A 72,089-nucleotide genomic window follows, 5' to 3' on the forward strand; every position below is an offset into this window, starting at 1 on the left:
TTTGACCCAGTTTCCTGGGCAGTCTCTTAATGGTTCTTTGGGATAGAGAGGGAAGGAAGGTTCTGGGAGAATTTTGAGAGTCTGATGACAGCTATTCACTCGCTCTAGAAAAATAACACATACACATATGGACAGCTCTGCTCCTCCACATCAGAGGACCTAGTAAAATACCTCCTGTCTCTCCCCATGCTTCCCCCAAAAAAGAGTTGAATTGTCTGTGTTTCTAAATGTTTTTAAATGTGTTCCATTTTCCCCAGCTTTGTCCTCTTTCTGAGAACAATGGTCACTCCACTGTCCAAATTACTCTTTGTACTATCTTGGGCTGTCTTCAGTTCAGCACTTTGGTAGTCAGTTCTGACAGCTGCTGGAGAACGGGGAGCTCACCCTCACTCCAGTCACTCCATTATCTGGGAACCACCTATTGATCGTCCGCTCTCCACGGAACAGGACATATTCCTTAGCTTTGGCTACATCCCTGAAGGCATAAAAAAAGAGGTGAGGTTGATGCTGGGATAGTTTGCTGAGAGGATTTAAAAAGTCAGTCGTGATATTTTTGGGGAGGATGGGGCCAGGAAAGAGGAGAAAGAGAGGTGAATTACAGGCATACTTTGTTTTATGGCACTTTGCTTTATTGCCCTTTGAAGCAATTGCGTTTTTTACAAATTGAAGGCCTGTGCAACCCTGATCGAACAAGTCTGTTGGTGCGATTTTCTCAGCAACATGTGCTCACTGCAATCTTTGTGTCGCAGTTTGGTAATCTTCACCATATTTCAAACTGTTTCATTATTATTATATCTGTTATGATGATCTGTGATCAGCGATCTTTGATGTTACCATTGGAATTGTCTTGAACTGTGCCCACATAAGATGATGAACTTAATTCATAAATGTATGTGTTCTGACTACTCCACCAACCAGCCATTCCTCCATCTCTCTCCCTCTCCTTGGACCTTCCTATTTCCTGAAAAACAACAATATTGAAATTAGACCAATTAATTTTTCTACAGCATCCTTTAGGTATTCGAGTGAAAGAAAGGCAGAGTCACTTGACACTCACTTTAAATCAAAAGTTATAAATAATTAATATTAGGGAGGAAGGCATGTAGAAAGCCGAAATAGGCTGAAAGTTAGGCTTTTGCACCAAACAATTAGCCAAGTTGTGAATGCAAAGGAGAAGTTCTTAAAGGAAATCAACAGTGCTACTCCAGTGAACACATGAATGATATGAAAGCGAAACGGTCCCATTGCTGATGTGAAGAAAGTTTGGGTGGTCTGCATAGAAGGTCAAACCGGCCACAACATTCCCTTAAGCCAAAGCTTAATCCAGAGGAAGGCCCTAACTCTCTCCAATTTTATTAAAGCTGAGAGAGGTGAGGAAGCTACAGAAAAAAAAGTTTGAAGATAGCAGAGGTTTGTCCATGAAGTGTATGGAAAGAAACCATTTCTATGACATGAAAGTGGAAGGTGAAACAGCAATGCTGATGGAGAAGCTGCAGCAAACCATCTAGAAGACCTAACTAAGACAAATGATGAAGGTGGCTACGCTAAACAACAGAATTTCAAAGTAGATGAAACAGCCTTGTTTGTATTGGGAGAAGATGACATATAGGACTTTCTTAGCTAGAAAGAAGTTGATGCCTGGCTTCAAAGCTTCAAAGGACAGGTTGACTCTCTTGTTAGGGGCTAATACAGCTGGTGACTTTAAATTTAAGCCAATGTTTATTTATAATTTCAAAATCCTGAGGTTTTTTAAGAATTATGCTAAATCTACTCTGCTTATACTCTATTCATGGAACAACAAAGCTTAGATGACAACACACCTGTTTACAGCAGGATTTACTAAATATTTTAAGCCCACTGTTGAGACTGACTCCTCAGAAAAAAATATTCCTTTCAAAATAGTCATTGACAATACACCTGGTCACCCGAGAGCTCTAATGGAGATGTACAAGGAGGTTAATGTTGTTTTCATTCCTGCTGACACAACATCTATTCGGCACCCCAGGGTTCAAGGAGTAATTCTGATGTTCAAGTCTTATTATTTAAGAAATACATTTTATAAGGCTAGAACTGCCATAGATAGTGATTTTTCTGATGGATCTGGGCTAAGTAAAATTCTTTCTGGAAAGGATTCGACATTCTAGATGCTACTAAACACACTTATGATTCATGGGAGGAGGTCAAAATATCAACATGAACAGGAGTTTGGAAGAAATTGATTGCAACTCTCATGGTTGCCTTTGAGGGGCTCAAGACTTTAGTGGAGGAAGTAGCCACATGTTAGGCGGAAATAGCAAAAGAATTAGAACGAGAAGTAGAGCCAGAAGATGTGACTGTGTTCCTGCAATCTCACGATAAAACTTGAATAGATGAGGAGTTGCTTTCTTATGGTTGAGTATGGAAAGTGGTTTCTTGAGATGGAATCTATTCCTGCTGAATATGCTGTGAATATTGTTGATCTGACAACAAAAGATTTAAAATATAAAAATTTATATTTATATAAAATATATAAAAAAATATAAAAATATAAAGATTTATATAAATTTGGTTGATAAGGCAGTGGAAGGGTTTGAGAGGATTGACTCCAGTTTTGAAAGAAGTTCTACGGTAGTAAAATGCTATCAAACAGGAATGCATGCTACAAGGAAATCTTTCATGAAAGAAAGAGTCCATTAATGTGGCAAACTTTACTGTTGTTTTATTTTAAGAAATCACCGCAGGCCTCCCAACCTTCAGCAACTGCCACCCTGATCAGTCAGCAGCCAGAAACACTGAGGAAAGACCTTCCACCAGCAAAAAGATTGTGACTTGCTGAAGGCTCAGATGATTGTCAGAATTTTTTAGCAATGAAGTATTTTTAAATTAAGATATGCACCATTTTTAGATGTAATGCTGTGGTACACCTAATAGACTACATTATAGTGCATATATTTTATATGCACAAGGAAACAAAAAATTCATATGGCTTGCTTTAGCATTATTTGCTTTATTGAAGTGGCCTGGAACCAAAAATAAATGATTGATGGTTAATGATGTCACTGTGTTTTCTCTCAGATTGTCCTTGCAGGAGATGAGTAATCAAAGGTTCTTGACTTCCATCAAACTCTTCCCTTTCCTGATCCTCGTCTTAATTCTTCTATAGTAATCTACCAGGTTATTTTGCTTATACGTATTCCCAAATGTGTGTATTTTTGGCCAGTAGGGACATGACATGAGGCGTACTCTGATTACTTCCCTTCTGCTGGGTCAGTTATATGAGTTTTCCCAGATGAGCTTTTTCCACTCTGAGCTATTGATTGGCTGCCTTTGCTATAGGCTCAGTGATCAAATTTCCTGTTGCTGAGAGAGAGACAGAGGAAGAAAGGAAGAAAGAAAGGAAGAAGAGTAGTTGGTAGAGGCCTTGAGACACGTGGAGTCATCCCCTTAGTTCATTTACCTTTATAAAAATAACATGAAGGCCTACAGGCCAAATCAATAGATGCACCCACATTTGCAATGCAAGTATAATTCTAGTGAAAGAAATCACACTAGAATATTCATTTAGGCAATGCTTACTAGGATCCACCTTTATTTAGCAAGGTGTTGTGCTTAGTAGAAGAAAGCAAGCTGTTGAAAATATTCACTGGCTGGGTGCGGTGGCTCGTGCCTGTAATCCCAGCACTTTGAGAGGCCAAGGCAGACAGATCACCTGAGGTCAGCAGTTCGAGACCAGCCTGGCTAACATGGTGAATCTCCATCTCTACTAAAAATACAAAAATTAGCTGGATATGGTGGCACACACCTGTAATCCTAGGTACTTGGGAGGCTGAGGCAAGATAATCACTTGAACCCAGGAGGCGAAGGTTGCAGTGAGCCAAGATAGCGCCACTGCACTCAAGCCTGGGTGACAGAGTGAGACTCTATCTCAAAAGGAAACGTTCACTGTTAGCTTCTGTGTTATTGCTCTGTGGAGAGACCCGCAAATGCTCTCAGGCTTCCTTCTTCCTTCCAGAGGACCGAGGCTCCAGATCCCTTTCGATTTATATCTAACCTCTACACTTGAACTGCCTGCTTGTGCCGGAGGATCAATTTTGAATCCATACCTTCAACTCTTTCTGTCACAGGAGTGTTTTATTTTCCCGGCATGTTTTTCAGTTCACTTGCTTGAGTCAATGATAGCCGTTCGTCAGCCATTTCCAATTTTACTTTGCCATTACACCGTAGTAGAAATGCCACACTTCTGGTTATTTTTACAAGTATCACCTTAATACTCAAAATGCCCTCTGAAGTTTATTGAGGCACTCAGGGTCAGAAATGTGAGCTCGAGTTTTTGTTGGGCTTGACCTATTGACCCAGGAGAGCAGCTGGTGTGGTTCCTACAGCTGCCCTCTGCGTGTGGAGCCTTTTACCCACAGGAGCTGCCTTTGATGGACTTTTCTGGGAGGAGGGCTATTCCCGAATGGATTTGTCTCTGAAGGCCCCACCAGGTCTGGCAGAGAAAACAATGATAAGGAGAAGGCAAACAGAGAGCTGAAGGATTGCTTCACAAGAACGGCAAGAACAACTACAGTGAGGAAAATCGCTTTGAAGTGAAGCGAACCCCTGAACTTTCTCAGTTATTCTAACAATCAGAGGGAAGGGTGGAGGAGCACAGCGGTGGAAGAGATGGCAGTGCCTTTGGGCAGCGCTGACTGTGGGCCTTTGCTAGGGGTTACGCAGTGAGTGCCAGGTGTCCTGCAGCTCAGAATCCTCTCCTCCATCCTCTGAGTTCTATTCAAATGTCCACCAAAGCACTTACTGGCTGATCCCATTAGGCTGAGTTAATTTACTTCCCCTGGTTAGAGAGATCCTCAAAGATAAGGACCTCCTCCTATTTGTCCCTGAATCCCCAGGGCCTGGCCTAATGTGGGACCCAATAAACATCGGTAAATGCTGCTGTGGCATCCTGCACCCACCACTATCTCAGTACTCTCATGCCGTATTGCGAATTCTCTTTACTTCTCTGCTCCCCTCCCCCGCCCCGCTCTGTGAGAACTCAGGTGGCTGGGGTCCATTTCTTTCTTTTTCTTTTTTTGAGACTCGTCTGTTGCCCAGGCTGGAGTGCAGTGGCTCAATCTCAGCTCACTGCAACCTCCACCTCCTGGGTTCAAGTGATTCTTCTGCCTTAGCCTCCTGAGTAGCTGGGACTACAGCTACTACAGTGTGTGCTACCATGCCTGGCTAATTTTTGTAGTTTTAGTAGAGATGGGGTTTCACCATATTGGCCAGGCTGGTCTTGAATTCATGATCTGCCCATCTTGGTCTCCCAAAATGCTGGGATTACAGGCATGAGCCACTGAGCCTGGCCTGGGGTCCATTTCTTAACACCTTTGCATTCCCAGAAACTTGAGGAGGGCATGGGAGGCTGTCATCTATGTGTGCAAAGTATACAGGAGGCCTCAACTGAATAAGACAGTTGTCCGGGCTCTTTCTCCCACCTTGCTGACACCTGATGGGAGTCACCATTCCTTTGGCCTGTAAAGTCACCTTTACTGCTATGAAACTGCCTATAAAAAGTTGGAACCCGCCGGGCGCGGTGGCTCACGCCTGTAATCCCAGCACTTTGGGAGGCCGAGGTGGGCGGATCATGAGGTCAGGAGTTTGAGATCAGCCTGACCAACATGATGAAACCCTGTCTCTACTAAAAATACAAAAATTAGCCGGACGTGGTGACACGCACCTGTAATCCCAGCTACTTAGGAGGCTGAGGCAGGAGAATCGCTTGAACCAGGGAGGTGGAAGTTGCAGCGAGCTGAGATCGAGCCACTGCACTCCAGCCTGGGTGACAGAGTGAGACTCCGTCTCAAACAAACAACAAACAAACAAACAAACAAAAAAGTTGGAACCCAGGCAGCTATTATAGATGCCTCTGGTGAGGTGAACGGAAGAAACAGTTAAGCGTTACAAGGCCTGAGTTCTAGTTCTCCACTAATTAACTGTGTGACCTTGGGTACAGGAGTTACTCATAGAACATGGTGACAATAACACCCATGATATCTACTTCATAGAATTTTTATTTTTTATATTTTTAGTGGTTTTTAAGGAAATAGAAAAGTAATGCATACTTATGGTAAGAAGTCATACATTATATATCATGGGTTTTCTTATTATAATGTTTTGCTGGGGCCAAGTCCTCTGCTCCTTAGATTTCCTATTAGATATAAAAGTGAGCCTGAAGACCTGACTGATTCTTTGTGGAGGAAACTTTCCATCTTGTGCCTGCTGCTCTCTATCCAACTCCCTGCTATTCAAACTGCTTCTTGAAGTCTTGACTTCTTCAGCTGTAGTTTAAAGACAGTTCTTCCCCTTCCAGACTAGCTGTAGGGGAGCACAGCTTTTGCATAGAATTCAAGGTGGGGGGCTTCAGAGAGATGGCAAGGGAGGGCAGCTCTGTGCCCTCTCAGCACTCCCTGGCAGGAGGCCCGTGATGTGACATCCCAGGGACCCTGGGTGTGTGTTTGTTTGTTCTTGGTTTCTAGGCTTCAGTGGGGGTTATTATCTTATTGTTTCCTGTTCCCTTGGCCTCACGTCAATTCTGCCCGATGCCCACACCTTCGAGGTCTCTGTTTTGACACGCGGTTTGTGGCTGGGAACCCCACAGTGTCCTGAAAACATTTGCTCGATCTGTCGGGGACATCCTTCTCCTTTTTAGTGAAACAGTGCCTTCCAGAGAACAAGGGCTTGAGGCCTTTGGACCTTTCCAGCAGTGTCAAATTTAGATTCCAAATGTCAAACTTGCCGTGGCTTCATCCTTGACTTCTCTTTCTTGAGAATCTATGCTCTTTGGCTAACAGCTAAGGGCCGTTAGCTGCCTGCTCTCACAGTTGTTGTCTGTGGAAATTTGAAATCAGCTGTGAAGTGTGTGCCTGGTAATGAACACGGTACAGCTTTGCAAGCACTGTAGCTCATGGTGAAGTATTGCAGGCAGATTGGACAGGGATTCAGGAGAATGCTGAGCTTAACTTGGAGAGGGGTCTGTTTAGGATGTTAATCTGCATTTCCTGTCCTGGTAGGCCCAGCACAGAAGGCTTGGAAAATAGCCTGTGTTTGGCTTTGAATGCCAAACAGGTGCTGACACCGAGCCTTTTCCACAGCTGCCCTGGGACAACGCCTAAAGAACTGGCCATTAAAAGGAATCCCTGAGAGGGTGCTTCCCATCTTCTGGGGGTCCTAGCTCCTCTTCGGGAAATAGGTGAAAGCAATGAACACGCATCAGTGTGCTTACTGTTTTGCACTAGGGTCTTATTTTCATCTCAGGGAGACCCACTGGACCAAAGTATCTAGCATCGTCATAGCTTGCACACAAAATGGATCACACTGGTCATTTCCCTACCTTCGACACAGTGTCCGCTCTGCTGTGGGCTGTGTTTGTGTACTCTGAGCAGTCTTGGTTAAATCTCAAAGCCAAATGCTCATCAGATGCAGGAAGCACCCAGTCACTCTGCAATGAGGAAAACTTAATATGGCTGTAAACATTTTATATGGGTCTTTACTACTGTTATTTAACTCTCACATTATTGTGCACCTGGGGAGCTGTACTGTGCAGCTGGGTGGCAGATGGATGGGTCAGGAACAGGAAGGGACCATCAGGAGTTCAGTGTGTTTGGAAGCACACTAGCTTCGAAATCAGACAGATGCGGGCTTGACTCTTGACTCTGTCCTGAAAATCATCTGTCCTCTTGGAAACCTTACTCACCTCATCTGCAGAATGGGATCAACACAATATGAACTTCAGTAAGATGAAGATTCATTAAACAACGTGTGCAAAAACCTTCCCGGAGTGTCCCATCAGAGTTTATGTAGGAGTGCCCCGCTTGTGCAGGGCCTGTGGCTGGTCGGACATGGGCTGCCCTGGCTGCAGTGTTAGCCCTGGCGCCAGTGCTTCATGCAGCTCTTGTGCAGGTTTATTCTTCCTTACTTGAGTTTCCTACTTTCGTGCTCAAGGTCTGGCCATCCTGAGAAACGCTGATCTCCTTATATAGAGAGGATTTTGTGGCTCTGCTTGGGGCATGCGGGTTGCTATAGAGCAGATGTGGGTGTGCAGACTTCCCCCCCACCTTTTTTTTTTTTTTTTTTTCTTGGAGGTTGCTGCGGCCAGGCATCTCCTGTTCAGGGGAGGCAGCTGGCTGCACAGAAAGGTTTGGTATGGGAAGAGCTGGTGAAACCACCAGATCCATGTAGGGATTAGGCCCTAGACTTGCTATTTTCATGTGTTCCTCAAATGAGCTTAGGGCATAAAGGCACAATTTGGGAAAGCTCGTTTCTAAATACTTCCATCTGTGCTTTATATTGAGATATAAAGGTTAAAGGAAACTCTAAAGAAAAACTAAATTCATAAAACAGATAAATCAAGTGTTTTATTTTCTAACTACCTACTTACCTACCTACCTACCTACCTACTATAGATAGTAATAGATGCTCTCCATATCCAGAAGGATGTTTGTTTATATACATCCCTTATTATGGAGAGAAAAACCATCCTTCATCTCCTCAATCTGTCAATTTGTCCATCTATTCATCCTTCCATTTATCCATCCATCCATCCATCCATCCATCCATCCATCCATCCATCCATTTTTCCATCCATCCATCCATCCATCCATCCATCCATCCATCCACCCACCCATCCATCCACCCACCCACCCACCCACCCATCCATCCACCCATCCATCATGCCTACTATATTCAAGGTACTGCGAGGACTAAAAGATTTTAAGTATCATGGTTAACTTTTGTGTGGACCCAGGTTAGGGTAGTGCTTGAGTCCTTAGGTTTTGGAGTCCAACAGACAACCTTGGGTTCATAGTCCTGCTCTTAATTCACTGAGAAAGCTTCAGTAGATTATTTACTGATTGAAACTCCAGTTTCCTCATGAAAAAAAAGGAGAATAAGAAAATCCTCTGTGAGGAGCAAATGAAATAATACATGTGAAGCAAATTGCCTTGGTTTGGGTGTGTATTAAATCCTCATAAAAGTAACTGGCACAATGTGTGACTATAATGAATGCTCACTAAATAGAATATAATTGCATAATTGGTCTACTGAAAGCACCTCTGAAATGTTTCCATATTATTTCATTTGTAAACATTTAAAGTACTTGCAAGTTTCAGGCATACACTGTGTGCATGCATATGTGCATTCATGCTTTGTGAGTGTTTATGTGTGTGTGTGTGTGTGTGTGCATGTGTACATCACGGAATACATACTCAATGGGGAAAACTTGCCCTACATGTTTTGGTGACACATTCTTGATTTAGATTTCCAAGTGGCAATTTTAGAAGGTATTGTCTTCCTTCCCAACACCAGTTTTAAAATATGTAAGTCATTTGGGGATGTGTATTTCAATTGTGTTCTTTATATATTCTTTGTTTTTAGTAGTTCCTTTTGTTTTCTTGGTTGATACCATTTCTTGGTAAAGAATCTTGTCTTTTCATTGGCGTAGGTAAGGACTTCGTGACCAAAAACTCGAAAGCAAACGCAAAAAAAAACCCAGAGATAAATAGATGGGACTTAATTAAACTAAAAAGCTTCTGCACAGCAAAAGAAATAATCAACAGAGTAAACAGGCAACCCATGGAGTGGGAGAAATCTTCACAACCTATACATGTGACAAAAGACTAATATCCAGAATCTACAAGGAACTCAAACAAATCAGTAAGAAGAAAACCAAACAATCCCATCAAAAAGTGGGCTAAGGACATGAATAGACATTTCTCAAAGGAAGATACACAAATATCCAACAAACATGGAAAATGTTCATCATCACTAATCATCAGGGAAATGCAAATCAAAACCAAAATGCCGTACTACCTTACTCCTGCAAGAATGGCCATACTCAAAAAAGCAAAAAATAACAGATGTCGGTGTGGATGTGGTGAAAAGACAAACACTTTTACACTGCTAGTGGGAATGTAAATTAGTACAACCACTATGCAAACAGTGTGGAGATTCCTTAAAGAACTAAAAGTAGAACTACCATTTGATCCAGTAATCCCACTACTGGGTGTCTATCCAGAGAAAAAGAAGTCATTACATGAAAAAGATACTTGCACACACATGTTTATAGCAGCGCAATTTGCAATTGCAAAAATATGAAACCAGCCAAATGCCCATCAATCAACGAATGGATAAAGAAATTGTGGTATATATATACCATGGAGTACTACTCAACCACAAAAAGGAATGAAATAATGGCATTCGCAACAACCTGCATGGGATTGGAGACCATTATTCTAAGTGAAGTAACTCAGCAATGGAAAACCAAACATCTTATGTTCTCACTCATAAATGGGAGCTATGAGGATGCAAAAGCATAAGAATGATACAATGGACTTTGGGGACTCAGGGGAAACGGTGGGAGAGGGTGAGAGATAAAAGACTACACATTGGGTACAGTGTACACTGCTCAGGTGACGGGTTCACCAAAATCTCAGAAATCACCACTAAGGAACTTATCCATGTAACCAAATACAACTTGTTCCCCCAAAACCTATTGAAATTTAAACAAAAATCATTCCATTAAAAAAAAAAACTTGTCTTTTGTGCCTGAATTGTCAATGATTATGGCTATTAATCGTTTATTGCACTTAGATATTAGCCAAATATTCCTTCTCCATATTCTTATTTCTCAAATATCCTTATTTCTATCATGGTTTTATTCAGACTCTCCACGTTTCCTTCTTGTAAAGTCATTAAGAAAACAGTATTCAGGAAAATGATAAAAAGGAGATTTGACTTCTAGGCAGTATGAGGAAGATTTTAATGTCTTGATAAAGGAGACTCTGGAAGAGACTCTGTCTTCAGTCAGAAACTGTTCTGTCTTCGAATAATCACTGCTGGAGGGAAGGTCCCAACTCTCATACCAAATATTTCCCATTTATTCTTACCAGGTTGGTTCTGACAGATACTTTATCTCAAGTGTCTTTGCAGCAAATCCTAAAGGCATATCTAGAAGATTATTTAATAACATCTGGAAGCACAGACAAGAGAGATGATAAAGGAAATAAAGCAATCCAAAGGAACTGAACAAGCCTGGGATGTGACATCCTAGACCTTGCCTAGGAGCAGATAATGGTGCTTTCACCCGACTGTGGGGAAAGGGATTAGGAAAAATAAGCTAGGAAACAGACCACCCAGGCTGAGAGGCTCATTCTTGTTTTACAATTTAAAGTGTAAAGGAAATCCAAATTAATTTCTTGGGATAGCATCACCTGCTTTGTGTCAGGGAACAAACAGTGAGTCAGAAGTGTCATATAAAACCCAATAGCAACGAGTTGATTCTGCACCGAGGTTTGCAGAATGGGAATGTGACTTCCCTGGCTCCAGGACTTGATTCTGCACCGCGGTGCACAGAATGAGAATGCAACTTCCCTGGCTCCACGCATGTTGATGAGAGGCAGAACCAAAGACCGGGTTGGTGGTATCTATTGGAATCTTTCAGCCTCACTGATCAAAGTAGCTTGGCCATGTCCTTTTAAGTCATGGATGAGATGGAAAAGGGCCAGAGTTCAGGCGGGGGAGAAATATAGCTGGGTCAGAAGGAGTTTTATTGACAACTTAAGGAATAGCAACTCCTCTGGTACTCAATATGTAGGTGAAGCTAAAGAGGATATTGGGAATGTGTGCAGGAAGCCTCGTGCAAGAATGTTCACAGTGGCACTGCTTGTAATAATATAAACATTGGAATTAACTTAAATGTCCATCAAGCAGAGACTGGATAAATGTACCGGGGTGAACTTACTTAATGGAATAATAGACAGTAGTGACAGTGGAATAAACAAGAGCTACAAGTATTAACATGGATGGCTTTTCAACTGCACAATGCTCAGCAAAAGAGCAAACAGAAGAAAGAAAATGTGTGTATAAAGAAAAACGATGCATATCAAGTTTAAGAAAATGTGAAACCATACTGTATATTGTGTATCCAATTGTGACTGTATATAGACATATATAGTGCAAATGTTCTAAAATGCATGGGAAGAATAAAAACCAAATTCAGTTTAGTGGTTATATTTGGGGAGATGGAGAGGAGATGTGGCCAGGGAGGGGTTACACAAGAGATGCCAATTGTATTAATGTTTTATCCTTTAATGTGGGCAGTAGGTACATAGGTGTTGCGCTATATTACTCTGTAGTTCTTTTGTAAGTCTGAAATATTTCACAAGAACTTATCATCCTCCTCCTATCCACACAGAATTTTTAAAGAATCTAGTAAGATAGCGTTTCTGAGGAAGGAAAATGGGTATGTTGGAGTGTTACAAAGAGAGATAAAGTGATATAGAGTCTTGCAAGAGTAGGTGCTTAATATATGTATTTGCTGAAATTAATGAAGGTTGGGAAGGAAAGTAAACAGACCCAGAGAGTAATAGAGAAGCGGAATGAGATGAAAGGGCTCTGGGGAGAAGAACGTTTGGAACCAGTGATGTGTGGAAAATAGTAGCACACACAATAAAGCAAGGCGGGAGGATCTGTGAGTTGGATGGATGCTGAAAACCAGCCAAACGCCCCACTCCCTCAGCCTCAGAGCTTGGAAAGAGCTTCTGCTGTCTTGGGAATTCCTGGTGCCAGAATGTCATCTTCTAGGTGCTGCTTATCAGGATGCCCTAAATGTTTCCTTACAAAAATTATTCTTGCAAACAGAAAGGGAGAAAGAAAATGTATTTGAGTTTATCCCTACAAGAAAGTCATCAAAAAATGATGATCAGCCTGACCTTTTTTGCTGAACTAGGAGAGTTCCTTTAGTTGTTTTTCATGAAGTTCGCAGTGTGATTTTTATTCTATTTTCTAGATCATATTTTCCTATGACCTACAAGGTGACATACAGTTTTGATAAGGATGTGATCGGCATTCTGGTTTAATAATTGGCATACAATGGGTTTTTTGGAATTGCATCATATGTCTTCAGTATTATTATCTCTTTGCTTGGATGATTTATTCTCCTGGACTCTGAGAACACAAGTTGGGCTTTTAGAGTTAGCAGGCAGAAAAATGTTCATTTTTAAACCTGTTACTCCACAGAGTCTGCTGTGCCTTGAGCTCCTTTGATGTTGCTCAGTAGACACTGCGAACGTTTCAGACAAATTCATTTTTAACTGCTCACTGAGGGCTTTGTGATTATCATCTAGTCGTTGTTCTAACCATTGGGACAGACCTTTGCTGAACAATGTTGAATTAATCAGGCAGAACAGAGCCCGAATCTCCTCATTCCTTTTGTCTGTATGAACTGAGCCCTGGACTCAGAGCACGTAGAATTCTGGGGCTTAGGAAGCTTCTGCCTGTGCTTTATTTTGTTGTTTTATTCAATTAAAAATTAATTTTAGTTTGTTCTCTTTCTCTTCCATGGCTCAAACTATTAAAGATAGTTCTGAGGAAGGAAATGCAAAATAGCAAGAAATTGTTCTGCTTGCCAATGGCTCCGGCCCTCTTGCTTTCTAGGTTAAAAGGACTGTTTGGGGGAAATGAAGTCCTCTGTCCCTCTAATGACATTGTTTAGTTTTGCATCCTATTTTAGTTGGAGGGTGAAATGAACCAGATCTGTTTCTAGCCCGTCTGACTCTTTGATTCCAGATTGGGGCATCTTCAACAGGGTTTTATATCCTGTTGGAATGCAAGGCTATTTTAAGAAATCCCTACTGGATTGAGAAAAAGCACATAGTATAATTATGGTGACCAAACCATATGTCCCAGATTTTCCAGGATGTTCCCCAATTTCAAGTAATTTCAGTCTTTTCAATAAAGTGAGGGCATGCATTCTGTATGCATCAACATGCAGCCTGATAAAAGGTATCTTTGTGTATGTGAGTGTGTAAAATACAAATAAATATATGTAAGTAGATACATATTTTATATAAGTAAAAACATACATACACACTTTTTTTGCTGTGTGTATTTATTTAAATGAAATCATTTTTAGGATCTTGTGGTTTCAGAATAGATGACCAGTAAGTATTGCAGAAATAACTGTCAAGGTCCTAACTAGCTGAGTGACCTTGAACAAGTCAGTTCCTGTCTCTGGATCTCATCAGTTCTTCACCATTCTAGCGCAGAGCAGGATCTCAGTAACGGTGCTGCTGAAAATCAAATGCCAAGCCCTTTCAGAATTCTCAGCTTTTGTCTTTACTTCTCCCTCTGTGTGTTCCATACTCCTTGGCCTCATCCATTGTACTTGCCTCAGTCTTCATATTGTATGATCTTTTACTCTTATCTTGTAAGCTTCACTCCTGGGCTGCAAGTGGCTTGAGGGCTGGCATGGGTCTTCACATTTAAAAAATCTCTATGGTTTAGCACAGCGCCAGGCAGATATAAAAAAACAAACTGAAGGAAATACACCAAAAAGATGAGATAATAGATGACAATAAAAATGTATTCTTTATCCTTTTTCATATTTTCCATTATTATTATTATTATTTTTGAGACAGAGTCTCACTCTTGTCACTGAGGCTAGAGTGCAGTGGCGCAGTCTTGGCTCACTGCAACCCCTGCCTCCCAGGTTCGAGCAATTCTCCTGCCTCAGCCTCCCAAGTAGCTGGGATTACAGGCACCCGCCATCATGCCCAGCTAATTTTTGTATGTTTGTAGAGATGGGGTTTCACCATGATGGCCAGGTTGGTCTTGAACTCCTGACCTCAGGTGATCCACCTGCCTCGGCCTCCCAAATTGTTGGGATTACAGGCGTGAGCCACTGCGCCTGGCCCATTATTTTATTTTATTTTATTATATATATTTTTAATCATAAATAGTATTACTTAAGAGAATGATAAAAATAAAAACAACAAGTGGTATTTTTTTTGGACACTCAGGATCGGAGAGGATCTGAGAAGCATGCTGTACATGTTTCCACCCCAAGGCCAATGCAGCATCCTTGCCTTAGCTTCCAATGTGCAAGAACAGTTGGCTATTCCTAGGGCTCTCCCACAAGCCCCAGACACACTGTTGTGAGGGGCGGCCACGTGGGTGTCACAGCTGGGAGCTGGTTCTACTGTGGGCTGTCCATTTTCAGGGATTGATTTGGGCTGTGTTATGGTAATCAAGCACAAACCAACAGTTAAGTGGGATGTCTTATATATACCAAATATCCCTGCAGCTGGAAGGCACTCAATTATCTTGACTGTCTTGAGGCTGAGCTGAGTGATGCAGCCAGGCCCTGTGCTAGGTGCGAAAGTGACGCAGAGGAGCCAGGCTGTGTGTTTCGTGCTGTTTAGGAGTTGGCAAGCTAGTTGGGCTAATCATATGCGTGCGTTCAAAGCTAACCAATATCAGAAGGCCGTATTTAAGTTTCAGAATGAATGGTAAAGAAAACCAAGTGGGCCACAGGAGTTTCTAGGAGGTAGAGAGGGTAGGAGGGCTGTGTAAGAAGGTGGTGTTTTGAGATGGGACTTGACCCAGGGTCTCCAACAGTGGCGAAGAGGAGGTGGGCCTTCCAGGGAGGGAGACAGCTTGCAGAAAAGCCTGGCAGTGGGAGTAAGTTTGGCTTGTGTATTTCCTTTAGGGGTGGTGGGGAACTGAGTGATGGATGGGGACAGAGAAGAAAATGTGCAGCCGCGAGTGGGAAAGTGATGGAGATGTGGGTATAGGCCAGGTCTGGGCAGGCCCTGAGAATAGGACAAAGGTGGAGCCATGAGCTGGAAGGTGGTGGGGGCCCTTGTGTGGCTCTCAGGGGAGGAGGGGCTGTAATGTAACCACTTTGGGCCATAGATTCTTCCCATATGTGGAAATGTGGTATGAACATGGGCCATGGGTGAGCTGCTTGCGTTTGACTCCTGGCTCCACGTCATGTTACCTGTTTGAGACTCAATTTCCTCATCTGCAAAATGGGGATAATGAAGCCCCTTCTCCTAAAATTGTTCTGAGGATAAAAGAGAGAATCCATATAAAGTGTTTAGCATAACGTCTGGCACATTGCTTGAGTCTAATAAATCGCTGTTATATGCAAATGAAGATCAGTACTTATTTCATCAGTCTGGTAGAAATGGTAGTCAATCTAGAAAAACCAAATATTAAAAGAACTGGAAATTATTCTATTAAGAGAATGAACTTGAGAATGCTTCAGGGAGATCTTCGTTGGAAAGTCCCACTCCAATTCTACAATTTGGCTCCATTTACTGTGGCTTAGCTTTTGTGAAATATTTATGTTGGCAGGTTACTCAACTCTAATTTTTGTTCGTTATCCCTCTAAGCTTGGTAAGGAAGATTAGTCTGTTTATCTTATATTGCAGAAGACACATGCAGATATAAATGCACTGCCATTTAGTTACAACATCTCTTCCATTAGCACTTATTGTGGTTGTCAGCCAAACTTCTCTGGGGTAGAGGGGAAGAGAAGGAGACACAGGGGTGCGTCAGTGATGGTGGCTGGGCACAATCTTATACTGTGAAGAAGGTGGTGGAAAATTTGGAGGTGCCAGGGTGGCTTCTACTCAGCCAGACTTAATTCTCAGCCTTGGAAGTCTTTGCAGAAGATTAGGAATGACCAAAATTGCTAAAAGAGGACTGGCAAAGCAAACCAAATATCTCATATTCTTTAAAGTATTAGTCATTCCTTTGGATGTTATAGTTTAAGTTCTCCCTAATTGAAATTAACAGTCTTTGGGGGACATTTGAATGCCATTGTCAGTGAACTTCTTAGTGGAGAATTATTTTCCAAGCCAAAGGACAACATCCCCAAACTTGGCTGCTGCTTGACATTCCTGTGTGCCGGACTTACGTGAATCTTTTTAACTAATGACAATGGTGAGCTGAGAAGGTCCCCCAGGGGATATGACTCACAGTGACTCAGGTGCACCAGAGCCTTGATCCAGCCCTATTGTTTTTCGTCAATAGGTGTTTGCCATGCTCCAGCTGGAATATCAGTGGAACTGAGCTGGCCATGATAGAAGGAGAGGCCATTCAATGCCAATGCTCTTGCAAGATGCCTGGCAGTGCCAGTTACCTCTGCAGTGGCTGGCCCTGGTCTATGTGTGCTGAGAGGGAAGGCATCAAACACATCTCAGGGCACAGCCTTGACAACATCAGATGCCTCCTAGGTTCTTCTCATACATAATAACGAATCTTTTCCACAGCCCTGCAAAACACTGGTTGCTGTTTCACATAAGACAAATGCCTGTGTTGACCCTCAATCTCCAGCCCACGGAGCTGACCTCCTGCATCTTCTTCACTACCCCTCTATAGGACTTTTTACTCTCATTTGAGAAGATTCCTCCATTTAGAAGGAAACATACTGCATCCCAGGCTGGGCCTTTTGCATTTGGCTCAAGAGCTGTGCAGTGTTTGTTTTTTCCCTGCCACACATCCATTTCCCCTTCCTTTAGAAGCAGCATTCTAATTTTCCTTGGGGTGAGCATCCCTTCCTCAGTCTTAGCCAATGTGGGCCAGATAGAGCTGACCCCACCCTCTGGAGGCCTGGTATGTGTGTGTGACCTAGGTCCAGCCAGTTGGCATCATAGTGCTTGTTTCAGAGATGGAACATAGAAGTCAAGCTGGACCGATGGGTATTAGCTCTAAGGTTTTTTATGTAACTATTGACAGAGAGGTTCTTGCTTTCCTCTGGGGCTGCTAACTTGGTAGCGTATAAAGTTGGAGCTGCTGGTAGATTATTTACATGAATAAATAAGAAGAGTTTTCCCAGAAAATAAAGTAAAACCAAGAGGCAGAGGGAGAGACACATGTTCCCGAAGACAGCGTTTGAGCACCTGGGCACCTGAATGTCGATCCTTAATTACAGAAGCCAAATAAATGAGCTTTTTTGTTTGAACCATTTTGAGTTGGTGTTTTGGTCACTTGCAGCCTAAATAATTTCGGATAATAAAAAGTTCATCAAAAAGGTGTACAATAAAATTTAGGAACTTTGAGGCTGCAGTGCTGTGATCCCACCACTGCACTCCAGCCTGGGTGACAAAGCAAGACACAGTCTCAAAAAAATTTTTTTTAAGGGGAACTTGTATTTTCCTGAGGACTGTGCCTTTGCATATTGTCTGTGGTACTAGCAGTCTATCACCTACCCAGGGACCACAGAAACCTTGGGTGGCAGAAACGGGCAGTACTTTTACATCTCCAATACCTGTGGCTTTTGGCCACCTTGATTTTAGAGAAGAGAGTCAGAGGTAATGTTTAGTTGGAGAACTTTCCTCAACCAATATTTTCCAGCTAACTGTCGTTTTCTGTGATATTGAAAAACTGTCCAGGCAAATACTGACCCTCTGGGCTATGTAGAAAGGGCATAGAAATCATTCACGGGAATGGAAAGTCGAGGGTATTCTGAGCTTTAAGGGGTCTGAAACATTTCAGGAGAAAATCACAGAGTTCTGGAATCATCATTTTAGCATAGGACCTTAGAGTCCCATTCTGGTTGAACCTCTTTATTCCAGAGGAGAAAAGATTCAGAGAGACAAAGAAGCTTTGCTGAAGGCTCATGGTGAATATAGTTGCAGATGATCAGTACAAATGAAGAGGAGAGAGGGTCCCGCTGAATACCTCACAAAGACCACAAACTAGACCCTTTGCTTACTGTGTTATAACTCTTTAAACAGATTCCCATCCAAAACCATCACTGCTGAAACATCCAGCAGTGTGGCCTAGCTTCAGGTAAAGATGGATCCAGGAGTTTGGAATCCAATCCTAAAGACAAAGTCTTTTTTTTTCTCTGTATTAATTGTGCTGCTTTCCTTTGTGTTGGTTTTAATTCCCCAGCAGGTTCTATCCACCTGGTGCCTTCTGGCAGCTGTAAGATGTTATGCTACCAGATTAGTAATTCCAGTTGATGAGGAGCTTATATTTCCCAATAGTTCCAGCAGAATCTCAGGAGTCATGTTTGTGGGCTTCAAAAGGGTAACCCCTGATTCAGTCGGTGTGGCCAGGGGTTTGCCTGCAGCATCATGGGCCAACTCAAATCAGCTGAATGGAAACTGAGAGTAGGCGAGGGATGGGCAAGGTGAACATGCAGTTACCTGAAGGAGGAATCGCTGCCGGAAACGCTAGAGGGCCACTGCTCTTACCTTGGGCAAGGAGGAGGTGGGGTGGGGGAGGGCCAGAGATTTTATTTCAGGAGCTAAATCCCAGGGCTTAGTAATGGTATTTGGCCTTAAGCCTGCAAATGGCACTTTCATCCAGCAATATAAGCCCTGAAGTTTTTCTCAGCAGCAGAGAAGAGGTTTCCAGGAGGGCGTCAGTTTGGCCCTTGGGGGTGGCCTGGCCTCTGCTAAACATCTCAGGCGTGCTCCTCCATTTTCTGGCCGTGATAGGGCACGCCGCCAAGCATATCTCAGACCAATATCTGTATTGTTTGTGGTGTGATTGTGACTTCCTGTCTTCCAATTTAGTTTTCTGCCTTACTTTTCACTGTCTGGGTCAGTTGATATTACATCTGGCACTTCCTGTTTTTTAAGCCTCTGACTCCAGTCATCTGACTGTAGAAAACAGAGGTCAACTTCTTCATAAGTGATGCCAGCTTTAGTCACTTGTTTTGGTATACTAGTTGAGATTTGCGTAAGGAGAATTGTCAGGTGTCTGCTGGTTTTTTCAGCCTCAGACACTTCCCTATTTATAAGTTTTTGTTTTTCAGACATTGGGACTTTCTCCCCGTTGTTTGGATGTGGTGGGAGTGGGTGATCTCTGCCTTGCCCGCACAAATAATTCAACAGTGATGCTCTCTCTCTTAAGGAGAACTACCAGTCCCACGGCTGCAGCTCTAGAATGAGGGTGCTTTGGGCATAACAGGCTCAGCCACCCTTCTGGCATCTCACCCTGTCTCCTTTCCCATCCTCGGGTTCACTTCTCTCCCTTTCTCTCTCCACTTCAGAAGTGGTTAGCTCCAATTAAACACCTGGAGTTGGGACAGCAGAAAAGCTGCTAAATGCAGATTTGCTTTATCTCACTAAAAAAAGAGGAACATTTTAGTCACTAATTTTCACTTCTTTTAGCCTTTCTTTCCACAGAATGGCCTGCCTTTTGCTGGAAGGGGACAAAGCCCTAAGATATTTATATCCATGAGTAGAACATTTATGATATCGCCTACACAGCTTCCTGGCCTGAGCTTTTCCTGACTTAGCTTATTTTTTAGTCAAAGTAGAGGGATGGATTTAAGGAACTGTCTAAGATAATAAAGAAGAGAGGACATTTGTCCTACCTAAAGGCAATGGCAGCTTGTAGGTGTGGCGGGGGGAATCTATAAAAAACATCGAAATAGGCTGGGCATGGTAGCTCACACCTGTTTCTCAGCACTTTGGGAGGCCGAGGCGGGCTGATCACCTGAGGTCAGGAGTTCAAGACTAGCTTGGCCAACCCGGTAAAACCCCGTCTCTACTACACAAAAATTAGCCAGGCATGGTGGTAGGTGCCTGTAATACCAGCTACTCGGGAGGCTGAAACAGGAGGATGGCGTGAACCCAGCAGGTGGAGGTTGCAGTGAGCTGAGATTGCGCCACTGCACTCTAGCCTGGGTGACAGAGCGAGACTCTGTCTCCAAAAAAAAAAAAAAAAAAAAAATTGAAACAAACCCTTGAGACTTGACATTCTGCGCCTTCTCCATGTGAGGTCTTTGCTGAGCAAGAGCGGTGGTTAGCCGTGGCAGCTGTGAAGAATCAGAGCACGGCTGTGGGTGTGTTCCACTGGCATCTCCAAGGCTGTAGCTGGACTTCACAAAGGCTCGGTTCCCAGAGGAACAGCCTCTGACTGCCCTACTTCCCAGGGACATGGGAGGTGAAGGCCAAATCTTCTCTCCTCTTCTCTCCTACTTTCACCTCGAGCAGCGGGACCACTGGAGCTGTGGAAATGTCTGGGCCTCCAGTGTTTCTGCCAACAGGGTCACAAGAGCAAGGAAAATCTGGTCTCTGAATTCTCCCTTCACTTGTCTTTTACCTGGGTGATGATGAAGGGGCATGTTGGAAGTCTATTTGGCTACTTGTGTAAGTGTGTGTGTGTGTGTGTGTGCGTGTGCGCGCCCGCGCACATGTGAGACGCACATGCTCAGCAACATCCCAGCTCAGGCCTTCATATTCCTCAGTTGGAACTACAGAATTAAGTGCTTACCTCACCCATTGAAAGAGAGGCAATACTGCTCAGTGTCATGACTTAAAACAAGAGAAAAACCAACAAAATCCCAAACCAAACAAAAACCTCCTTGTTTTGTTGTAATGCTTTAAATGACCTCGTTTCTTCTCTGAAGCCACCTCATGAGGTTGGAAGGACAGGCATCATTGATGGATGGGAGGTTTTAGATGGGGAGAGGGAAGGAACCCACCTGTCCATGGGCTTGCATGTCCGGCGTCAGTTTAGAAGGCTTGCATTTCATTTTTAGTTGACAAAAGAAACCAAACCAACCAACCAGCAAGCAACAACAAATGGCCTTTCACCCATACAGACAAACAAAATCTGACGTGCCTGGAGTTTATGGGGAAGTCATCCAAAGCAGATGGCGCCATCACAAACTTATCAATGCCATCAGAAAGGGATGGACACCTGCGGTGAAATGAGATTTCTAGAGTCCCTCTAATTCCTGCTTCCATGTAGGAAGGTGTCCTCCTACACCCTGTCCCTGAAGCTCTAACAGAGGTCAACCAGGGCAGTAGGAGTTTCTTGATGGCCTGTAGAAAGGACAGCGGCTCACCCTGGGATTGGACTCTGTCTCCGTTCCCTTTCTTTTTCTTCCTTCTCACCTCCACCCAGTCTGATTTCAGTCCCAGTGAGGATGTCACCTGGGAAATACCTCATGTGTCCAAGGAGTCTTACCTTTTGCATGTTCTGCTCTGTGATCTCTGGTGGGAATCTGCAGTGCAGCAGAACTGGATTGGAACAAGGCAACAAGGACCAGGAGACTTCCGTCCAAATCTTGGCTTAGCTATTTTCACTTACTGAATGCCCTAGGGAGGCACTTAATCTTTTCAAGTCCCTCTTGGTGTATCTGTAAAATAACAAACCAAGGTGTTTGGTGTGGTGTTCTAACAGTGCTTGCTATAGTGCCTGGCACCCAGTAAGTCCTCAATATAAGGAAGAGATTAGTAGCACCCTCTGGATACAGTACAATTTTTCTAACCCTCAGTGGAATTCCAATGAGCTGCTACTTTTGATTATCATGCTAATCACAGATACTATGATTTTTAAACATCTTCTCTTTCAAAAATATATTTGCTTATGGCCTAGTATTACAGTGAAGCCTCTGGCATGCGACAGACCTGGGTTCACGTTCTGGCTTCACCGTTTATCTCCTTCTCTTCTCTGTTTCCTTATCTGAGAGCTGGGGCTAAGGACAGACAGTTCCTTCAGGTTGTGTTATACATATGAGAAATGTGTGAAAAGGGCTCAATGAGTGGTTGTCGTCGTTCTGTTTTATCGAGTACTTATTGTGTGCTCAGTGTTCTCACACCTGATTTCTTGTGTTGTCAACACAATAACCTTGAGAGGTAGGAATTACTATCATTCTCATTTTATGGGATAGGAAACTGAGGCTCTGGGAGCGCAAGTCTGAGGTCACATAGCTAGGAAGTGGTTGAAACTGCATTTAAATCTCAGTGTGGGAGTCCTTCCACATCACTCTCCAACTGAACCCTACACATTTTTACCCCAGCCCTGGGGTTCCTACCCTCTCTTTAGCTTTCAGCATTTCCAGGATTCATTCTCCTCTGGGTGTGCCACCGTGTCCTCAGCCAGGATGCCCAGAGGTTTCCTGTCCTGGCCTCTGCCATCTCTGTCTCTCTCGATGCTTGTCTTCCTCACCAGATTTTGGCATCCTTGAGGACTGTGGTTAGGCCAGTCCCTACTTCCCCAGCACTGGTGGCCAGTCTGGCCCACAGCAGACCTCTCCCCAGTGTGTGTAAAATTAGAAACTGACAATGCAAGGTGGTGCCTGGGAGTTTCAGGGTGCAGGGCCACCCCACACTGTCTGTCCATCTCCATCTCTGGGTGACCTGGCACAGATGGGCTACCTGAGATGTCCTGAAATGTCTGTGGACTGTGAACTCCACTTTCCTCTGAGTCATCAGCACTCCACATACACTGAGCTCATCTGCCTCTACTGGCGAGATGACCCAGGTCTGCCGGCATCATGACCCACATCCTGCCCCCATCCTGTGTACCCATCGTGGGGTATTAGTAAGCCCAGCAGCTCTGACCCACGCTGCTTTACCAGTCCTCTAAGCCTCTACTGCTGACCACAGCCACACGCAAGCTTCCAAACATGCCTCAAACATGTATTTGTCTGTTCATTCATTCATTCATTCATTCATTCATTCATTCATTCATTCCCACACTAATCTAGGTCCTACAGATCCCTAGACAAATAAGGAACTTGGGCCCAGAGCGGTGGCTCACGCCTATGATCCCAGCTTTTAGAAAGGCAGAGGCGGGAGAATAGCTTGAGCCCAGGAGTTTGAGACCTGCCTGGGCAATGTAGCAAGACCCCGATCTCCACAAAAAGGAAAAGAAAAAGACAAAAAAAAAAATAAAGTGTAACAAATAAGGAACTCAGAGTTAAGCGTGAGGGTTTCCCACACCTGGGTACGTCTCGGAGTCACCTAGGAAAGTTTTTACAAATACAGTTTCCTGGACCCTGCTGGAGACCTACAGAAGCGGAATCTCTAGAAGCATGTTTGTAGAAATCTGTATATTTAAGATACTCATAGCCCGACTCTGAACACAACTGGTTTGGGGAACCTGTAGTCAGGGGACTCGCTGAGTAGCAATACTTTGACGTGTATTTGCTGAGTAGCAAATACCTTGAGAAGGCAAGAAGCAAGACAGAGGCTGCGAGTGGGGAGTGCTGCCCTGCCACGGCCTTATCCTTTTCCTTTTGGGATCATGGCCTCTAAAAATCCTGCAGCATTTTCTTCTTCCCAGGAGTCCCCACATATAAAACTGCTACCAGATAGTCAGCTCCCTGACGACAGGGACACATTTGTTTCCATCCCTGTTATGTCCCCTGTGACCACAGCAGGGCCTGGTATCTAGCTGGTACCAGGCAAAAATGTGTTGAATGAATGAATTCATTCCCTGATTCCCTGTAGGTGCGGCATGCATACCATCTTGTCGTTTCTTGACACCCTGTGTGTGTCTGTGTCTACAGAGGTGGACAGGGAATGGCACGCTAGGAGGAGAGGTTACCTCGGCTTTGCATCCAGCAGGTCCCCTTGAGGCCCTGGACTGTGAGGAGAAATGGGGGTTGGAAGTGGGATCTACACCCTGTTCCTGCAGGGAGAAAGGGGAGCATCGGGACAGGAGTGTGCCCAGTCCCCTGGGGCGTGTGGGGTTTGCCAAAGACAGACCTTGGCCTGGATTGAGGGAGAGAGAGGCAGCCGGCGCAGAGCAGTTATTCAGACAGCAGTTGACCTCCTGGCAGCTCCAGTGAGGCCCTGTGGACCTCGGTCCTCCCCAGCCGGCCCACTGAGGCCTCAGAGAGAGGCCCATCCATCACGGGGGCCCCCAGGGAGGGCCGGGGGGGCTTTCTGTGAGTCAGTTGAGGGGCTCCGTTTTCAGCACAGATCTTGTCAAATTCAAGCTGTCAACCGCACAGACCCTGAAAGCCAGTCACAGACCCCTGGGGACAGGCGTGTGGCACACGACCTTGAGGGGGCTCTGCTGAGTGTGGGACTGTGGTGATAAGAGGGACAAATGAGAGGAAGCCACCTGGGCCAATTGCTTTGTGCTCACCCACACCGCCCCTTTGTGCTTGTCCTTGAGGGACGTTGGGGCAGCTGCACTGAATATATTTCCTCCTTTCCCCCCTTGGTTGCCGCTCTCCCTTTCCGCCATCTCTTACAAGGCACGGGGAAGGAGGCAGTGCACGCAGATTAAGGACAGACTGGCTCTGCTGCTTAGAAGCTGTGTGACCTTGGGCAAGTAACTTAACCTCTCTGAATCTTTTCCCTCAGGTTGTGATGAAGATTGCAAGAGGTGATACACTGCTAAGCACAGGCCGGCATGTTGTAACTGCTCCAGGATTATTCACTATTATCATTTTCATGGAGGTGAGGCACAAAGAGTTTTGACTCCTTGCTGGTGTTCCCTCATCTCCTTAGCATTTCAAGCTGCACACTTCAACTCTACGTGACCTCACAACATCCCAGTGTCCACTTAAAGGTGAATAAATGAGCCAGGCATGGTGGCTCACGCCTGTAATCCCAGCACTTTGGGAGGCCAAGGTGGGTGAATCACTCGAGGTCAGGAGTTCGAGACCAGCCTGGCCAACATGGCGAAACCCCATCTCCACTAAAAATACAAAAATTAGCTGGGTGTGGCAGTACATGCCTGTAGTCCCAGCTACTCAGGAGGCTGAGGCAGGAGAATCACTTGAACCTGGAAGGCGGAGGTTGCAGTGAGTCGGATGGGGCCACTGCACTCCAGCCTGGGTGACAGAGTGAGACCATCGGCTCTGGGGCAGTGGTTAACTCAGCTGGGGCTGTGGGGAGCTTACATCTGGTCTTTGGGTGAAGGTTGAAATCATGTTAGCTAAAAGGAGCCACTGGGGCAGGCCTGAGACATGAAGGCCGAAAGCAGATGGGAGCTCTGAGGAATGAGAATGCCAGGGAGGCCAGGGAAGCAGCAGCAAGACTGACAAAATAGGGAGCTGCCCAGGACCACTGCTGGGCGTGCCCTGATGTCTGTGAGGAGACTGTTTTGGACCTCCTGTGGGGGCCGGTTTAAAGGGCCCAAAATGTTTTAGAAGGCTCCTCTGAGGAAAGCCAGTGTTCTCTCACCTTGCACCTGTGTTGAGTCCTGGCTGCTGGGACTGGCCCCAAGCCTCCTCCTCCTCCTCAAGAGGAAACATTGCTGGTTGGAGAAGAGACCCAGGCAGAAACAGTAGGAACCTACTGCCCCCCACCCCCAGCCGGGCCCCTGGCTGCCTCCTCACCTGCACTGATGGAGCACCTACTGGGTTAGGGGCTTACAAAAGTTGCGGGACGGGGCTATTGCCTTGGCTTCTCCTCTTCATGGGAGGATCCTTAGCCCGGGCCAAGGCAAGGGGCTCACACAGCCTCTCAGGAGGACTGTGTCCAAAGGACAAAACCAAACTCCTCCCCCGAGATCAGGCAGGGCCAGGCTGTGAGCCAGAGGAGCTTTGAACTGTGGCAATGGCCACTGCCACCCAGAAGCAGCGCTGGTGGAGGGAGGGGGGAAGGGGAGGCCGAGGGAGGCCGGTGGTGGTCGGGCAGGCAGTGGGCAGACAGGGGTTATTGAAGGGCATGGCCTCCACGATTACTCAAAGGCAAGCTGCAGTTCTTACTGGCCCTTTAAGAACGGCGCCTACCTTATGAAATGTCAGGGCAGAGTGGAAGCCCAGAGAGTGTTACCAGAAAAGAGTCACGCAATCTCTGGTCCATGCCTGTGAGTGACTGGGAGCTTGTTTGTGTGGGGGCTGTTCCCACAGCTGGAAGCCCTAAGTAACCCCAGCCCGCCGCAACTCACAGATGATGCTAAACAGCCCCGGCTGCCTCGGCCTCGGACGCCATGTTCTCTTTCCCTCTTCCTGGGTGTCAAAGGGCTTACACTAGACGCATGTTTCCCCAAATGCGCTTTTGGGTACCACCGGCAAAACACAAACCACATTTGGGTAGTGGATGGACAGGCTATGTTATATATTTATTTTAATGCTTATTAGAAAAAAATTTAATTGGCACATGAAACGTCTTATTTCATGGTTATTGGTACATGGGATAAGACTAAGTTTAGTTAGGTAAAAAAAAGAAGTCAAATTTAAAGAAAAAACAATCAGGTAAATATTAGTATGGTTAACACTGTTCACTGGAAGTACAATGGGAGACAAAATGAGAGCCACATACATGATTTAAAATTTTCTGTGGAATTTTGAATCATGGAATAAAAGTCACATGGAATAAAAAATAAGTAGGTAAAGTTATTTTCATAGCATATGTTTTATTTAACTTGGTATGTCAAAAATACCATTTCTACGTGTAATCACTAGAAAAATTATTGAGAGATTTTATTGACGGAATTTTTTTTTTTTTTTTTTTTTTTTTTGAGAGGCAGAGTCTCACTCTATTGCCCAGGTTGTGTGGTGGTGCGATCTCGGCCCAATGCAACCTCTGCCTCCTGGGTTCAAGCGATTCTCCTGCCTCAGCCTCCTGAATAGCTGGGATCACAGGCACGTGCCACCATGCTCGGCTAATTTTTGTATTTGTAGTAGAGATGGGGTCTCACCGTGTTGGCCGGGCTGGTCTTGAACTCCTGAACTGTCTGCTTTGGCCTCCCAAAGTGCTAAGATTACAGGGTGAGCCACTGCCTCCGGCCCTAATTGACTTTTTTTTAGTAATAACTCATCAAAAGCTGGTGTGTGTTGTATGTCACATCTTGATATGACCCAGGCATATTTTAAGGGCTCATGGCCACATGTGGCTTGTGGCCACTGTGCTGTAAGTGTGGAGACCTAGGCAGGCAGGGCAACACTGTGAAGGCAGAATATAAATGTATGCAGCCCAGAGTCTTCCAGCTCTAACATCTGTGCTTCTGCCATATGCTCACTCTCTGCCTCACCCAGAATTGCTCCCTTACTCTCCAAATTGAGACCCAGTTTACTGCCTATACTCTCTACTTTCTTCCCTTACCAAGCAACATGCTTCATCGGTTGTCCACCAGAAATTTTATTATGTGGAAAGTTCGTATTGAATGTGTCTGCCAAATCTTTTGCGAGAAATAAGTCAGAGAGAAGCTCCTTTTGAAAACCAGAGAGAAATGCCCCTTGGGTCATCCCTGCTGCTGCCTTACTCATCGGCCAGTGGCAACGTGCATGGGTGTGTTCACCAGTGACAGATCGCCTTTCTCTAATTCATCTGGCAGGTGCATTGAGGAGATGGGACAACTCTTCTTCAAGTCTCTTAGCATCATTTGTTATCAGTCTTTAATATTCATGAGGATCATCTGGGGAGCTTCTTAAAAATGCAAGGGTAATTATAAAATCATTGGATGGGGCGTATGATTATGATTCTGGGAGTGTGATTCTGATGTGAATGAACATTTGAGAACCACTGCCTGAAATGTTTTCCTAAAGTATGAAGGCTGGCGATGGCTTGTTGGAGAACTCCAAATTGGAATTTCATATTCAGATCTAATCATTTCAGATCTAATCACTAGAAGAGGAAGCACGGACTGGTTCCACCCCATGGTCATGACTGAACTAATCGGAAACTCTCTTGAATTTGCCACAATGAACTGAGCACCAATTAAAAATTGCCTTGGAAGAAATACCTACTAAATTCTAGCCAAGCTGGGCATCAGCTCCCTGGGCTCTTAGTGACTATTATTTCCAAAAAGTGTTCTCACTCTGATCCATTTGTTCTCCCTGCCGTTTTATCCCCTGTAATATTCTCTAGAGACCAATTACTATTATCTGAATGGAAGCATGAGTCATAAGTGGGAATGAGCTTGTCCTGGATCAGGTTTCCATGTGCGTGCTCAAGTGTGTGTCTGTGTGTGTGTGTGCATGTGTGTTACATCACAAGGCAAATCGCTGGCACCTAGAATCATTGAGAAACCCATCCTCCCATTACAGTCTAAGAATGAAGCCCTTGGGACTTAAGGATTCAAGATGGTTGGGTAAAGTGAACTCAACTCATGTTAAGGAGGAGAACAGGAGGAGGATTCTGAGACCCAAAGACAAGACCAGGACGCGAGAGAAAACAATGGGAACCTTAAAGTAAAGGGGGAGAGAATTTAGATTTATTAAAGACATACTCTGGACCAGGCATTTAAAATTTGTTACTTTTTAAAGCCCTGTAGACTAGATATGTTTTGTCCCATTTAACAGACTAAGATATTGAGGCCCAGAGTGGTAACTTGTCCGATATCAGCCAGAGGGAGGTAGGAGAGCTGGGGAAGGCTGATCCCAAAGCTGGTGTTTTTCTCTAAATGCCAAATACTCTCTCAAGATAGTGATTACTCAACCTATTTCTGGGTTCACCACTCCTTTTGTGAAAAAAGAATGCAAGATGAAGTACGCTGTGTCTTTGCTGAAGGCAGATCAGGTCACCATGTCCCTGGAGGAAACGGATGCATTGTTGCCAGCATCAGTTCCCACGGTGCACTTGAGAATGTGGTGCTCTAGTCGGGATCTTCAGCGTCATTAACCTGGTTTATGTACATTGTATCAGCCAGGGAACCACTGGAGGTAGATGACACACTGAAAGGGATAATAATGGAGGAGAGGTTTAATGAAAAGACAATCTACAGAGGTGTGGGGAGGGTTTGGGAACCAAAAAGGAAGGAGAAACCTGCAAGAGAAGCTATTATCACCCCAGATCTGAAGGGGCAAGTAGAAGGAGTGCTTTCTCAAAACTCAGGGAGAAGTGTAGCCCTGGGAGAGGGGCCACTCTCTAGGAGTGGAGCTGTGGCTGTGGGCACAGTGGAGCTGTAGCTGGGGAGCTGTGGGCACAGGGAGAGGCAGGCAGCCACTGCCAACACAGCCAGGGGAGCAGAGGAGTCAGTACCCCACCTCCTCCTTTCACCCTCTGATCTCGTGCCTCAGCAAGTGGGGAACAACCAGCACACACCCCAAACCTGTGGAACAGTGCCCGTACTTGGTAAGGACTAAGTGGTGTCCATTGTTCCCATCAATGGTAGCTAACTGCCTGGTGCCTATCCAAGGCCATTTCTCCAGAAAATGAACAGAGAGCCGTCTCCTCTCTGCTGAAAACCGGAAGCAAATTGGTCTGGAGAAATGGAATTTGCTGCTTAAGCCTAGTGTGGGTCCTCACCCACCTAATTGAATATGACATTATTCAGGTTATAAGGGAAACTCTTGTTTGATTTACTCCTTTTGTTTGTTTGTTTGTTTTGTTTTTGAGACAGAGTCTCGCTCTGTCACTTGGGCTGGAATGCAATGGCGCGATCTCGGCTCACTGCAACCTCTGCCTCCTGGGTTCAAACAATTCTCCCTGCCTCAGCATCCAGAGTAGCTGGGATTACAGGTGCCCACCACCATGCCCAGCTAATTTTTGTATTTTTTAGTAGAGATGGGGTTTCACCATGTTGGCCAGGCTGGTCTTGAACTCCTGACCTCAGGTTATCCACCCACCTTGGCCTCCCAAAGAGCTGGGATTACAGGCATGCCCGGCCTGATTGACTCTTGAATTAAATGACTCTGAATTAGGCTATGTTTCTCCTAAGAAATGTGGAGACCGTGGATCAGGAGATTTATGAGCTATTTGATCAAGAGATCAAGAGAAGATTTGTGCCGTTTGCTGTGTGTGCCTTGTGACCAAGGGATGCAGCTGATTCAAATGGGAAGCACAGTGGGATGGGAAATAAGCCACCATGCTAGACACTGGGCACCCCCAGCGCCTTCCAAATCCTGATCTATCCTTTCTCTTCCCCACCCTGCTCTGCAGCCAGTGGGGCCTGACACCTAAGCACTGCATCACTCAGCCATCCTTGCCAGCTGGCTTCCAGTTGGGTTTAACAAATGGGGAACCCAGCAGGAGATCTGAGGGTGGGAGGGAAGAGACATTGGCATATTTCTCTGCCCCGGGTCTCTGATATTAGCTGCGCCCCTCCGTTACCTCAATTCCCACTGGCAGCCATCCTTCAGGACTCCAGCTTCAACTGGGCTCCAGTAACACTATTTCCTTCCGGTGTCCCTTCAGCCTTGGTGTTCCTGTTGCTTCTCATTGGTGGTCCCCGGATGCCTCACCTTTCTTGTTCTGTTCCCTCAACCTGGCCCACAACTCTATGAGGGGTCCACTCATTAAAGGCTCTTCATTTGAACCATCTGTGATGCTTTGTGAGCTGCACCCTTCTGACCCTGACCTACTTGTAGCCTCTTCTAATCAACCATAGCAGATGCTCAACTGAGAATCTTGAATGAAATGGCTCTGTGGCATTTGGATATCCCAGAGGACATGACTGATGTTCTTATATAAACATGATGTTATTGTGTGTGTTGGGGGGTGGGGTGGGCAAATGTATGAATAAACTGGCTCTAAAACTTATTTTAAAGATAAAGTATTCAATGATAGATTCCAATGCCAAGAGGAATTAGAAATGACCAACACTGTCATGCATGACCTTGTTATTCAAGAGTCATCAGAAAGGTGGTATATCTTTGTCACATTTTATCTTAAAATGGTCAGAATAGTGAGAATTGACCCTCACACAGCTTGGGTTTGCAGAATAGTTCTAGACACTTGTTTATGTTTCTAGAGTTTTATTAAATACGGTCTATTGTGAACTGAGGGATGCATCCTATTTTATACTCGCATGGTATCAAATCAGGGAAAGGAGATCTCAGGGTCTTGGTTTCTTAGCCCCTTTATGCTTGTCTCTCTAGACACTTCCTTGACTATTGTCCTTAGAAAAGGGAGCCAAAGGGAAAGTTGACTTTGAAACTGTGGACCCATTGAGGTTAGAGTGGTTTCCTGTCCCCATTAAGAAGACCATATCTGTCACACGCGTTGATAGATGCCTCTGCTTCTCAGGGTTTTGCCTGGTAAAAGGACATAGAGATATATGGGATTCCCACATCCTCTGGGGTCCCCCAAGGAAATAAGTTATTTCCAGAAAGCTCCAATATCTTTAATATGGGAGGCATATTTTAGCACACATGCCTTGAAGTCAGTCGGTCAATTGAGCGTTGTTTAACTTCCCTGAGAAGCAGTGCTATGGGAAGGACTTAAATGTTTCCAAAACATGTTTTGAAAAGAAGCCACCGGAAGGAGAAACAGTTTGCCAAAAATAAATCATTTACCCACTGCAGTGCTTTGGTTGTTGTTAGATCTTAAGAAATGAAAACCCCAAACTCTCAGACCAAAGTGTGGCCCATATTTACTGGTCTGTTGACCTGAGGGGCTTTGTTTGGCAGAACCTATGAAGAGTTACTTAGGGCACTCGGGTTCCACAGTGGAGAGTGATGGCGCGCCAGGGAATGACAGTGGCAGGCTGGGCTTCTGGGACCTTGGCACTTGTTATTCTCCCTTCCTTTCTGCTCAGCTGCCCCAACCTCAATCTTGTTCTCTCCAGCTGCCAGCTGCAAACAACTGCCTTTGTTATTTAGGAAATAACTTGGACCATTTCCCGTTGACTCCAGTGTGTTTTGCTCTTGTCTACCTCTGCGATTTCAGGGTTCTGGCTCTATCCAAGCTGCTGTTATCCCTGGTCTTGGTCACTTCTCTTTGGCAATTCCTTGGTCTGTGCTTTTGGAAGTCAACCTTCTGTTCTGACTTTAATCTGTGCTTGACCCCGAGGCGCAAAATCTTTGCTCCAGCCCTGGGTCTCTGGAACCTCACTATCTGGGCTCATTCCCACCCCCATGCATCCTTCTGCCTCCACTGAGTGTATGTGTGTGGGCTGGGGAGGGATTAGACTCTTTTTTTGGCTCAAAACTAAAACTGCTTCCCCATGATAAGGGAAATGCAAATTGAAACAATGAAATGCCATTCACATCTACCGGATTAGTAAAAATTAATTAAGTGTGATGACAAAAGGGATGGTGAGATGTGGCCGTAAGGGAACTCCCTGGTGGGAGTGTAAATTGGTACAGTCACTTTGGAGAACAATTTGGCAATATCTATTGAAGTCAAAGATGCATTTCTGCTATGAAATAGCAATTCTGCTCCTGAATAAACAGCCTGGAGAAACCATCATACAGGTATACAGATTTGTGTTTGTATGTATACATATAGATACACATATGTACACACATGTATATGTGTGCACACAACATATGTACACACATGAAAGAGTGCTGACTACATAGCCCACAAGCTGTGGTTTATGGAATGTGGTAATGGAATTGAATACTACACTATGTAGCAGTTAATAGAAATGTACTAGATCCAATTTCTATCAACATGTATAAACTTTAAAACAATGCTGAATGAAAAAGTTGGTTGTAAAAGGACAGGTATGTGCTACACATAAGTATATACATAGATAGATGCAATTCATCTTAAAATGTAAACAATATAATTGTATTAATACATTTATATTTATTAAAAAGTAAAAACACACATGGGAATGATACCAGCCAACTTCAGGTTAATAGTTACCTTTGGAGAAGGAGGGAAAGGATGAAGAAATAGAGCTTCAGTTGAATCTGGACACTTTTCTTTGAAGGCGGGGGTGGAGAGAAAGAGAGAGACAGAGAGAGATCAATCTAAGACCAATATGGCAAAACATGTTTCAATTTTGGTGATGGGCTTGACAGATCTAGTATATTATTTTCTCTACATGTCAGTATGATTGAAATGTTTCATATTTACAAGTTTGAAACAGTAAGAAAATGATTTCTTACTCCTGTTGTTGTCTTGGTGAATTGACGCTAACTTGAAGATTCATAGACGTGTACTTTCTGGTAGGGACAGCGTCTTTGAGAACAACTGGCCAAACTTCATCTGGTTTCAGAATCTCTTCTATGGCCTTGTGCAAACACCTGCCCTGATGTGGATCTCTAACCACTGAGACTGTCCCCAAATGGTACTCTTGGGAAGTTATTGCTTACTTTGAGCTGAAATCAGCCTCTTGCTGGCTTCAGACCACTGGTCCCAGTTCTGTTCTGCCATCCTTCAGATTCCCACCATCTTGGAGCTGCTGGGAGCCAGGGGCCCCGGGGTCAACCTTGCAAGGGAACTAGGGAAGAAAGAGGAAGTTGAGGGGCTGGAGCCAACCCTAAGGCGTTCCTCTTTGGGAAGGCTGGCTGGTGATGGGACTTGCCAGGACCAGCATGCTGAGAGGAGGAAGCCAGCTCTCAGGTCAAAATTCCGTTGATGTGGGACAAACTGTAACCCTGCGCTGTTGCTTTCCCAGGCCTCACTTCCCCAAACAGGGGCACGTGAACAGCTGCAGTGGCCTGGTGGCAGCATGCTGGGATCCTTCAGGCCAGGCCAGCAAAAGGGCGAAATCTGGGCCCATGGGGACCTTCATGGGGACTCTCCAGGCTGCCTTCCTCTTCCAGGTCTTCTGTGAAATTAGCTGGAAAAGGAGATCACATGCCTGATTCCCCTTTGTCTCGGCAAGCCTGGAAAACAAAGTCCAGCCCTAATCAAAAGCTTCCTCTGATTCTCTTGTGTCTTGTTAAAATGCAGTCAAACTCGAGGCCTTGCTACCAGGTAGAAAAAAAAATTATAGGAAAAAATAAGAATCCATTACTCCACATTGTAAATAAAACAATGACTCCTTTAATTTCCAGAACCGTCATCTCTGTACTTTTGGTGAGCTGGGTTTTTTTTTTTTTTTTTTTTTTTTTTTTTCCCAAGCTGCTCTTCTTTTAGGAGAAAATGGGAAAAGATTTGACATCCCCTCCACCTCCCTCTCCCCACCCCAAAATCATCTACCAGGTAAGGTCTGGAGTTAGTTCAATTTTAGTCTAATCTTTCTGTCTCTCTTTTTTTTTCTTTCAGACAGGGTCTCGCTCTGTCACACAGGCTGGAGCATAGTAGCATGACCATAGCTCTATGTAACCTTGAACTCCTGGACTCAAGTAGTCCTCCCACCTCAGCTTGCTGAGTATCTGGGGCCACAGACATGCACCACCATGCTCAGCTAATTTTAAATTTTTTTTGTAGAGACAGGGTGTCATCACGTTGCTCAGGCTGGTCTCAAACTCCTGACCTCGAGAGATCCTCCTGCCTTGGCTTCCCAAAAGTGCTGAGATTACAGACATGAGCTGCTGTGCCTGGCCTCTTTTATCTTAAATATTTTGGAATGAGAAGCTTCGAGATCTCAGTGTGAACTTCATGAGGTAGGGAGATGGAGTGATGTTGCGGTGACTGTAAGCTTGACTGCTTGATGGTCCTTGTCTTGCCTGTTCTCTGGTTATGGGTTCAGTTTTGTAGATCAGTGATTCTCAAACTTTGCTGCGTACAAGGTCCCCTGGGGGCTTTATACAATGGGAGAAAAGTCCCAAGTGCACCTTAAACCAATTGAGCCAGAATCTTCAGGAGTGTATCCTTGGCACCTGCACTTTTTAAAACTCCCCAGGTGATTCTAAACAAGCCAAGTTTGAGAACCAGTGCTATGCTTTGAAACATCAGGGAGGTGTTCTTAGGGCCTTGTGAAAAAGCAAACACCAAAGGTTTCATTATGTTAATATAACTTAAGAACTTAAAAAACTCAAGGGCTTGCTATTGGCCAAACACTGTGCCAAATGTTTTCTGTGGATTGTCTAATTAAAACAACATGCTGAGGTAGGTTATTTATTTCATAGAAGAGGACACCGACCTTCAAATAAGGAACTTGCTCAAGGTGATGCAGCAGAAATGTGATTTGATGGGGCCCTCACTTCGGAGGCTGCATTTAACATTGATGATATTTACTAGGGTGGAAAATTACTTCTTCTTTTTGACACACACACACACACACGTATACATACACACACACGTATACGCACACACACAACTTAGGAATGTTTGTAATAACGTATTTCTAAAAAAGATCTTGCCCACCCATTTTTTTTTCAGTAGATTACCAGAAATGTGAATTATCAGGGCACTACAATTCTTGAGTTTCCTAATTATTAGCTTTTCACTGAGTATCATATTGAAGCAAGTACAGCATCAACATCTCCTGTTTGGATACAAAGGGCCAGTGATGAGAGCACTCACTAATTTTAAGAGACCTGGAAAGTTGATGAAATTTCTCATTTTTAAGGACAGTGTAATGATGTCATGGAAAGGATGGATGAGATCAGGTTTTCTTAGTTCTTCCACTTATGAGCTGGATAACTTTGAGCAAGTCACTTCCCCTTTCTGGGCTTCAGTTTCCTCATCTGAAAAATAAGGAAACCAAACCAGGGGTTTGTTAAAAGGCCTTTCACTCTAGATATGATCCAAAGGATAAATATTATCATGGCAGCCCTAGTATATCTGACTCTGAAGTCTCAGCAGCCTGACCCGTTGTCATTGACCCATTTATTCCTGCCCGAGTAGCATATTTGTAGGACTGACTTCCTCAAGCCTGTGGTTAGCGATGTAACAGGGAGCCAATCTCCATTACATGAGGGGCAAATCACTCAAGTAGCAACAGATGGTCCAGGAATGATTGGAAAAGGCAGACTTTATTTTGTAATGAAAACTTTGTAGATGGATTTTTAATTTCATATGGATGAAAGTGGAAATTCACAAAATACATCCAAGGAAATTCAACCTTGTGGCAGGTTTTTGGATCCAGACTGGCCATGTGGGGCCTGTCATTGCCGCAGCATGGAGGGGCGTGCAGCCGGGTGGAGCTCATGGGTGAGGTCAGCTGTCTGTCAGAGGCTGGCTCTCACCCTCACGCATCCCAAGACCTGACTCAGGAGATCTGCCTTGAGGTAAACATGATCCTAGCTGATTGACAATCCTGCTAACTTACAGTGAGGGATCTGCCTTCTTTTGGAAAGAAAGGTTTACATCTGCTGTCAGGGAAGAAGCCCCTGCCCCAGCGCAGGGACGGTGGATTGGAAGTGGAAAGGTGGCCAGGTGAGCACAGGGTCGGGACAAAGGCAAGAGAACAACCCTGGAGTTCCTCAGACTGTGTTGTGGATATTGACTGTCCAGTGACTTTTCCCATTGGGCACCCCAGTTTCCTTTTAGGGATCTTTCTCTCTACCATCATGTTCAGGCTCTGGGATTGGTTGGTCTAATATATAACCTCCTCTGTTAAAGGTAGAAGGCTCCTCCTAACAGAGCTTTACTCTGAGAGATAGGCACGTGACCTCAGCTCGATCCATCATACTCTCTCCCAGGACTTTGTGTCTGGAATGCCGGGAGTATGGTTGGAGTTTATTTATGCTGGGGAGAGCACCCAGGTGAGGCTGAGCAATAGCTTCTGTGGCCAAGACCTTCAGGTTTTCATCTGTTCTGAACCTGGTTTCCAGCCCCTGTATTGATCCTCTGTGCTTTTCCATACTACTCCATTCAACAGAACATCCCCCTACCCCTTATTCCCAACTGTTTTCTTGAAGTAGTCCAGAGTCAGTTGCTGAGTTTGCAGCCATAAGCCTTGGCAGATGCAGGTCTCGGTTAGGCCCTCACAGAAGGTACACTCCTCTACTGCTGTGGCTTCTGTCCACCTAGTTGTCTCTCTTTCCCCTGGAAGTCATGGGTAAACACAGCCAGCCTCTGATCCTGTGTTTTCCCTTTTTCTGTGTGCTCACTCTCTTTCTGTTTCTACAGAATTTCTCCAGGCAGTATACAAAACAGCTGATTCATTCTCCATTGGTTAAATCCAATTTCATTTCAATCCTGTCACCTTGAAAGGAATCTCAGGTGTTCCCAAAATCTTTGGGCACACACTCACAGAAACTCTTTTAGGCTATGGTTTTCTTTCATTTAGCATAATAGCTAACTTCAGCCATTGTGAATGAATTTTGCCAACCTAAATCTTCGAGAGCAACTGCATTTCCAAGTTCTTGGAAGTCACCTCACTTCTATTCCTCATGTACCACTTAGATGTTTAAATCAATCTTGAAATGATGAATAGTCCTTTGAAAATTCTGTCTTCTATGCTTCCCAATGGTGGGTAGCCTCCTTTGCTCAAGCTTGCGTTTTTAACTGTTTATTATACTCTATCTCCAGAATGACAAGGTGCTCTAGGGAATGCGAAAACATAAGAGGCAGTTTTCTTGCCTTTAAGGGTTGTAAATCTACTGGAGAGTTGAGATTTGTTCACATAAAATAATTATAGAAAAACCTATGTCTTTGCCTTCGAGACGCTCAATGGCTCATGGCAATGGTTTTCAAATGTCCTAGTTGTGTGACACCTTCAAGGGGATATCTAGGGGGTGGGGAGGTGAGGAGGGAACCCATCTGCTGTTCTTCTGCAGAATTTCCTTGAAACAGAGCTCCAGGACTAATAAGGGTTTGAGGACCACAGGATCCAATCTTTTGCTGGTGTACAAGCTCTTTCCTGACCTTCCCATTGACTACAGATCCAGACCCATGTCCTGCTGCCTGAAGCTCCGGAGGCCTCCTGGCTATACTGGGGCCTCCACACTGCCCTGCCCTTCTCCATGCAGCTCTCTCTGCTTTGTGTGCATCCCATACTAACCACACCAAACCATGACTATAAACTCCTTGAAGGCACGTGTTGATTGAATTAAGGGCTGAATTTTGCAGTGCCATCTGTAACAGTTATCAGAACTTAGAGATGAGAAAGATAATTGCTGACTGGGGTGGTCTGGAAAGACTTCCTAAAAAAAGTCAGACTGTATTAGGCCTTTGGGAAATGTGGCATTCAGATTCATAGAAAGGAAGAAGGAAAGTGTCTCAGGCATGGAAAGCATTGCTGAGCAAAGGCTCAGAGCAGGGTTTATGAGTGTCCCATAGAGCGGTAAAGAGAACCAGGAAATAATTGACAAGGGAGCTTTTAAAATATACCCTTGCCTTGACCCGCTGCAGACCAAATAAAAGAATCTCTGGAATGAGCCTGGGCCTCAGCATTTTTAGAGCTTCCCTGATGAGTCTAATGTACAGTGAGGGCTGAGGACAGTCTTCGGACTGTCAAGGTGTAAGGGGTCTAAGGAAAGGCTGGCTTTGAGGAATGGAGGCTCCTGATGAACTTCATGCATTTTTGGAGGTTTCTGACTTGAACCAATGCATATTGGGGTGCTTTCACCACACAGTGTTTTTCATGTTTGCAAACTAGATTTTTTGACAGGTTAATCTGGTTCAGATTCAAGTTGTGGGAAGGGGTGGGAAGCTTGGAAATCGAACCAGCAGGATGGCACAGAAGTCCAAGAGACAAACCTGCTCTCAGATAGTATGGCAGAAAAGGGAAGATAAATCCAAGAGATACTGAACAGGAAGAATTAATAGAATTTGGTAGGATGAAAAATGAGGAGATATTTTCTAATTAGGTACAGCAGCAATGACAGAAATTTCTCTTTATACAAACAGTCCCAAAGTCATGCAGGTGAAGAAGTTGGGAATGGTACTCAACCTCTACATTGCCTTCTCTCCTGGATATTAAGAGCTTATTCCTTCTTTAGATCTTCCTATCTCCTAAACTATCATTGCATTCGATTTCCTTTTATTCCTTCCTGGGGAAACTTTCTGAATGGGGATTCTACGCTGATGTCCTTACTGCCTCACTGCCCACATTCTCTCTAACCTACATCTCTGTCACCTACCCTCCATCTCTTTTGATGGTTTCCAGTGGCCTCCCAATTTCCAAAATCCAGTGACTCTTTTCTGGGCCTCCTTCTCTTCCACCCTTTGGCTGCATTTGACTCTTTTGTGCTTGACACTGTTGGCTTTGGGGCTACTAAATACTCCTGGCTCTCCTTCTGACTTGTTTTTCCTTCCACTTGTCCTGAGTTCACCCAACATCCATCCTTAGGCCCTTTTAAAATTTTGACTCTCTTGGCAACTAACGTTTCCCCAGGTTTTTTATTTTCAGCAGGCAGCTGGGTATTCTCCACTTGGTTGTCACATCTCTGCCTCACGCTCACTGACATTACAATCATAGCTGTTTGCAAAGTCTTGTATTGCTAGAAAGTGCTTTACCTACAGTGTTTCACTTGAGTCTCACCTTCTTTCCCAGCCCTGCTTCTTTCCTTCTGCTCTTCCCTGAATTTGAATCTTGGCTCCGTTGATTACTAACTGAAGCCTCAATTCCCCAGTCTTTAAAATGGAGTGGCTGGGCGCGGTGGCTCATGCCTATAATCCCAGCACTTTGGGAGGCCAAGGCGGGCGGATCACGAGGTCAGGAGATTGAGACCATCCTGGCTAACATGGTGAAACCCCGTCTCTACTAAAAATACAAAAATTAGCTGGGTGTGGTGGCGGGCGCCTGTACTCCCAGCTACTCGGGAGACTGAGGCAGGAGAATGGCGTGAACCTGGAAGGTGGAATTTGCAGTGAGCCGAGATTGGGCCACTGCACTCCAGCCTGGGTAACAGAGTGAGACTCCCTTTCAAAAAAATAAAATAAAATAAAATAAAATAAAATAAAATAAAATAAAATAAAATAGGGGTAATAATACCCGTATCACAGGAGTGTTGTGTTAAACAAGAAAATCTGTGTGAGAATGTCACCGTCTGCTTGCTGTGTGACTCACTGTCACAATTTCTACTCACTGTCTGTCACACCCTTCTTCTCCTTCCTTAAAGGCAGGAGCTGTTTTTTTTAAATTTATTTTTTAATTATACTTTAAGTTCTGGGATATATGTGCAGAATGTGCAAGTTTGTTACATAGGTATACACTTGCCATGGTAGTTTGCTGCACCCATCAATCCATCATCTACATTAGGTATTTCTCTTTGTTTTTTTTTTTTTTTGAGACAGAGTCTCACTCTGTCGCCAGGCTGAAAGTGCAGTGGCTTTCAACCTTTTCAGCCCCTGAAAAGGTTGGCTCACTGCAACCTCTGCCTCCTGGGTTCAAGCGATTCTCCTGCCTCAGCCTCCCAAGTAGCTGGGACTACAGGTATGTGCCACCACGCCTGGCTAATTTTTGTATTTTTAGAAGAGACAGGGTTTCACCATGTTGGCCAGGATGGTCTTGATCTCTTGACCTTGTGATCTGCTTGCCTCATATTCCCAAAGTGCTGGGATTACAGGCATGAGCCACTGTGCTTGGGCAGGTATTTCTCTTAATGCTATCCCTCCCCTAGCTCCCCATCCCCCAACAGGCCCCAGTGTGTGATGTTTCCTCCCTGTGTCCATGTGTTCTCATTGTTCAACTCCCACTTATGAGTGAGAACATGCAGTGTTTGGTTTTCTGTTCCTGTGTTAGTTTGCCGAGAATGACGGTTTCCAGTTTCATCCAGGTCCCTGCAAAGGACATGAACTCATCCTTTTTTATGGTTGCATAGTATTCCATGGTGTATATGTGCCACATTTTCTTTATCCAGTCAATCATTGATGGGCATTTGGGTTGGTTCCAAGTCTTTGCTATTGTAAATAGTGCTGCAATAAACATACATGTGCCTGTGTCTTTATAGTATAATGATTTATAATCCTTTGGGTATATACCCAGTAATGGGATTGCTAGGTCAAATGGTATTTCTAGTTCAAGATCCTTGAGGATTCGCCACACTGTCTTCCACAATGGTTGAACTAATTTACACTCCCACCAACAGTGTAAAAGTGTTCCTATTTCTCCACATCCTCTCCAGCATGTGTTTCCTGACTTTTTAATGATCGCCATTCTAACTGGTATGAGATGGTATCTCATTGTGGTTTTGGTTTGCATTTCTCTAATGACCAGTGATGATGAGCTTTTTTACATGTTTGTTGGCCACATAAATGTCTTCTTTTGAGAAGTGTCTGTTCATATCCTTTGCCCCATTTTTGATGGGGTTGCTTGTTTTTTCTTGTAAATTTGTTTAAGCTCCTGGTAGATTCTGGACATTAGCCCTTTGTCAGATGGATAGATTACAAATATTTTTCCCATTCTGTAGGTTGCCTGTTCACTCTGATGATAGTTTCTTATGCTGTGCAGAAGCTCTTTAGTTTAATTAGATCCCATTTGTCAAATTTGGCTTTTGTTGCCATTGTTTTTGGTGTTTTAGTCATGAAGTCTTTGCCCATGCCTATGTCCTGAATGGTATTGCCTAGGTTTTCTTCTAGGGTTTCCATGGTTTTAGGTCTTACATTTAAGTGTTTAATCCATCTTGAATTAATTTTTGTATAAGGTGTAAGGAAGGGATCAGTTTCAGTTTTCTGCATATGGCTAATCAGTTTTCCCAGCACCATTTATTAAACAGGGAATCCTTTCCTCATTGCTTGTTTTTGTCAGGTTTGTCAAAGATCAGATGGTTGTAGATGTGTGGTATTATTTCTGAGGGCTCTGTTCTGTTCCATTGGTCTATACATCTGTTTTGGTACCAGTATCATGCTGTTTTGGTTACTGTGGACTGTAGTGTAGTTTGAAGTTAGGTAGCGCGATGTCTCCAGCTTTGTTCTTTTCTCTGGGATTATCTTGGCTATATGGGCTATTTTTGGTTCCACATGAAGTTTAAAGTAGTTTTTTCTAATTCTGTGACGAAAGTCAATGGTAACTTGACGGGAATAGCATGAAATCTATAAATTGCTTTGGGCGGTATGGTCATTTTCATGATATTAATTCTTCCTATTCATGAGCAAGGAATGCTTTTCCATTTGTTTGTGTCCTTTCTTATTTCCTTGAGCAGTGGTTTGTAGTTCTTCTTGAAGAGGTCCTTCACATCCCTTATAAGTTGGATTCCTAGGTATTTTATTCTCTTTGTAGCAATTATGAATGGAAGTTCAGTCATGATTTGGCTCTCTATTTGTCTGTTATTGGTGTATAGGAATGCTTGTGATTTTTGCACATTGATTTTGTATCCTGAGACTTTGCTGAAGTTGCTTATCAGCTTAAGGAGATTTGGGGCTGAGATGATGGGGTTTTCTAAATATACAGTCATGTCATCTGCAAACAGATAATTTGACTTCCTCCCTTCCTATTTGAATACCTTTTATTTCTTTTTCTTGCCTGATTGCCCTGGCCCGAACTTCCAATACTGTGTTGAATAGGAGTGGTGAGAGAGGGCATCCTTTTCTTGTGCCGGTTTTCAAAGGGAATGCTTTCAGCTCTTGTCCATTTAGTATGATATTGTTTGTGGGTTTGTCATAAATAGCTATTATTATTTTGTGATACATTCCATCAATACCTAGTTTACTGAGTGTTTTTATCATGAAGGGTTGCTGAATTGTGTTGAAGGCCTTTTCTACATCTATTGAAATAATCATGTGGTTTTTGTCATTGGTTCTGTTTATGTGATGGATTACATTTATTGATTTGCATATGTTGAACCAGCCTTGCATCCCAGGGATGAAGCCTACTTGATCGTGGTGGGTAAGTTTTTTGAGGTGCTGCTGGATTCAGTTTACCATTTTATTGAGGATTTTCCCATCAATATTCATCAGTTATATTGGCCTGAAATTTTATTTTTATGTTGTGTCTCTGCCAGGTTTTGGTATCAGGATGATGCTGGCCTCATAAAATGAGTTAGGGAGGAGTCCCTCTTTTTCTATTGTTTGGAATAGTTTCAGAAGGACTGGCACCAGCTCCTGTTTGTGCCTCTGGTAGAATTCGGCTGTTTATCTGTCTGGTCCTGGGCTTTTTTTCTTTGGTAGGCTATTAATTACTGCCTCAATTTCAGAAATTACTATTGGTCTATTCAGGGATTCAACTTCTTCCTGGTTTAGTCTTGGTAGGGTGTATGTATCCAGGAATTTATCCATTTTTTCTAGATTTCCATTATATTTGCATAGAGGTGTTTATAATATTCTCTGGTGGTAGTTTGTATTTCTGTGGGACCAGTGGTGATCTCCCCTGTGTCATTTTTTATTGTATCTATTTGATTCTTCTCTCTTTTCTTCTTTATTAGTCTGGCTAGCAGTCTATGTATTTTGTTAATCTTTTCAAAAAAAATCAGCTCCTATATTCATTCATTTTTTGAAGGGTTTTTCATGTCTCTATCTCCTTCAGTTCTGCTCTGACCTTAGTTATTTCTGTCTTCTGCTAGCTTTTGAATTTGTTTGCTCTTGCTTCTCCAGTTCTTTTAATTGTGATGTTAGGGTGTCGATTTTAGGTCTTTCCCACTTTCTTCTGTGGGCAGTTAATGTCATAAATTTCCATCTAAACACTGCTTTAGTTGTGTCCCAGAGATTCTGATACATTGTGTCTTTGTTCTCATTGGTTCCAAAGAACTTATTTATTTCTGTGTTAATTTCATTACTTACCCAGTAGTCATTCAGGAGCAGGTTGTTCAGTTGCTATGTAGTTGTGCGGTTTTGAGTGAGTTTCTTTTTTTTTCTTTTTCTTTTCTTTTCTTTTCTTTCTTTCTTTCTTTCTTTCTTTCTTTCTTTCTTTCTTTCTTTCTTTCTTTCTTTCTTTCTTTCTTTCTTTCTTTCTTTCTTTCTTTCTTTCTTTCTTTCTTTCTTTCTTTCTTTCTTTCTTTCTTTCTTTCTTTTTTTTTTTTTGAGACTGAGTCTCATTCTGTCACCCAGGCTGGAGGGCAGTAGCATGATCTTGGGTCACTGCAACCTGTGCCTCCCAGATTCAAGCAAGTCTTCTGCCTCAGCCTCCTGAGTAGCTGAATTACAGGTGCACACCTCCATGCCCAGCTAATTTTTGTATTTTTAGTAGAGATGAGGTTCCACCATGTTGGTCAGGCTGGGCTTGAACTCCTGACCTCAGGATTTGCCCGCCTCAGCCCCCTAAAGTGCTGAGATTACAGGTGTGAGCCACTACACCTGGCTGAGTGAGTTTCTTAATCCTGAGTTCTAATTTGAGTGCACTGTGGTCTGAGAAACTGTTTGTTATGATTTCCATTCTTTTGCATTTGCTGAGGAGTGTTTTACTTTCAATTGTGTGGTCAATTTAAGAATACATGCGATGTGTTGCTGAGAAGAATGTATATTCTGTTGATTTGGGGTGGAGAGTTCTGTAGATGTCTATTAGATCTGCTTGGTCCAGAGCTGAGTTCAAGTCCTGAATATCTTTGTTAATTTTCTGTTTCATTAATCTGTCTAATATTGACAGCGGAGTATTAAAGTCTCCCACTATTATTGTGTGGGAGTGTAAGTCTCTATGTAGGTCTCTAAGAGCTTGCTTTATGAATCTGGGTGCTCCTGTATTGGGTGCATATATATTTAGGATAGTTAGCTCTTCTTGTTGCATTGATTCCTTTACCATTATGTAATGCCCTTCTTTGTCTTTTTTTTTTTTTTTTTTATCTTTGTTGGTTTAAAGTGTGTTTATCAGAGACTAGGATTGCAACCTCTCCTTTTTTTGTTGCTTTCCATTTGCTTGGCAAATATTCCTCCATCCCTTTATTTTGAGTCTATGTGTGCCTTTGCATGTGAGATGGGTCTCCTGAATACAGCACACTGATGGGTCTTGACTCTTTATCCAGTTTGCCAGTCTGTGTCTTTTAATTGGGGCATTTAGCCCATTTACCGTTATGGTTAATATTGTTATGTGTGAATTTGATCCTGTCATTATGATGCTAGCTGGTTATTTTACCTGTTAGTTGATGCAGTTTCTTCCTAGTGTCTATGGTCTTTAGAATTTGGTATGTTTTTGCAGTGGCTGGTACCAGTTTTTCCTTTCCATATTTAGTGCTTCCTTCAAGAGCTCTTGTAAGGCAGACCTGGTGGTGACAAAAATCCCTCCGTATTTGCTTGTCTGTAAAGGATTTTATTTGTCCTTTGCTTATAAAGTTTAGTTTGGCTGGATATGAAATTCTGGGTTGAAAATTCTTTTCTTTAAGAATGTTGAATATTGGCCCCACTCTTCTGGCTTGTAGGGTTTCTGCAGAGCGATCTGCTGTTAGTCTGATGGGCTTCCCTTTGTGGATAACCCAACTTTTATCTCTAACTTCCCTTAACATTCTTTCCTTCATTTCAACATTGGTGAATCTGATAATATGTGTTTTGGGGTTGCTCTTCCTGAGGAGTATCTCTGTGGTGTTCTCTGTATTTCCTGAATTTGAATGTTGGTCTGTCTTGCTAGGTTGGGGAAGTTTTCCTGGATAATATCCTGAAGAGCATTTTCCAGCTTGGTTCCATTCTCCTGTGACTTTCAGGTACACCAATAAAACATAGGTTTGGTCTTTTCACATAGTCCCATATTTCTTGGAGGCTTTGTTCGTTCCTTTCCATTCTTTTTTCTCTAATCTCGTCTTCATGCTTTATTTCATTAAGTTGATCTTCAATCTCTGATATCCTTTCTTCTGCTTTATCAGTTTGGCTACTGATACTTGTGTATGTTCATAAAGTTCTTGTGCTATGTTTTTCAGCTCCATCAGGTCACTTATGTTCTTCTCTAAACTGTTTACTCTAGTTAGCAATTCCTCTAACCTTTTTTCAAGGTTTTTAGCTTCCTTGCATTGGGTTAGAACATTGCCCTTTAACTCAGAGGAGTTTGTTATTACCCACCTTTTGAAGCCTACTTCTGTCAATTCATCAAACTCATTCTTTGACTAGTTTAGTTCCCTTGCTGGCAAGGAGTTGTGATGCTTTAGAGGAGGATCTGGTTTTTGGAATTTTCAGCCTGTTTGTGCTGGTTTTTCCTCATGTTTGTGGATTTATCTACCTTTTATCTTTGATGTTGGTGACCTTCGAATGGGGTTTTGGTGTGGTCATCCTTTTCATTGATGTTGATGCTATTCCTTTTTTTTTGTTAGTTTTCCTTCTAATAGTCAGGCCTCTGCTTTGCAGGTCTGCTGGAGTTTGCTGGAGGTCCACCCCAGACCCTGTTTGCCTGGGTATCACCAGCAAAGGCTGCAGAACGGCAAAGATTGCTTTCTGTTTCTTCCTCTGGAAGCTTTGCCCCAGAGGGGCACCTGCCAGATGCCAGCTGGAGCTCTCCTGTATGAGGCGTCTGTTGACCCCTGCTGGGAGGTGTCTCCCAGTCAGGAGGCACAGGGGTCAGGGACCCACTTGAGGAAGCAGTCTGTCCCTTAGCAGAGCTCGAGTGCTGTGCTGGGAGATCCACTGCTCTCTTCAGAGCCAGCAGGCAGGAACGTTTAAGTTGGCTGAAGCTGCACCCACAGCCACTCCTTCCCCTAGGTGCTCTGTTTCAGGGAGATGGGAGTTTTATATAGAGAGGAGGAATCTAGAGACACAGTCTGGCTCCCGCGGCTCTGCCCAGTTGTGGTGAGCTCCGCCCAGTCCAAACTTCCCAGGGGCTTTGTTTACACTGTGAGGGGAAAACTGCCTACTCAAGCCTCAGTAATGGTGGGCACCCCTCCCCCCACCAAGCCTGAGTGTCCCAGGTTGACTTCAGACTGCTTTGCTGGCAGTGAGAATTTCAAGCCAGTCAATCTTAGCTTGCTGGGCTCTGTGGGGGTGGGGTCCCCTTGGCCCCCTGACTTCAGCCCCCTTCCCAGGGGAGTGAATGGTTCCATCTTGCTGGCCTTCCAGGCACCACTGGCGTATGAAAAAAACTCCTGCAGCAAGCTAGGTGTCTGCTCAAATGGCCGCCCAGTTTTGTGCTTGAAACCCAGGGCCCTAGTGGTATAGGCACCCGAGGGAATCTCTTGGTCTGTGGGTTGCAAAGACCATGGGAAAAGTGTAGTATCTGGTCCAGATTGCACCTTTCCTCATGGCACAGTCCCTCACGGTTTCCTTTGGCTAGGGGAAGGAGTTCTCCGACCCCTTGCATTTCTCAGGTTAGGCGACCCCCCTCCCTGCTTCTGCTCACCCTCCATAGGCTGCACCCACTGTCTAACCAGTCCCAGTGAGATGAGCCGGGTACCTCAGTTAGAAATGCAGAAATTTCCCGCCATCTGCATTGGTCTCACTGAGGCTGCAGACCAGAGCTGTTCCTATTCAGCCATCTGGCCTGCCACCCTTAAAATTCATTTTAACTCCCAAAGGAAGTGCTCCTCAAACAATGAAATGAACACATTCTGAATACTAGAAAGAGAAGTCATCTGAGTAGTGATTTGAGTGGATTTTGAGGAAGTGGTAAATTTCATCTGAACTGCATCTGAGGTCCTTTTTCCTTCCGAGTACCTTCCCAAGGGGCTGAGGAATCTGCAGGTATTTTGGGCATGATTTCCCTGGAAGGGTCTGATGTTTTTTTCCATGGTTGGCTCAGTATGATATGAAAAGATGACAATGTGAGTGCCTTTGCTACCCATTTACTTGTGTGTCAAGGCGAGGTTCTATCTTATCAAGGAGCATCAGGTGTCTGTCAGTCTCTGAGTTGGAAGATTTGGTGGCAAATTTTTTTACTGTATAAGCAAGTTGGCTAATTACCTGTCAATTTTGATTTATGTGTTGTTTCAGATCTCTGGACTGCTGAGCAACCTGATCTATGACTTACTACTTAGATTACTGCTTGCAAATATCTGGGCGACTGTAAAGTGATAAGGTCTTAGGGAATATGGTCAATAATCAGACAGTCTCCATGACAGGGCTGCAGGCGACTTACTTGTAATGTGATGTTCCAGCATAACTGTGAAAAATTACATGGCCTTGAGACCTGAAACACATTTAGGATTGTTCAGGAACTATGACTACTAGCTGGCCTTTCTTTAATGCATCATTCTTAGCTTACCTTTTTCAACTGCCAAAAGTAGTTTGGAATATTGTAGTCAAAGCTTTTTGGACTTTGCTTTCAGAGTTGCAAAGTGCCTTAGTGTTTTGTCTGAAATGCTTTGGTAGACATTGTGATGGTACTGAATGAGATGTGGTATAAGTGAAGAAATGGACTGTATTTTTATTTCTTTACTTCATGTGTGGGAAAGCCAGTTTTCTAAAAACTTCTTTACTATGCTTACTCACATTCTGTTATTGTAGTTAGAACATCTTGTTTTCACTGTGAGGGCAGATTTTCAATGAATAGTTGATATTGGTGACCAATGGGCTGTGGAGATAAGTGAAAAGATAATGTTAGCATAAGCTGCAAACAATTTATGTTCAGTTTCAGTGATCCTTACTATTCCTTGCATCAAGAGGTAATATCTATTATATCATCCTATGCCTTGATTCTGCATGGTCGTATGATTTGCTTTTACCCATAGAATTCAATGGAAGTTGTATAACTTTGGAGCCCAATTCTTAAGAGACTTTATAGATTCCCCTGTTGCCTTCTTAAAATGCTGCTATGTGAAGTCCCCAGTCTGCTATGTGACGAAGCCTAATCTAGCTTATTAAATGGTATAAGGCCACATGGAGCAAAGACGAGCCACCCAGCTAAGGACCCCTGGACCCACCAGCTGAAGCCACTATCAGCCTGTAGACATGGGAGTCACGTATCTTGGGCCATATTAGGTTTTCCAGTCCTAGTCAAGCTTGCAGATGACTGCAGCTGTATGAGTGACCCCAGGCGGGACTAGAAGAGAAACTGCCCAAGAGCCCAGCCCAGATTTCTAGCCCCCAAAATCATGAAGGAATAGGAAAAAATGTAAAGGTTGTTTTAAGCCAGCAAATTTTGGGATTGTTTTTTATGTAGTAATAGATAACTGAGATAGAGGGAAAAACTGAGAAATGAAGCAAATTCTATTACTATCAAATGTTAGCTTTTCTTGAAGTTTATTTTTAATGGAAATGGGTTCTCAATATGTTGACCAGGTTGGACTTGAACTCCTGGCCTTAAGTGATCCTCCCATCTCGGCCTCTCAGAGTGCTAGGATTACACACATGAGCCACCATGCCTGCCCAAATGTTAGCTTTTATAACTTTATTGAGAAATAAGACTTAAATAAATTGGACTATAACTTGTTAGAGCCTAGAAGTTTAGAGCAAGAAGGGATTTTAGAGGTTATTCCTCTAATTCTTTCAATTGCTGACATTATTTTCTTTTTTATTTCAGAAAAAAATTCTTATTTATTTATTTGTTTTATTTATTTTTTATTATACTTTAAGTTCTGGGATACATGTGCAGACTGTGCAGGTTTGTTACATAGGTATACATGTGCCATGGTGGTTTGCTACACCCACCAATCTGTCATTTACGTTAGGTATGCTAATGCTATCCCTCCTCTTGCCCCCCAAACCCCGACAGGAACCAGTGTGTGATGTTCCCCTTCCCTGTGTCCATGGGTTCTCAGTGTTTAGCTCCCACTTATGAGTAAGATCATGCAGTGTTTGGTTTTCTGTTCTTGTGTTAGTTTGCTGAGAATGATGGTTTCAGTTTCATCCATGTCTCTGCAAAGGACATAAACTCATTCTTTTTTATGGCTGCATAGTATTTCATGGTGTGTATGTGCCACATTTTCTTTATCCTGTCTAACATTGATGGGCATTTGGGTTGGTTCCAAGTCTTTGCTCTTGTGAATAGTGCTGCAATAAACATATGTATGCAAGTGTCTTTATAGTGTAATGATTTATAATCCTTTGGGTATATACCCGGTAATGGGATTGCTGGGTCAAATGGTATTTCTAGTTCTAGATCCTTGGGGAATTACCACACTGTCTTCCACAATGGTTGAACAAATTTACACTCCCACCAACAGTGTAAAAGCATTCCTATTTCTCCATATCTTCTCTGGTATATGTTGTTTCCTGACTTTCTTGAATTTTATTTTTATTTTTTATTATTATACTTTAAGTCCTGGGGTACAAGTGCAGAATGTGCAGTTTTGTTACATAGGTATACACATGCCACGGTGGTTTGCTGCACCCATTAACCTGTCATCTACACTAGGTATTTATCCTAATGCTATCCCTCCCCTAGCTCCCCACCCCCCAACAGGCCTCGGTGTGTCATGTTCCCTTCCCTGTGTCCATGTGGTCTCATTGTTCAACTCCCACTTATGAGTGAGAACATGCAGTGATTGGTTTTCTGTTCTCATGTTAGTTTGCTGAGAATGATGGTTTCCAGCCTCATCCATGTCCCTGCAAAGGACATAAACTCATTCTTTTTCATGGCTGCATAGTAATCCATGGTGTGTATGTGCCACATCTTCTTTATCCAGTCTATCATCGATGGGCATTTGGGTTGGTTCCAAGTCTTTGCTATTGTGAATAGTGCTGCAATAAACATATGTGTGCAAGTGTCTTTATAGTATAATGATTCATAATCCTTTGGGTGTATACTCAGTAATGGGATTGCTGGGTCAAATGGTATTTCTAGTTCTAGACTTTGCTATAAGCAAAGCAACTAATTTGCTTATAGCAGAAGGGAACACTGATACACTGCTGGTGGGAATGTAAATTGGTTCTGCCATTGTGGGAAGCAGTGTGGAGATTTCTCAAAGAACTTAAAACACAACTACCTTCAATCCAGCAATCCCATAATTGGGTATATAACTAAAGAAATATAAATTGTTCTACCATAAAGACACATGCTGTGTGTATTCATCACAGCACTATTCACGATAACAAAGACAACCTAAATGCCCATCAATGGCAGACTGGATAAAGAAACTGTGGTACATATATACCATGGAATACTATGTAGCCATAAAAAAATGAGGTCATGTCCTTTGCAGCAATACGGGTGGAGCTAGAGGCGATTATCCTAAGTGAACTAACACAGGAACAGAAAACCAAATACCACGTATTCTCACTTATTGGGAACTGAACATTAAATACACATGGACACAAAGAAGGAAACAATAGACACCAGAGCCTACGTGTGGGTGGAGGGCGGGAGGAGGGAGGGTATAAAAAAAAAACAAACTACCTATTGGGTACTATGCTTATTACCTAGATGCAAATTAATCTGTATACCAAACTCCTATGACATGCAATTTACCTATGTAACAAACCTGCACATATAGCCCTGAACCTAAAATAAAAGTTGAAAAAATATATGTACTATTACGACAATAAGGTATTTTATGTAAGCCTCATGGTAATCACAAAGGAAAAACCTGTCATAGATACATAAAAGATAAAGAGAAAGGAATCAAAACATGCCACTATTTTAAAAAATAATCAAACTACAGAACAAAACAACAAGAGAGGAAGAAAGGCAAAATAGAACTACAAAACAGAAAATAATTAACAAAATTGCAGTAGTAAGTCCTTACCTATCAACAATTACTTTAAATCCAATGGATTAAATTTTCCCATCAAAAGAGGTAGAGTGACTGAATTGACTGAAAAACAAGATCCAATTAAATGCTGCCTAGGAGAGACTCACTTTAGCTTTAAGGATACATTGGCTGAAAGTGGAGGGATGGAAAAATATATTTCCTTCAAATCATAACCAAAAGAGAGCAAGCCTGGCTATACTTCTATCGGACGAAATAGACTTTGAGTAAAACAATTGTCACAAGAGACAGATAAGGTCATTACATTACAATAAAGGGGGGCCAATTCATTGAGAGGTTATAATATTTGTAAATATATATGCACCTAACATCAGATCACCTAAATATTTAAAGCAAACATTAACAAAACAGAAGAGAGAACTAGACAGCAATAGAATAATGGTAGGGAACTTCGATACCCACTTCCAACAATGGGTAGATTTTTTTCAGACAGAAAATCAATAAGGAAATAGCAGAATTGAACAATATTGTAGATCAAATGAATCCAACAGACATATATAGAGTATTCCACCCAACAGTAGCAGAAGACACAGTCTTCTCAAGAACACATGGAGCATTCTCTAGGACATATTATATGTTTGACTACAAAACAAGTCTTTGAAAATTCAAGAATATTGAAATATATTAAATATCTTTTCTGATTACAATGGTATAAAAGTAGAAATCAATAATAGGAGGAAAGCTGAAAATGTTACAGATAGGTGGAAATCAAGCCACATACTCTTGAACAACCAGTGGGTCCAAGAAGAAGTCAAAATAAAAATAAGAAAATATCTAGGGACAGATGAAACATCACACTCCAAAACTTATTGGATGCAACAAAAGCAGTTCTAAGAGGAAAGCTTATGGCAATAAACATCTACACTAAGAAAAATGGAAGATCTCAAATGAACAACATAGTTTACACCTCAAGAACTGGAAAAAGAAGAAAAAACGAAGTCTAAAGTTAGCAGAAGAAAGTACATAATGAAGATCAGAGCAGAAATAAATAAAAGAGACTAGAAAAAATAGAAAAGATCAATAAAATTGATTGTTTTTGTTTTTAAGATAAACAAAATTGATAAACCGTTAAGTAGGCTAATTAAAAAAAGGGAGGACTCAAAGCAAATTATAAATGGAAAAGAGGGTATTACAACTGATGTCACAGAAATACCAAGGATTATAAGAAACTACTATGAACACTAATATGCCCACAAATTGCATAACCTAGAAGAAACAGATACATTTCCACGAACATATATGCTTTTAGCATCATGTTGGCACTCAAAAAGTTTCAGGTTTTGGATCATTTTGGATTTTGACTTTTCATATTTTAGACGTTCAAATTGTACTATAATGGTAGCACATAAATCATTTTTTGTACTATAGAAATACATAACATGCCAAAACTAAATCATGAAAAATAGAAAAACTGGACAGACCAGTGGTGAGTAAGGATATTGAATCTGTAATTAAAAATATCCCAAAAAGTCTGGGAGCAGTGGGTCATGCCTGAAATCCTAACACCTTGGGAGGCCGAGGCGAGTGGATCACCTGAGGTCAGGAGTTTGAGACCAGCCTGACCAACATAGTGAAACCCTGTCTCTACTAAAAATACAAAAATTAGCCAGGCATGGTGGCACAAGCCTGTAATCCTAGCTACTTGGGAGGCTGAGGCAGGAGAATCGCTTGAACCTGGGAGGCAGAGGTTGCAGTGAGCTGAGATTGTGCCACTACATTCCAGCCTGGGTGACAGAGTGAGACTCGGTCTCAAAAAAAAAAAAAAAAAAAAAAAAAGTCCCAGCAAAGAAAGACGCAGGACCAGATAGCTTCACTGGTAAGTTCTACCAAACATTTAAAGAAGGGTTAATGCCAATTCTTCTCTAACTTTTACAAAATAAATTGAAGAGGAAGGAGAACTTCCAAACTCGTTCTGAGGTATTCCTAAGCCAGACACGGACACAACAAGAAAAAAAAAAATTATAGGCCAATATCCCTGATGAACATAGATGTTAAACTTCTCAACAAAATACTAGCAAACTAAATTCAGTAGCACATTAAAAGGTCGTACATCATGATCAAGTGGGATTTATCCCTGGGAGGCAAGGATGGCTGAACCTATACAAATCAATAAATATAATCCAACATATTAACAGAATGAAGAATAAAAATCATATGATCATCTTCATAGATGCGGAAAAAGCATTTCACAAGATTCAACATTCCTTCATTCAACATTCCTTAACAAATTTGGTATAAGAAAAATATACCTCAACATAATAAAGGCCATACATGCCGGGCGATGTGGCTCACACCTGTAATCCCTGCACTTTGGGAGGCGGAGGTGGGCAGATCATCTGAGGCCGGGAGTTTGAGACAAGCCTAAACAACATGGAGAAATCCCATCTCTACTAAAAATACAAAAAATTAGCTGGGCGTAGTGGTGCATGCCTGTAATCCTAGCTACTAGGGAGGCTGAGGCAGGAGAATCGCTTGAACTCAGGAGGCAGAGGTTGCAATGAGCCGAGGTTGCGCCATTGCACTCCAGCCTGGGCAACAAGAGCAAAACTCCATCTCAAAATAAATAAATAAATAAAAAATAAAGGCCATACATGATGAGCCCACAGCTAATATCATAGTCAAAGGTGAAAAGCCGGAAGATTTTTCCCTAAGATTAGTAATAAGACAAAGGTGCCCACTCTTACCATTTCTATTCAGTAGAGTAGTGGAAGTCCTAGCCAGAGCAATCAGGCAAGAAAAAGAAATAAAACCACCTAAATTGGAAAGGAAGAAGTTAAATTGTCTCTGTTCAAAGATGACATCATTTTATACATAGAAAACCCGACAATTCCACTTGAAAACTGTTATAACTCATAAGTGAATTCAGTAAAGTTGTAGAATACAAAATCAACATGGAAAAATCAGCTGTGTTTCCATGTACTAACAATAAACTATCTAAAAAAAATTTAGAATACAATTCCATTGACAATAGTATCAAAAAGATAAAATACCTAAGCATAAATTTAACCAAGGAAGCAAAAGATCTTTACTCTAAAAACTGTACAACATTGATAAAAGAAATTAGACACAAATAAATGGAAACATATTCGATGTTCATGGATTGAAAGAATTAATAACGCTAAAATGTTCATACTATCCAAAGCAATCTATAGATTCAGTGTAATCTCTATAAAACTTTCAGTGACATTTTCATGGAAATAGAAAAAGCAATCTTAAAATTCATATGGAACTATGACCCTGAAAGCAATCTTGAAAGAAAAAAATCTAAAAGAAGTATCTTTCCTGATTTCAAATTGTATTACAAAATTATAGGAATCAAAGCAGTATGGTATTGGCATAAAAACAGACACATAAACTAATGAAATAGAATGGAGAGCCCGGAAATAAACCCACACATATATGGTCACCTAATTTTCTATAAGGGTGCCAGGAATACACGGTGGAGAAAGGATAGTCTCTTCAACAAATGGTGTTGGGAAAACTGGATATCCACATGCAAATAAAGGAAGTTGGATCCTTATCTTCCACCCTACACAAAAATCAACTCAGAATTGATTAAAGACTTAAATATAAGACCGGAAACTGTAAAACTCCCAGAAGAACTCATAGGAAAAAACTCTTTGACATTATCCTTGGCAATGATTTTTTGGCTATGATACCAAAAGCACAGACAACAAAAGCAAAAATGAACAAGTGGTACTACATCAAACTAAAAAAATTCTGTGTAGCCAAAGAAACAATTAACAAAATTAAGAAGTGAGAGAAAATATTTGCAAACCATATACCTGATAAGGGATTTTATCCAAAATATAGAAGGCATTTATGCAACAGAACAGCAAAAATGTAACAAAAACCAAATAATTAAATTAAAAATGGGCAAATGATCTGAAAGACATTTCTCCAAGGAAGACAAAAGGCCAACAGGTATATGACAATGTGCTCACCATCATTAATTATCAGGGAAATGAATATCACAACCACAATGAACCATTACCTTATATCTTAGAATGGCTGTTATTAAAAGAACAAGAAGTATATATCCAAAAAAATTAAAAACAGGATCTAGAAGAGATTTTTGCATTCCTATGTTCCAACAACATGGATAGACTTGCAGAGTATTATGTTCAGTGAAATAAACCAGAAACAGAAAGACAAATACTGTATGATCTCACAAAATGTAAAATCTAAAACACTCAAACTCACAGAAGGAGAGAATAGCATGTTGGTTATCAGAGGTGATGGTTAAAGGGTATTATGTTTCAGTTAGGCAAGATAAATAAGTTCTGCGTATACTGGGTCTATAGCATAGTGCTTATAGCTAACAATACAGTATTATATACTTAAAATTTTCTGAAAGAGTAGATCTTATATTAAGTGTTCTTACCAGAAAACAAACAAAAAAACCCACAAATAAATACTGCCCCCCCAAACCCGAGGATAAAAATAAAAGGGATTGGAGGAGACTTTGGGAGATGATGGATATGTTCTTGGCCTTGATGGTTTCATGGGTATGTTTATCCCCAAACTCATTGAATTGTATGCATTAAATATGTACAGTTTTTAATATGTCAGTCATACCTCAATAAAGTGGTATAAAACATAAAAGAGTATTACTGTTCTTCACAGACTCTTCTGAAGTGCCCATAACTTTCTTAAGAACATTGCCAGCATCTGATCATCACAACAGAAATGGTGAAAACAAGGGGTCACCTCCTATATTTTCAAGACAAGAAAAAAGAGAAGCAAGTGTCAGTCCTGGGATTCATCCCCGCGCCTCCTGGCCATCTGTTCAAGTTTCCTTCCGACAGACCAGGCCATCTCAATGACCTTCAGAAGGTGACCAAGGACCCTGTGATTCTGTGACACAGCTGGCCAGTCGTGTTATCCTGTGTCTGTGTATTTATGTGTACCTATGGTAGACCTGAGATGCTCTGTCCAGGTGCCCAGATCTTCCTTCAACAAAGGTTAGCAAACAGCCTCCAGCATCAGCAGCTTCAGGGTTGGCCTCAGCTGCTGAGAACTGCCTCACTCGAGGTCAAAACTTTCTAGGACAGCCTGTATCAGATGACTGAACAAGACGGGTCATAAAAGTCCAGCCACTTTGGCCTCACTTGGGACAGCTCTGACAGGCAATATTTGATCTGAAACTTCCTGCCAGATTGGCAGGAGCTTTGTCAGGCCTACATCAACACTTGCTTTCTCCCTCTGCGCCATCCTGCATCTGCCCCCTTCTTTCCACAGGTATGGATACATAGTAAACATCCTTACCTCATATTCTGTCCCAGCATCTGCTTCCAGACAATCCAGCCTGTGACAGTCCCCTCTTTTTCCTCTCCCATCTGACAAAGAACACTCTCAGAGATTAGAGAGACAAGACAGGCTGTACATGAATGGCCCACTGGCGTATTTTGATTGGCCTGTGCAGTTGTATTAGTCTGTTTTCATGCTGCTAATAAAGACATACCTGAGACTGGGTAATTTATAAAGGAAAAGAGGTTTAATGGACTCTCAGTTCCATGTGGCTGAGGAGGCTTTATAATCATGGTGGAAGGCAAAAGGCATGTCTTACATGGCAGCAGCCAAGAGAGAGAAATGAGAGCCAAGCAAAAGGGATTTCCCTTTATAAAAACTATCAGATCTTGTGAGACTTATTCCCTACCAGGAGAACAGTATGGGGGAAACTGTGCCCATGATTCAATTATCTCCCACCAGGTCACACAACATTTGGGAATCATGGAAGCTATAATTCAAAATGAGATTTGGGTGGGGACACAGCCAAACCATGTCTGCAGTGTTTATAAAAATGAGTCAATATAGAAAAATTGGAATCTTTCCCATAAAATCTGAATTTCTATATTCTATTTAAAAATGAGATGATCAAGCCACATTGGCCCTTTATTCTTGAATAAGAGACTATTGGTTGGGGCTGAAGAGTGGCTTCCCCCTTTAGAGAGAAGAGTTATCCAGCTTGTCAAAGTCCCCAGAACTTTCTACAGACTTGTACCTGTTCACCTCCCTCCCTTGTGTTATCTCCCTGACTCCTATGACCGTCTGAGCTTTTCTTTTGACAACTATAGATGGTTCAGCAGATGGAAAGCAGAATCTTTCCTATGCTACCATCTTTTGGATTCGATATGGATCTTTAAGAATTGGGTTTCTCTTGGTTTAAGGCCACGAGAGCCTTTTGCTGGGTCCTTGGTTTAGCTAAGCACTCAGTGCCACTATCGCTGCCCCAGTCTTGCCTCACCCTCTGTCATTCACCACCCCCAGAAAAAGGTGTTCTCCATGGACACATGGCAGGGAGCAACACACACTGGGGCCTGTTGGGGGATAGGGGGTGGGAGGAGGGAGGGCATCAGGAAGAATAGCTAATGGATGCCAGGCTTAGTACTTAGGTGATGGGATGATCTGTGCAGCTAATTACCATCCCTGGCACACGTTTAACTATGTAACAAACCTGCACATCCTGCAAATGTACCCCTGAACTTAAAACTAAAAGTTGGAAATAAAAAAAAAGAAAAAGGTGTTCTCTTCAGTGAGGTTCATGTCAGACACCGCCTACATCAAGAAATCATATTTATTTTTTTTACAGAGAGTATCATATGTTTTCACTATAAAACTCATTTTTATTATTGAATATTTGTTACCCTCAAAGGCTAACATTTTTCCAAAAATAAATATATCTCTCAATGTGCATAGGTTGATAGTGGACCCCTCCAGCCAAAGAAACAGAATAGCCAGAAACTCCTCAAACAGGGCCATGTCACCTCCCATCTTGTCATCAATACTGCCTGTGGCCAGGTGTCCAGAGCTATGGAAAGCCTCTTTGCCAGCCAAGTCTAATGCCCCTTCCCACCAAATAAATTGCTTCTGCTTCTTCAGGGGGTTGTAATTATGTAAGACTCAATAATTATATAACAAATTGCTTTGAAGTGATTATTTAAATTATGCATTGGCAGGAATCGGGTATTCAACTATAATGAGCGTCATTGATTATGAAAATGTCTTCTCTGAGCTGATACAATAACTGCTTCTGTCTGTTGCTGTTTGAAATATGGGCCAGCTGGAAGACTTCAAAAACTTAGATTGAATCACATTCAGAATATAAAAGACATTGTAAAGGGGTTGGCTCCTTTTTTGAGCTTCTGTTCCTGGGTGATAAGGGCCCTTAGAATACATCCTTGGCCACGAAATGGGGCTCTGATGGGGCTTCCTGCCAGGACAGGTGGAGCTGGTGCCCAAAGAACCAGGTCAGTACAAGGCTAGGTGGACTGCAGGTTTCCAGCAGGAGTTCCCTTGGCATGAAGAGCTTGGGGGGGCCCTAGACCTCCAGGCGTCTGGTCCCCTTTCTCCTCCGTCCCTGCTTGGCCCACTTGGAGAAGGAGATGTGTGTTTGGTGGGCTGTGTGCTGTACTAACCCTCCCACAGCTTCCCTGAAGGCCTGCCGCTTAGGGATGGTGGATGCTGGGAGTGTGTTGGAACGCCTCTTCCCATGTGAATCATTACTATGCGGAGCCCCAGCAGGCTGGAACAGGCTGGCATGATCCAACAAAGAGGAGCAGGAGGAGCCTAAACCCCTCAGCCCGTGAACTGGACTCTCTCACACCCAGAGCACCTGGACCAACCAGGAGAAGACTTTCGAGATGAACCTCTAGCAGCCAAAGGCATTCAGGTTTTCCCAGAAGGGCCTCCAGGAAATCTTGACAAATAAAGGCTATGTTTCTGGCCACCGTGGCCTCCCTAGGCCAAGCATTGGCAAACATTTTCTGTAAAAGACCAGATGGTAAATATTTTAGGTTTTCCAGGGCCTGGACTTCTCCCTTTCATATTCTTTGTTGTTGTTGTTTAAACCACCCAGTAGAAATGTAAAAACAATTTGTAGAAAAATAGTCTTCAGGCCCCCAGGCCAGAATTGCTATATCCCTGCCTGATGCAGTGGATTCCGTGATAACACACTGGATTTTTCTGCTGTCCATGTTGAAGCCATGGAGATCTGATGGTGGGAAGCCAGCCGTGAATTTCAAATCTGGTAGCTCTTTTGGAAAAAATGGAAAAGGATCGAACGGCCACACGCCCATCTCGGACCCTCTGATCCTGCAGCTGGGGTAACTCCATTTTGCTCTCAACGCCCACAGCTCCTGTAGAGTCTTCTTGGTAGTCAGTATTTACTGCCTCGCATTTGCAAGGATCTTTTCCTGTATACTGGAGATGTTTTCCTCTTCTCCTCTGCCTACACTCCCACCCACCAACTCCAAGAGTCCCTTGAGGGCAGAAGTGGCAAGCTTTCAACCACTTCATCTCCGGCCAGCACGAGAACAGTGCCTGGGACGCTGGCAGTAGATACTGTGCTGATTGAGTGGTGTCTTATGCCCCCTCTGTGTTCCTCTTTTCCCCTTTCCTGCAGTGAACCCCATGAAGTACAGAAGGTTAAGATATTTTGTGCATTGTGGGGTGTTTGGCAAGGTGTGCCTGTGCAGGTGTTTGCTTAGACCACCCTCTTGGTTCTCTGCGTGTTTCTCTAGCAAACCACATAGCAGCCTTTGTGATCTGCTCACCAAGCGAGGAGTGTGGCTGCCCCTGGGTTGGGAGGAAACCAGAACCCCTGAGCCAGGCTGTGGCTCCAGTCTCAACACAGGTCCTCAGATCTGCTGCTCCTCAGCTTTCTGGGATCACTGGCTGAGAAGCCAGGGTTGCTTTGAAATCAGAAGCCTGACTGCTCCTTCCCAGGACTGCATTCACCTGTTTGGACCCAAGTGTATTACAATCGGTTTCATCCTGTGCTGGCGGAAGTGTCTGTGTTTGAGCCTTAGCCTAGGGGTTCTCATTCAACTCAGGATATTTTGTTCTCTCTCAGAGTAATTTAAGGATTATTTCCTCTCTGAGATTGTCTTTCTAGATGGCAAGATTTTCAGAATCCTTTAGGTTGCTAGCAATGGAAATCACTGACTTAACTGGCTTAAAGGGCAAGCAGCATTATCTCACATAGCAAGAAGTCCAGAGTCAGGGTGCTGCAGGTGTGGTTAGTTCAGTGGTTCCAGCTTGCCATTAAGGATCAAGCTCTTTCTTCTCTTTGCTGCCATAGTGAGTGTGTTGGTTTAGGCTTTGCATGAGCTTTCCTCATGGGTGCAAGATGCCTGTCACAGCTCCAGGTGTTACATCATCATGACCACATCCCCGGGGAGAAAAGGGACTGTTTGCTGTCATGCATCTTTGGTCCACAAGAAAAATTCTTTCCAGGAGTCTCTTACTGACTTTCTCTCATTAGCCAAAATCATGTCCTAGGTCTATGCCTAAATTAATCCCTGATATGATGTGTTAATCACCACAATGGGTTTAGATCAACCATGTCTTATCCTCTGGGACTGGGGCCAGGGTTCCTGGGAGCACAAGGTCCTACTGAATAGTGTAGCCACCTACATGACATTGGGGTTTTGTTGGGAGAAAAAAGAGGGGGAGCAGCCAGCACCCATCAAAGTGTCTTGTACAGTAAACATTCCCCAGAATCTTTCCTCCTTAAGACGCTTAGGGACACAGAGCCTTCTGAAGTTGTATTAATAAAAGAGAAGTTTTAGAGAAGGCTGCTTGGAAAACAACAATGGAAATACTGGGAGCTACTTCTTCTTGCCCCAATCTGCTTTTAGACAAGAACCATGGGTCTGTCTAATCCCACCTTAGTATATTGGCTTTGAAGACAGTTATGACAGCCATTGTTTATTGAGCATCTACTCTGTGCCAGGCATTGTGGGAGGGGCTTTGCACATATGGCTTCTAATCATACAGCTGCACTGGCAGGGCCGCGTTATTGTCCTCATTTTACAGATCAGGGAACTGGAACCCAGAGAAGTTGAGTAGCTTGCCTCTGGCTGCACGGTCTGTATAGGGCTGAGCCAGGAGTTGGCAAGCACTTTTAAAGCATCTGCTTTGATCTAGGCACTATACTAGGTGCTGAGAATGCAAAAAAGAATAAAATATGGTTCCCACCATCAGGGAGCACATAGCCTGTCCCTTCTGGAAGGTCACCCAGTATAACTAAATATATGTCTCTTGTCCAGGACGGAAAACATCTTTGGATGTGTGAGGAAATTAGGCAGTGTCTTGTGCCTTCTACCTAAAGACCTGCTTCCTGTCAGGAAGCCTGAAACTTTGCTGAATAGCTTGGTAAAGGAATTAGGGGCATGGGCTTTGGTGCCAGAGTACTTGAATTCAAATCCCAGCTCTACCACTTTCTGGCTGGGTGATTATAGGCAAGATACCTCGTGGGCTGCTATGAGGTGAAATGAAAGAGACCTTGTGAAAGCATAGAGAAGAGCTTGGTAAAAGTTAGCAGGTCTTATTACCAATTTACGTTGCTCTTCAATGCACTTTCTTACCAGGTAAGATATCAGAGGCCCAACCTCCTAACCCCCTTAGTCCCTTAGCATTTCACACCCTCCCCCAGGTTTGGGCATTGGTGTCATAGGCTGCAGCTTGTAGATTCTGCAGGTGGCGCCCGGCACATTGAACTGCTTGATGCTAGCTCTTTAGTGTGAATGACAAGCTTGTCAGCCAGCTCTTACTGAAAGTGTGATTTCCTCCTGTGTGGTGGCTGCACAGGGAGGCGATGGAACAGAAAATGAGCGCCTCTCTGCCTCTCTCAGGGCACTCTTTGGCTTCCCCATGCTGGGTATAAATGAAGCTGCCTGTGCTGAGAGGCCCGGGAAAGCCTACTGCTCCCTTCTGATGGGGAGACGGGACCGAGGGGGCAAGAAGGCAGGCAGGGGAATCCTCATGCCCAGTTCTTGTCTCCTGTCACAGACTTGAACTGTGGCACCAGGAAGTTCCCTCGCCTAGGTTTCCTCTCCTGTGAACTGGGAGGGTCTTATCAGCCTGTAATCTCATTGAAAAATCCCCTATGAGGGCGGAAATGGAGATGGGTGAGAAATAGGGCAGCCCAGACCTGTCTCCAAGGCACCTGGCCCGAGGAACCCGCAGGCCGCAGGCTCTGCTGGGTGTGCTGGGCCCTGTCTGCATCCCTGTCTGCTCTGCAGCTTTGGACGCAGCTCATCCATCTGGAAAACTGCCGTGGGATGCTGCTGCCCGGGGGGCCGAGGGGTCTCATCGATCTTGGGGAAATAATTAAGGCCCGCAAAGCCTTGCCGGGCTCTATCGGTGCAAGGTGCTATTAAGAACAAGATAAAAGCTTCCAGCCTTGATTGAATCTGGAAAACAAGGCCCATGCAGGCATTTTTCTTTGTCATGGTGTCAAAGGAGAAGGGAGAGGCCCGGGGAAGAAGAAGGAAGATGAAGGAGCAAAGGAGAAAAGGCAGTTTTTGAGACAGTAGACAAGAGCCTGTGGAAAAAAATAAAATAAAATAAAGCAAAACCCACTAAAATTGCCTGTGCTTTTTGCTTTCTTTCTTAAGGGGACACTGTGAAGGAGGAGTGGCAGCTTTGAGGGTGACACCACACGCCACCTTCTCCTGTTTGTCCCCAGTGTCTCAGGTGAGCAATTACCACCATCATTCCTGCAGAGGGAGTTTGCTCCTCCAGCGGGAAGTCCCATGACTGTGTTCCTTGGGGTGGTGGCCTCCTTGCCCCTAGCTCAGGGTCTTTGTTGCTTTCTTTATTTCCTCTTGTGCATTGCTTTGCTCAAATGTTTGCAGGAGGAGGGTCTGCTCAGAGGCAAGGCCAGCGCGGGAGCGGCCCCCTCCTTCCTTAGAACTTTATTGTGCTTTTGCTCTCTTTTTACTGCTTGGCTGCAACAAAGCCAGCTCTCAGGGCTGAAATCCAGCCGAGGAGATCTGATTTCTCAAAAGCCATTTTGATCTTTTCACTTCAAAGGTAGGTTTTTTCACGCCGGAGCCCCAGTTTGGTGGCCCCAGACCTGCCCTTTTGGGCTGTGGGTCTGGAGGGACCTATGGTCTCTTCTTTACATGCTGTTGGGAGAGTCTGGGGTCCTGGCACTGGGGCTGCCTGGGCAAGCCTCCGATGTAGGGAGATTTGTCCTTGATGTCCCTGGTCTCCAGCACCCCTGATGCCCTGCCTTTTCCTTCTGTCTGGCTCAGCCCTATACATCTCCCAATTGCCAAAGCCCTTCTGCTCCCCAATCCCCAGTCATCTTATGCACATTGGCTCTCAGGAATGAAACCGACCTTTGGGGTCTTCTTCTGAGAACTTCTTTGATAGCTCCCGCCTCCCACCCCCGCTCCCCCACCCAAGGTGCCTTTCCTCAGAGGCCCCACTATATTCGGTCATGCTCGGTAAGTTTCCTTATTCAGTTCCCACCACATTTTGCTTAATTATCCTTTTTCCGCCCATGACCCTCCGCAGATCATGAGGTCCTTGAATAAAGGAGCTGTTATTCCCTGACATGCGGTCCCAGTGTCTAGCATGATGTCAAGTACACAGTAGGTTCTCAACACACATCTAGTGCATTAGTGAGTTCCTTCCTACAGCTCTCTCAAGCTGTCCTAGGGGTTGCTGAGGCAGCTCAGGGGCAAGCCAGCTTGGTGGAAGGAGAAATGGGCAGGCGGGTGGGGGGAGAGAGACAACATATATTCTCCCATCTCCTCCAGCCCATCAGGTAATTTCTAGACCCAGCCCCTGCTTTGTCCACAGCAAGTTTACTTTCATTGATTTTATAGTTCTATGCACATATAACATTATAAATATTATGTCTATCACATGTGATAGGCAATAATATAGTGTATATGTAATATTCATATATGCATATATAACATGTCATAATACAGTATGACATGTACAAACATACATATACAGATTTTTTTTTGTGAAAAGAGTTCTGTTTAAAAATTAGTTTAAACACTGAGGCCTTGAGCTTTTCATCCAAGGTTTTCTTTCTCCCGGGGGCATTTGCTTTTGAAGTTGTTACTCATTACCGCTTGGACAGTGGAAAGCTTTGTTCTGATTGAAGACATTTTAGGCTTTCACCTAGTTGATGAAAGCATTGCTTTTTGGATGGTGACTTCTTTCCGTTATACCTACTGCCCATCTCCCAGATATATCAGCAGTCCTGGCTGGTATCAAGGAATGAAGAAGGGCATTGGATTCTCTGAGGTCACAAAACTATTAATGTTATTTATCTCAGATGATTTTTGTTGTTATTGTTTGGTTTAGAATCTGGCCAGTTGGGAGGCCAGGGTTGACTGGGTTGCTGTAAGGAGGCATTGGAATTCTGGCCTTTCTCATTGGCCTGCTAGGGGCAGCTGGCTTTTTCAGCTCTCCACCCACTTTCCTCTGTGCTGCCCGCCTCCCATTTAGCACTCCAGCAAGTAGCACCTCCATCACTGTGCTTCCTAGATGCTGGGCCTCCTCCCACAAGGGGTCCTCCTGGGCCTGCCCTTGCTAGCACAGGAGTCCAAGTGCCCACCTTTCATTCCTCATCAAACCCCACTGGTCTCTGTTCCAAGGTGGGATAGTGGCAGAGCGCTGAATTAGGAGCTAAGAACCAGGTCCTGAGTCTTGAATTACTCACCATCTGTGGGACCTAGGGTTCATCACTCATTCTGGAGTCTCAGTTTGCTAGCAGGTAAACAGCCATAATCGCCCAGCCTTCCTACCACAAGAAGAGGCTCATCTGAAACCCTAGATTGGTTTTTCTTAGGTTTTCCTACAATTAAAATCTTCTGGGAAACTTTTAACATCCCAATTCCCAGACCACACTCCCAGACCAATTAAATCAGATTTTCTGGAGATGAGATCTAGACGTCAGTATTTTTTAATGCTCCCCAGGTAATTTGAATGCGAAGCCAAGGTTGAAAACCACTGTTTAAGGTCAAAGTATTTATAGACATTGAAAATGAAAACTGATTCTGAACTTCCATCTACTTTCTGCTAACTAATCTGCAGTAGTTCTTAGTTTTAATTTGGTTCAGAATCTGTTTAAGAATCTCTTGAAAGTTATGTGTCTATTTTCTTAAGAATTGACATATACGCAAAATTTTGCATGTAATTTCAGCGTATAATGTCCCCTTGTTAGTGAGGCCCTCTCTGGCTACCCTATCCAAAATGGCAACAGTGCCCCTCCTCACTACAATTTCGTATCCTCCTTGCCTACTTTAAGCTTTCTCCATAGCCTTTATCACTATCTGCATGAACATCCACAAGTCCCTCAGGACGGTAGAGTTTCTCAACCTGTAGTTCCTGGACCATCTTTACTTAATCAAGATAACTGGGGTGGGACCCAGGATCTGCATTTTCATAAACTCCCTGAGTTTCTTTTGAACACTGAAATTTTCGAGCCAGTGAACTGGGTCCCTGGATTCTTGATTTGGAATATGCAGGGTCAAGTCTGCTGCTGTCTTTCCTAAAGCACCTCCTTGCTCTTCCAGATCCTGCCCTTTAGACAGGAATCTATCTCCCTCAGCATACCAGTAGTCTCAGGTAAACTCTCTAATGTTCCAGAGAAACCCCAGGTATTTTCCAAGTTACCTCAGGGGTATGTGGGAATGTGGCTGCCTCAATAGTGTGGGTTGAGGGGCTTGGGCTAAGGCCTCTGATCTAATGAAAATTATCTCCTTTCCCTCCCCTCTAGTGGTACTTCTGTCATTGTCCCGTCGTTCTTAAACTCTTTGGTACCCATCTGTATCGTGATGAACAACAAAGACCATGAACAGCAGGCATATTTGATTCCATCTCTCTGCTCGAAGTTTTCCATTGGCTTCCAGTGGCCTACAGGGGGAAGTATATCCCTATTTTTAAAGTTACCAGAAGGCTCTTTGAGACGTGGCTGCCATTCACCTTCCAGCCTCGGTCCTAGTGTCTTTACTAAGCTCTCCTGCAGGATGAAACTGCATGTATTTCCTGGAGCTGCCACTTCATTTCTTGGATATCCTAGACTGTTTCTTTCATCTCTTTACACAGGCCACTCCTTTCCCAAAACTCTCAAATGACTCTCTAGCTGACTCAGAGTACAAGTCAGGACATCACGTGGCTGAACACGGTGGCTCACACCTGTAATCCCAACACTCTGGCAGGCCAAGGCGGGAGGATTGCTTGAGCTCCAGAGTTCAAGACCAGCCTGGGCAACATGGCGAAACCCCATCTCTACAAAAAATACAAAAATTAGGTTGAGGTTGCAGTGAGCTGAGATCGTGCCACTGCACTTCAGCCTGAGCAACCTGAGTGAGACCCTGTCCAAAAAAAAAAAAAAAAAAAATTAGCCAGGTGTGGTGGCATGCACCCGTAGTCCCATAGGTCCCAGCTACTTGGGAGTCTGAGGCGGGAGAATGGCTTGAGCCCAGGAGGTGGAGGATGCAGTGAGCCGAGATTGTACCATTGCACTCCGGCTTGGGTGACAGAGCAAGACTCTGTCTCAAAACAAAACAAAACAAAAAACAAAAAAATCAAACATTAAAGGCGTCACGTTACCTACAGGCTCTACTCAATCTGTCCATTATCCTCCTGGTCTTTGTGCCCTCATCTTCTGCTATTTTCCTGTGTTTGTTTTCTGGGGCTGCTGTAACAAAGCACCACAGACTAGGTCATTTAAACAACTGAAATTCATTGTCCTGTGGTTCTGGGGGCTAGAAATATGAAATCAAGGTGTCAGCAGGGCCATGCTCCCGCTGAAACTTGAAGGGAAACATCCTCCCTAGCCTCTTTCTCACTTCTGGTGTTTGCTGGCTCTCTTTCCCTTTCTAGGCTTGTAGCTGAGTCATTCTGGCCCCCTTGGCCTTCTCCCCAGGCAACTGCACACGGTCATCTTCATATGAGGACACGAGTCATCCTGGGTTAGGGGCACACCTTACTCCAGTATGACCGCGACTACTTACATTTGCAATGAACTATTTCCAAAAAGGTCACCTTCTGGGGTTGTGGGGATTAGGATGTCAAAATATCTTCTTTTGGGGGACAAAATCCCCCATCTTTCGTTTTGCTTCAGTCTCACTGACCTAGATAGAGTTGTCAGATTTAACCAAATAAAAAAATAAGATGTGCAGTTAAATTTGAATTTCAGATAAATAATGAATACTTTTTAGTATAAATATGTCTCAAATGTTGCATGAAATTTCTTTTATTTTTTTATTTTTTTTATTTTTTTTTTTGCCGAAGTATGTACCATACACTATTTGGGATGTACTTATACTAAAAAAGTTATTTATTGTTCATCTGAAATTCACATGTCAGTGGGTATCCAGTGTTATGTCTGGCAACTTTTACTTCCTACTCCTTGAACACACCAAGCATGCTCCCACCCGAGGCCTTGGCATTTGCTATCCTGTCAGCCTTGAATGCTCCTTCCCGAGATATCTGGGATGCTCATTCTCTGATGAACTTCGGCAGGGCCTTTCTGGATCCCCCAGTCCCCATACACATACCTTCTTACCTCCTTTTTTACTTTAATTTTTTCCCTTATCCCTATTGGGTCATAAAGCTCTGTTATATGTATATTTCCCCCTTTATCCCTTATCACTAACAGGCTATATATTTTACCTCCTGATCGTATTTATTGTCTATCACCCCCAGGAGAATTTAAGCTTGATGCACTTATTCATTGCTGTCTCTCCAGGGCCTAGAACAATGCCTGGCCCACAGCCGATGTTCAATAAATCTTTAGTGAATGAACGAAGAAATAAATAAACCCTTTCATTGTCACTCAAGTACTAGAAAGTGGGCATCTGTGGATTTTGCTTACCTAGGAGCCCCTCTCACTTCTGGCAAGCGGTGCCTCTCCGCAGCTCTCCATAGAAGTAGCTTGGGGAGGTCCTGCCCAAACCCCCGATCCAGATGTATAGACACAATCCAGGTCAATCCATTCATTCTGTCCACTTGGCCGCAGTGATTGGTTCAGGGACGGGTGCAAGACGCAAGTCAGTCTGACTGGAGCGAGTCTCTAGTCTCGGAATTTCTACGGGAACTATTAAGACGGAACACTCCGTTCCTACTGGTGTTTCTGAGAGGAATAAGATGTAAGCCTGGAACCGCCGATAGCCATCTCACCACCATAAAGGACGAGAGGGGACTCGCTCCCGGCAAAATACCTGCTTATGATCTTTCAGGCCTGACCTCAGGTGAATTCAAAGGCTTTACCTGGCAGCCTTCACAGAAAAAGCTGCCATCCCTGGCCACGCTTGGTGCACAGCCAGCACCCTGGGGTCCCTGAAGCAGGTTGCGGTCAAGGGCTCCCATCAACGGCCATGCTGTGAGACATAACTGTATTCCTAGCCCCAGCGTCTCCATTTGCCTGAGGCCTTCCCAGGTGCTTCACCTGAGCCCTGCTCATCGGGAGAAGGGGGAACCTTGAAGATATTTTTCTCCCCTTGGACTCAGCGTCCAGCACTTTTCCACACCTGAACCTCAGCCCAGATCTGTGAAAGGGCAGGAGCCTATTACTCCAGTGAGACAAATCCCCTGTCTATGTGGATCCACCTGACCCTCGCCAGGTGCTGCTCCAGGGGTATGGACCTGTAGGGGAGCTGGCGCTTCCTCCTGTCTAGCCTCTTGCTCAGACCATCACAGTAAGTAAATAAAGACTTAGCCGTTAGACTTTCCTTTTCGCTTGTCTTAATTGACTACTGGGACACCAGGCAGCTCAGCTCAGCTCTTGACTACCGTCTGCCTGAGAGTGGAGCCAACCCAAGAGAACAGAGCTGAGGGACAGAGAGACCTAGAGTCTCTCTAATGTCCTTGAGCCCCTAATCTTGCTATGCTGGAAGCCAGTGAGGCACCTGGACCTTTGCACTGAGTTCAAGCTGATTAGATGTGTTTTGTCTGTCACTGAGTCTTGAGTCCAACGCACACTCCCAGTGACGACCCAGGGGGCCTCAGGAACTCCTCCACTTGCGTTTCCACTCCCCCTGTCCTTGCCATCATTGTGGTTTGGTTTATCCCACACTATCCAGCTTCATGTGCCTCCCCAAGGGACATCTGCTCTTAGAAACCAGGGGATGTGACTTTCTCTCTCTCTTTAATTTTCTTTTTATTTATTTATTTTTTTGAGACAGGGCCTCTGTCTGTCACTCAGGCTGGAGTGCAGTGGTGCAATCACGGTTCACTGCAGGCTTAAACTCCTGGACTCGAGTGATCCTTCCACCTCAGTCTCCCGAGCAGCTGGGACTGCAGGTGTCTACCACTACACCTGGAAACTTTTTAAATTTTTATTTTTTATAGAGATAAAGGTCTTGCTATGTTGCCCAGGTTGGTCTTGAATTCCTGGCCTCAAGCAGTCCTGCCGCTTTAGCCTCCCAAAGTGGTGGGATTACAGGCATGAGCCACAGCACCTGACCGTCTCTCTCTCTCTCTCTCTCTCTCTCTCTCTCTTTTTTTTAATCTCCACACCCCATACATCCGCATTTCAGTCTGTTAAGGCTTCTGTAACAAAACACTATAGACTGGGTAGCTTATAAACAACAGACATTTATTTTTTTCAGTTTGCAGGGCTGAGAAGTCCAAGATGAAGGTGCCCCCAAATATCGTGTGTGATGGGAGCCCACTTCTGCACTGACCGCCGTCTCCTCTCTCTGACCTCACGTGGTGGAAAGAATGAGGGGCCTCTCTGGATCCTCTTTCATAAGGATGCTAATTCCATTCATGAAGGCTCCAGCCCCATGACCCAATCGACTGCCAAAGGCCCTACCTCCTAATACTATCTTTTAGGGGAGTAGATTTCAACATATAAATGTTGAGGTGACATAAACCTTCAGATCATAGAGATACTCTTGCACAAAATCAGACAAAAATTTCTGCAGATGACTTAATCAATGAAACTGCAATGGACTGTTTACAGTGTAAATCGCTGATTTGATAATTATAAATAGGATGAAAACTTCTTAATATTTAAAAAGTCTACATTAAAACTTTTATTATTCCCTTAGGAAATCAAATCTGAATTAGGGGATAAAATCTGTGTTAGTTATCTTTTGCTGCATAATAAAACTCCCCCAAAGCTCATCAATTTAGAATGACAAGCATTTATTATCTCAGTTTCTTGGGGTCTGAAATCCAAGTACAACTTAGATAAGTCCCCTGGTTCCGGGGTCTCTCTTAAGTCTGCAGATGTCACCAGAGCTGTGATCATCTCAAGGTTCAACTGGGAAATAATTCCCTGCAAGCTCACTCATGTGGCTGTTTGCAAGCTTCAGGGTCCTCATTGGTTACTGGCTAGAGACATCAGTTCCTTGCCACATGGGTCTCTCCAAAGGGCTGCTCACAATATGGTCGCTGGCTTTCCTTAGAGTGAATGAGTGGAGATTCAGGATGGAAGTCACAGTCTTTTTATAACCCAGTCTTGGAAGTGACATCCCAACACTCTCACCATGTTCTGTTAGAAACTAGTCACTGGTTCCAACCCACACCCAAGGGAAGGTTATTCCACAAGGTATGTATGGTATTGGTTAGGTATTTATTACAGCAACATCCCACTTTCAGATACCAGAGTCTGTATTTATCCCTTTTCTCATCTTACCTCCAGAGGCAACTGTTTTCATGTGTTTAAAGAATATCATGTTTTTGTTAGGTCTTACTACAAAATTATACCCTTATTTTATGAGCAAACATTTTTTATTTTCCTAAATAGCATTGTCTTTTATATCTCTCATTCTCTTTCTCACTCTTTGTGGGCAGGGATCATTAGGAACTATCTAAGAGGCTGCCTACCGTAGTTCACCCTCTGGCCCATGTGATTTACAACCCCTCTGCATGCACATATACTCTTCCTAAGTCTCATCTAGTTACAACATCAGCTCAAAGTGCAGAACTGCATCTAAATCAGGTTCATGTATGGATGAGTCTCCACAAATATAGTACCTTAAATACATATCCTCTTCATCTTTAGACCTGTGGAACTCAAGATAGAAGTTATCTAGCTGTCCTTCCCACCCCAGATTACCTAACATACAACTGTGGGCCAGGAAGTCATTACTGTTCAACAAGGGAGAAAACTGGAGGCACAAGGGTGTCACTGGTCCATGGACATTCTGAAATCCCAGCAAGCAAATGTTAGAAGTTCCTTGATTAGATCTCAAGGCCTGAGAATAATTCTCCATGGCTCTTGGCTCCACTCTTCAGGGCATTGTTTCTGCTCTCTTGGTCATTTTTCTTTCTCATGGATGGTAGTGCATATTCAGCCTGCTTCCTGCCAGTAGAATTCTGGGGATTCAAAGGCCTCTCTTCATTTTGTCCCTCTTGATCCAAGTTGGCAACGTTTCCCCAAACATGTCTTTAGGAAAAAAAAAAAAAAAACATTTTTGGACCATGTTTGTGTATTTAGACAATGTTTTCCTAGCAGTGCCCTCAATTTGATATTTGCCTGGAAGCCATTTCTTAATTTTAGCATTGTTTGCTGTCTGGAGAGGCTGAAGAATTTCAAAACTTGTTTTTTTTTTTTTTTTTTTTTTTTTTTTTTTTTTTTTTGTAGAGGGGTATGACAGTCTTTCAATTTATTTCTCTTCTCCTGCATCTTACTCCATGTAGGAAAAAGAGGCCCACTGGCACCTTCAACATTTTGGAAACCCTCCATAAGTAGACCGCTCAGTTCATTAGGCATGTTTTTTACTTTCCACCTAACTGCAGGTAACAACGTTGCTAAACTTTCTGCTACTACATTACAAGGTTCTTCTGTCTTCAATTCCCAATAGCATGCTCTTCACTTTCTTTGAGCCCTCACCAGAAGGGATCTCAAAGTCAAGATTTCTACTAATAGTCTGTTCAAGATAATTAAGCATTCTCTAACGTGCTTTTCTAATTT

At 43.6% G+C, this 72,089-nt stretch overlaps 3 long non-coding RNA genes across 3 annotated transcripts; 1 reads left to right on the forward strand and 2 right to left on the reverse strand.

Moving 5' to 3' along the window:
- Nucleotides 1-616: 616 nt before the first annotated feature.
- LOC105492575 (uncharacterized) lies at nucleotides 617-26,445 on the reverse strand. The gene is made up of 3 exons (XR_011609709.1): nucleotides 26,407-26,445; nucleotides 21,739-21,910; nucleotides 617-961 (listed from the first exon to the last, which is right to left on the reverse strand). It is a non-coding gene; the product is annotated as an uncharacterized lncRNA (long non-coding RNA).
- On the forward strand, nucleotides 26,254-28,797 carry LOC139357090 (uncharacterized). The gene is made up of 3 exons (XR_011609710.1): nucleotides 26,254-26,325; nucleotides 27,796-27,902; nucleotides 28,077-28,797. It is a non-coding gene; the product is annotated as an uncharacterized lncRNA (long non-coding RNA).
- Nucleotides 28,798-29,000: 203 nt separating this feature from the next.
- LOC105492576 (uncharacterized) lies at nucleotides 29,001-33,594 on the reverse strand. The gene is made up of 3 exons (XR_011609708.1): nucleotides 33,449-33,594; nucleotides 32,997-33,055; nucleotides 29,001-29,134 (listed from the first exon to the last, which is right to left on the reverse strand). It is a non-coding gene; the product is annotated as an uncharacterized lncRNA (long non-coding RNA).
- Nucleotides 33,595-72,089: the final 38,495 nt, after the last annotated feature.

Source organism: Macaca nemestrina, chromosome 11 (genome assembly GCF_043159975.1).
Source record: "Macaca nemestrina isolate mMacNem1 chromosome 11, mMacNem.hap1, whole genome shotgun sequence".
NCBI classification, from domain to species: Eukaryota; Metazoa; Chordata; class Mammalia; order Primates; family Cercopithecidae; genus Macaca; species Macaca nemestrina.